Raw genomic sequence first — 72089 nt, forward strand, 5'->3', positions numbered from 1 at the left:
ATATATATAACCAACCAGGGGTAATGGAAGATGCATGACTGCCGTAAAGGATTACATTCACGTAATGCTCATAGTACGTGCCAACTTTCTTTTGTGTTTCTCTCTCTCTCGTGACTTACGATCAATTGATTATCGTGGGTACTCGTGACTGTGCGAGTCGTGGAAGCTCGTAAAAGCTCGATACACAGCCTGCAGTATAAACCACAGCCTGCGACCTACATAGCTACGGTAAATAGATATGTGGGTCACTAAGTTCGAATTGCTATACTCTTCAGCTTGTGATGAAGAAAGGTGCGTTTCTGTATTATGATTAGTTGATACACTGGAATCTAGTAATGTTAACCACGCACGGATTATATACTCGTATACGCGTGTATCAAATTACAGCTAATTTGATATATATAGATAGATAGATAGATAGATATACTTACATATACATCTATAGGTATATATACGTATACATACACATATATATTGTCTTTTGCTGTAATACCACAGTGTAATATGAATATAAGAAGGCCTTCTTATATTCACATATATTTTATATATATATATATATATATATATATATATATATATATATATATATATATATATATATATAATGTATATGTATACAGTACACATATATATATACATATATATGTCTAAAGTAATAATCGCTTCAACACTATAACACAAAGGTGCAAATCAGTTCAGAATAACGGACCTCACAAGGCACCAAATGGTCGAGGAAACGGTAGATAAAACACCGTCATTTAAAGCAGGAAAGCCACAAAGATATTGACGATAAGAATAAGGCTTGTCACATGCGAAATTTGAAATAATTCTCTCTCTCTCTCTCTCTCTCTCTCTCTCTCTTTCTCATTTCTATAAACGTCAAATTCACAAAGCGAATTTCGTACTGAGGGACAGATAATGCACTGTTAGTTGTGTCATTGATTACATATATAAAATTGGGTGAAATCGACTGCTATCAGCTGCTTTTTGCGATCGTTTTCATTCACTGCTTCCCCATATTAATTTCCACCCTAAATGAACTCGGGCTTCGTTACTATGGTGTTCCATTTCCATGAAAACACATATTGGATAGACTCCGGCCGGGTAAGATTCTTCACCTATTTCGAGTGTGTGAGAGAGAGAGAGAGGGAGAGAGAGAGAGAGAGAGAGAGAGAGTCTGAGTGTCTGTGTGTGTGTGTTTTCCTTTAGGAAGGGATTCAACTGACATTTCCTGTCTTGTTTGTCATTGTGCCGAAAATAGTGCGTTGTACCTAACTGTTTAATGATCACCAACAACAGCCTAACTTTCGTCCCTTTCAGCACAGGCTACATTTGTAAAACTGTCAACTGATGGCTAAAGGTCCCGAAATTCATTCAACAAGGTTGATTTTCAAGGGTTAGAAGCTTGTATGGGGGTTTATCTAATTTTTCATACTATTTTTTTAGCTTTAGTTCCTTTGACTCTATTCTTATACAAGCATTACCATGACAAACTTATGAGTTTATAATGCATATCTTTTTTCACCATGACAGTGGTTAATCAGAGAAGCTTCTTGTGCTTTAACCCTTAAACTTTTTTCATAGAAAATACTGGGCAAAATTTCGCCACTTGCGTAAGGAAATTTTAAAAACATTCAGTTCCGGCAGAACACCAACGGTTGTAGGCCTTCGATTCTCACGCGGAATGAATATAAGTTTGTTGACAGCTACTCAACGGGGCATTTTCTCAAGGTAAGGGCGCCCACGGGCAAAGCTGTTTAGAACAGTAGATTAATAGGAGAGTCGCATCACTGTTAAAATCGATGTAATTACATCTGCAAACCAAAATTAATTGTAAAAACGAGTTTCACTGAGATTTATCATTCTTAGAATTTTAAATAAAAAAATAAGCGGAAAATATAACAGATTTATAACTACGGTATACAATGCCAATAAAAAAAATACATTGTTCACAAGCAAGTAATTTACCGAAACATAAACATAAAATCACCCTGCAACCTCAGCGCTCGCATATCAAACAACGCCCAGCAACAAGTACATATTACACTTGTAAGTGTCCGTTTTCCTAACGGAAGCTCAGGAATGTAGTACATCCTGTCTCTTCTCCTCTGCCCTTTTGTTCGTTCTAAAGGGGAGGAAATGCAAGGATAGATTCGGAATCTTTCCTAGATAGTGACCCCAAAGGGTTTTCGGGGGTCGTTATCTAGGATTAATATTTCTTGGGGGTCGTTATCTTTATGATATTTACATTCTTTTCTTCATGTTTTTACGGTAATACCCAACGGACTCGCACTAACCACGCCGCAAAGGTGGATAGATACCAGTTAAAGCCTGGGGGTAGCTATCTATGAAAGATCTTAGATTCGTCCCTTTCCGTCTTCTTGCCCGTCTCTATCTAGAATTCTATAAGCTGTAGGTCCCGTTGCTAGGTAACCAATTGGTTCTTAGCCACGTAAAGTAAGTCTAATCCTTCGGGCCAGCCCTAGGAGAGCTGTTAATCAGCTCCTCAGTGGTCTGGTTAAACTAAGGTATACTTTTTTCTAACTAGAAATGAACTTGAGCGCATCAGGTGATTCTCATTAACGAAACCACATGGAAGAATGTTATTGCGCTTCGTGTTAAATTATGCTTGTTATGTTTCTATTACATCAGTAACAATAACGACCACTATTGCTGATACCACTACTGTTGTTATAACTCAGAGAATGAACTGCAACAAGATTACTTGTGATGATAATGATATACAGCTCTAAGGCTTCTCGGTACTTCCTCATACATGAAGGAATCAGTAGAACATCAAAGGTACCGCTGCCTAATTTAATGAAGCTTTCAAATGTTCTCTCCGTCGATATACCAACCATCCCGGGAACGAATATGCGATATATAAAAATGTTATGAAAAAAAGTATACCTTAGTTTAACCAGACCACTGAGCTGATTAACAGCTCTCCTAGAGAGGGCTGGCCCGAAGGATTAGACTTATTTTACGTGGCTAAGAACCAATTGGTTACCTAGCAACGGGACATACAGCTTATTGTGGATTCCGAACCACATTATACCGAGAAAAGAATTTCTATCCCCAGAAATAAATTCCTCTTAATTCTTCACTGGCCGGCCGGAGAATCGAACGCGGGCCTAGCAGAGTGCTAGGCGAGTACGATCTCGACCCATCCAATGAGGAACTAAGGAAACAGTCATAAAGATGTGCCAGAGGTTTTACTAATCAGCCAATCCACAAAGTAATTCTGTATCTACAGTATACCGCAGCGTTATTATTTCCCATCCCTAAATACTTTTACTTCAGTGCAGATAATGATCAAAATGTGAGGAAATATCGTTGCAGTAATCCGAAATTCTATATAGTCTCCGTTACACCCGCCTTCATTACTGCACCTTGTTAAATTTGAAACCTTTTATAACTATAACATCTTAAAACTCGACTTCCGGCGTCCGTGAGTGAGTGAAAGGAAACTGTTACGAAAGCGGAAAATTGTCTATACTGTCTTCTTCATCTTATAGAATTCATAGCTGCCATAAAACAATTCATAAAAACGCAGCCTATTCCTTTTTATTCAAATGGCCGTATTAATACCTCCCTGGCTTACTCATTACTGTAGGTGAATGGCGTTGGTATCACATAAAATTTTAAGGATTTTCCATGGAAATCCTTTTCCTGAGGTTGGCCTTTCATGGATTCTTTCCAGCAAATCTTTCCAGCAACCAAGAGTTTCATTTCAAGTGGTCCCCAGTGCAGATAATAAGGTGTTTCAATATTTTTATATGTTTTACCGAGTGTAAACACAACTTATTATTTATAAATCTGGAATTCCACACTGAAATTCTTGAGAAAAAAATTATATTCCAAAATCAGTGAATTATGAGAGCAAAAAAAAAAAAAAATTAAATAAGATAAAGGTTCTCCTTTTCAAATACGATTCCCACAGGCGCATAGCCGAGATAATTGGGCGACCGTAATCCATAGTCCGCCGGCTAGGTCAGTCAATAGAGGTGGGGGGGCCGAGGTTCAATACGCATTTCCTTAAGTTAAATGAAGTCTCTATGGTATGGTGGCATAGAGTCCTGGGTAATCTAGTTTGCAAAGGAAAAAAAATCATCTCAATGAACCCTTTTCCAGCAAACTGCGAAAATATAAGTGACTTAAATATCTCGGTGTTAAATGCCTTGAACGATTTCTCCTACTCCACCGTACCTAAAAATAAACTGGATGGTAATTTATTCGTTGTTAAACAGAAGCCAGAGGTCTACGCCAGGCGTCTTATTTCCTTGAACACCACACCACACCTTTGGGTTAGGGTCCATGCTGGCATAAGGCCAGTTTAATCTAACATGAATGTTCTATGGACATACAAACAAACGGTTTGTTTCTTAACGTCTCTGCAAAACAAATCGTAAAACCAAGGGACAACCGAAATATCAAGAAAAATTATTTTCAAGCAACTGCTTTGTGAAACTGAAAAGTAGTGAAGATAAATAATCATGCGAGACATTAAGACTGCCCGCCACAGCACTGACATCTTTCATTAATATGAAACTTGGCTATGCTACTTATGAACACTTCCCGGTCTCTGAGAAAAGTACGAAATTGATCATTATTACTTTTAAATAAAAAAAACTGAACCAGAATTCAAGTCCACTCCTTTGGAAGCGACATAATTTTATGGAAACTAAAGCGCATGGCTTTGATGCTTAACAATATGAAGATATCGAGTGATCTGTTACTAAGTCGAGGATGAATATTATATTGCTCATTAATGTCATGACTTTTGTGGCTGTTGACATACTTCATAACAATAGGAAGGCGTATTTCTACATTTTATTAAAGATAAAATCACCAATTACGTAAACATAATGAATGATGTATGCTCTTATTATAAAAAAAAATCTAATTCCGTTACTCAGTCTGAAAATACAAGAAATGTAAAATGAAAAATAGCTTAATAGAAACTTGAAATAATGTGCTTGGAGATAGGCTACAGCAGAAAATTTCATAACTTTCCATTTGTTCTGTGGAAGGGGCCCTCTAATTTCGAAACACCCGGTATATGCGCACATTATTGTCTACAGTTTTTAATTGTAAATAAATCATTAGTAATTCTGTACAGCTACATGACAATGCTGACTGAAGTGTACTGTAAATACAAACAAGTAAAAAATGCTCCGAAGTTTCTTCGGCGCAATCGTGTTTTTTTGTACAGCGTTTAACCAAGGTCACCAAAAACAGATCTATCTTTCGGTAGTCTCTGTGTAATTCTGTATGAGACGTGGCCCATGAAACTTTAACCACGGACCGGTGGTAGCATGCCCTGTATCGTTGCCAGGAGCACGTTTATGGCTAACTTTAACCTTAAATAAAATAAAAACTACTGAGGCTAGAGGGCTGCAATTAGGTATGTTTGATGATTGGAGGGTGGATGATCAACATACCAATTTGCAGCCCTCTAGCCTCAGTAGTTTTTAAGAACTGAGGGTGGGCAGAAAAAGTGCTGACAGAAAAAAGTACAGACGGACAGACAAAGCCGGCACAATAGTTTTCTTTTCAGAAAACTTGAAGCTGAAAGGAAAATTAAGATATTAATGATATATTTCACAAAATGTGCAGAATCAACAACAGATCCATTTCGAGTTTCTCAAAGTCCTTTTGAATATGTGTAGCTCGAGAATCGGTACTAGAAATATCACGAATATAATTTTTACAGCTTTTGAATGACAAAGTAAGTCGAGCCATAAAGCAGCGTGGGAACATATATTTTCGTAAATGCCGTAACATGCCCCTCTGTAATAAGGGCAAAATCTCTGAATCCCCCAAACCTCCCAGTAAATCTACATCATGAGAAACAAAACATACCGAATTTCCCGCGAGGGAAACAGCGCCAGCTCGTAATTTATCAGGCAACCTGTCATTCAGGTTAAAAAGGAAATTATTTATCCTCGCACAAAACCACATCTTTTTTGCAAGGAAAGGTTGCGTCATGCACTAGAAGCGAAATAAATACACGAAGGGAAATTCATTATCACTTTCTTTTTTTGTGGTCGAACTTTATGTTTAGCCTCGAGGGAAAAGACAGAGATCAAATTCTAAAGGTTTGAGATGGCGGGATGCAAGATCTGTTATATATAGATCTTGGTGGGTGGCAGGCTAACGCCATTCCAATATCACCTGCCACTGAGCACGGTCCAGGAACACTTTCCAGGGTTCACGACACCATAAAGTCATTTTACAAGAGACAAGAATGTATATGGCGATATATCTTGCCAAGCTTACCCATATCTCGAGGACAAAGGCCGGGGGCGGATAACCACGAAATACCTTTTTCCTGACACAGGCAAAGAAATTTTGCAGTGAAACTTGGAGTAATAGCAAAAAAGCAAATTATTACTATTATTAGTAGTAAGTGCGGTATTAGATGATATACTATACTGACTATATTACGCACTATCTATAGAAGAACAGTGAAACTGAAATGCAGTTGTCTATAACTTTACATGCGAATATATGAAATATATATATGGAATCTGCAGTCTGAAGAGTGGGTGGGTACAAGATAAAAGTGAATGACACAGTGCGTGCACGGGCTTAGACGCCCTGCTGGTGAGGCATTTGGGTGCGTATATGAAATGGATGATGTTGAGGAAGTTTTACTGCTCAAAGGGTTGTAGTATAAATGTGACCGTGACCGGTTGTGTTTTCTCAGGAGCCACCCCGTTGCGAGAACGTCTTAAACGTTGAAAAAATAATTAAACAAAAAATATCACCTACACACCCTTACTCCCACTGCAATTAAATTGACGTCAACTTATTTGGAAGAAAGGTTGTAACGAGTTGAAAATCTTTTGAAATACATTACTTTGCAAATGCTTTTGACTGAACTACAACAATGGGACTAATTAAACAAAAACCTGACGCACGGCAATTGCAAATGTAATTTCAGCAAAGGTTGTACGAGTTACTGAACCTGAAAGTGAGGACGGGAGGATTTAAAAGATACAGTGAATATCCGACATCGCTGTCACAATGGATCGCAAGCACAGTCTGAAACCAATTATTATCAAATTCCGTAGTATGAAAAGAAAGGCCGAATAACCCAACTTTATTCCATTTACTGATGAATAAAGCTGGCACCAGCCATCGTGGAAATTAGCTTCATTAGGATATCTCACGAGGGGGAGGCCCGGGAGGTGATCCTTATAGGAGGCATGAGGAATTCAGGTCACACGATTCCAAGTACTATAACGTGTTTCACAGGATAGTGGACAAGAAGCATGAAATAAGAGATATTTACAAACACACACACACACACACACACACAAACAGCTTTCTAGAAACTAGATTAAGATCATTCAAAAATTAAATTTTTTCTCGGCTGTTGTACGTGTCAGAGGAATTTCAAATTCAACTCTGAACAGGAAGGAGGTGAAGTGAAAAAAATCAAGCTGATTATTTCCAAAAATCTCATAAAGTAACTTAATAATAAGCTGAAAGTCAAACTAAGGATTTTTTCGCTTAATAAAGCAAAAATTATGTATAAAGAGTTATCAGTGACTTCAAAAATTTGTTCACCACAGATGCGTAAACAATTATCAATGACTTTAAAAATTTGTTCGCAACAGATGCATAAACAATTATCAATGACTTTGAAAATTTTTTCACAACAGATGCATAAACAATTATCAACGACTTTAAAAATTTGGTCACAACAGTCTGAGAATTTGTTTAGGACAAAACAACACTTACTTCCCATACACCCGAGTAAGATTTAGTAAGCTATCCCCCCTGACAGATTTCATGATTGTAAACTTGGGTCGAGAAGCGATTATCGTACTGTTTTTCTTATTCCTAGAGTTGGCCAAGGATACGCAGCCGTAAAAATCACAGTTTAGTAACCTGCGAAAAGTTTCAGAATAACCAGAGTCATATCCTTTCCTTTGTTAGTGTTGACAGAGGACAGGGTATCCGGTTGGACCCAGTACAGTGCAATAGGAGGCAGTAAAAAATTAAATCCCTCATATACTCAGTAATAATATTGTAGGTCATGGAGACAACCCAGCGCACGCGTCTGCCAGATGCTTACCGGTTATCTAAAAAACAATTACTATGACTTATGGTTTCTGTACGCTTAACAAGAATTACAGATGAACGTTATACCAGGGAATATTATCCATATTCAATTAGATCAGTTCCATAACCATCGTCCGATCTAATCAGATCAGTTCCGTAACCATCGTCAAGTTCTTCGTTGGACTGGTCGGTACCGTTCTCGGTTAGCACTCTGCAGGGCCTGCGTTCGAATCTCCGGTCAGCCAATGAAGAATTAGAGGAATTTATTTCTGGTGATAGAAATTCATTTCTCGCTATAATGTGGTTCGGATTCCACAATTGAACTGTAGGTTCCGTTGCTAGGTAACCAATTGGTTCTTAGCCATGTAAAATAAGTCTACTCCTTCGGGCCAGCCCTAGGAGAGCTGTTAATCAGCTCAGTGGTCTGGTTTAACGTATACTTACTTATTTTCATAACCATCTTCTAGAAGCTGAATAATGCTCAAGGACAAATATCTGTCCGTAATATTTAACGAATACCCTCAGGAATGACGAGGGCGAAAATAGGAGACTTTTTGGTTACACATACGACTGTTGCGTAGAATACGAGAAACAAGTCAGAAATACAAAAACTGGAAGTCCTAGAACAAAATAAAAAAGTGGTTGCTATCTCCATTTATTAAGAATGGATAAGCGTCTACTAATAACATTAACTCATGAATTCACGTGGCCTAATGGCATAGTGAAGTACGCAAAATTGTTCTTTCGTAGCCTAAGAGGTCTCATATAAGGCTGAATAAACCTACTTTCAACATAAACCCAGGCACGTTCTAAAGGTAATTAACCTGAAACTTTATTCATAGCAAGAGGATCACAGATGTTCGTATACCTCAGTCAGGACTAACGGAGAGACACGTCTCACGTAAATATAGAAATTTATAGATACAGAATATTTCCAGAAGGCTGTGAGAGAGAGAGAGAGAGAGAGAGAGAGAGAGAGAGAGAGAGAGAGAGAGAGAGGTCAGTTAGTCGTACATAATAAAAAATGTCAGCAGTAATTAAAACCAGTTACAGAAATACCCACCTCCACTGTGTACAAAAAAACTATTATATAATTCTGAATTCATTTACACGGCTCAATGGAAAATGTGGCCATAGAGAAAGGCGCTTGTGAGTTAATGATTTATTACTCACATACGGAAGCAATGTAAGTATAACATTCACATAGTTCATGCGAGTGTATAATTATACAGATACCGGCACGCATGTACGTAAGGAAGCAAACACGAGATGGTTTTATTCTCGTGTCAGTCGAACTATGCGGTGTACATACACACACATATATACATATATATATACACATATATATAATTATATATATTTATATATATAGTGTTTATATCTATCTATCTATCTATCTATACATATACATATGTATATATATAATGTTTACATTATTTATTTATCTATCTATCTATATATATATATATATATATATATATATATATATATATATATATATATATATATATATATACCTACCTATCTATATGTGTATATATATATATATATATATATATATTTGTGTGTGAAGCATACACAAATACATATACTCCAAGTAAACACAAATACACATACACTAAGCATACACAAATACATATACAAAAAGTCGTACTTCCACGTTCCGTGACAGAAATACGTGACGAACAAGGCCAAACGGACTGACGTTCAGCCCTTGAAACGGAAAACTTCAAGTCAAACAAATGAATGAGGGCCGACCTAACTCGGGATGCAACAACGGAAGGCCGGGACCCAGCAAAACGAAGTTCCAGTGAATTCAGGGAATCCTTCCGTCGGATCAATAGAGGTCGGCCGTGAGAAAGGGTCAATTTGTGCATGGTGACCTCATCCAAATGACACCGGGCCTCTTCTCAGTACGTGATTGCCAACGGACGTGCCTCATGCAATGCAGGTAGAAACCCAATGAGGCGGGGGCGGGGGTTCACTGGAGCGGCGTTCCTGCGTTCAATGATAGCATCCTTGATGGATGACAACGGTCTGTCCTGAGCCTGCCTCTCTCTCTCTCTCTCTCTCTCTCTCTCTCTCTCTCTCTCTCTCTCTCTCTCTCTCTCTCTCTCTCTCAGTATTGCTTTGCTACATGAGCATTCTCTTCTCTCTTTTTCGAATTGCTTGATACACATCAAACAACATCATAATCACTTGAAACTGAAGTACAGCAAACAGAACCATTTGATACAAAGAAAATCAAGTTTGCATAACACTCCTTGCGTATTTAGAATCTCGACTAATAAAAAAAAATGCCTACTATATTTCTGGCATTCGAAGTCCTACAAAAAATGTGAGCATGACAATCATTCCTGAACTTTCCCATCCAGCATCCAACGGCTGATAACTTTGCATCTAATAATTTAAGGAGAAGGTTGCCAAAGAACTCGGAAACAATTTGCACCGTTGAACTTCCCAGTGCGAGACAGACAGCCTTGATACAGGCAGTATCAGTGACCTTGGGGTTAAAGTGTGACCTTGATCTTGAGAGAATTGACGTCAGCCGTGTGAGCAATTCGCTCGGTGGCGCTCGACAGTGACACGAGGATCCGTTAAATGTGGCCCGTGGAGAAAACGCCTCTGAACGCGCACTTCTCTTATCTCTAGACGCGCCCTAGGGATGCACATCCCTGGAATACAAAATTTCTTGGTCTCGGTTGTTTACGAGAACGAAGCGCAAATGATGCACAGAACTTACAGCATGTTTCATTGTACAGGATTATGCGGAAAACTTTCCTGGGTTGAATCTTGGGATATTGAAAAGGATTTGTACAAAAAAAAAACTGAAAACAGACCGAAGGATACATCAAAACATTAGCTATTTACGATGATAGTTGAGTAAGCGGGACAGAGCTTATTTCTCAGAGAGAGAGAGAGAGAGAGAGAGAGAGAGAGAGAGAGAGAGAGAGAGAGAGAGAGAAACTGCGCATAATTGGCGAAACCACGACTGCGTCAAAAAAACTGATCAGCAACTACAGTTCACAAAGTAAGGCACACCACGACAAGTAGCCTGCAAACAGCATAGAAGCTAAATGCATGTGTTTACTGTTATTATTATTATTATTATTATTACAGTCGTCCTCTTTTACACACGTAGTTCATCAAACTTCGTGTAACCTAGAATAACTTGACCAGTTTCGGCGGTATAAATATCATCAGTGGAAACGTAGATTCATTTATGTGCATAAAAATAGATCGTAAGAAAAGAACAGAAGAAGCAAAATCTGGTACTTAACCACGATGTACGTTTCTTTCAGGCCTTTACAGCATTGATTGCCCTATTCATGGGCTATTTCTGTCTATTACCTTCCAAGGGTGAACTTGGATTGTCGCACCTAGTTTCGTCACTGCTGGCGTAAGTCGAGGGCTTGTTTGCGTCAGAGGTTGCTGCTGGGCTGACACCGCATTCCTGTCTTGTTCCTACCTTACAGTTCTTTCTAGTTCTTTCGTCTGAGTGTTAAGGGCAAGATGTCTATCAAGGACCTTGAGGTCTAGAAGGAGAGTAGTTTGTTTCTCGGTTTGGGGGTTATCGATACACATACCCAGAGTAAGAATGTTATCTATCTATAATAATAAAATCCGAGGGGATCTGATCTTGTCTGTCCTCCCCCGGGTGACAGTAGGGGAGACATGACACAGCCACCCATCCCCTAGAAACCGGTGGGAGCCGGGTAGGTTGCGGAACGGGAGGGTAAGGGAGACATCCACCCTCCTCCTGCAAACCTGTTTGTTCGCCCCTGGGGTGGGCTAGGTAGGGGATCGGGAGGGTTGGGGAGACAGCAACCTCGAGTTCCAGCGCGCCCCAACAAGCTCGTTTTTAATAATATTCACTGTTTATTCGAATACGTGTGCTGCATGGCGGGTACATCATTTAATAATGCTAACGTGTTATGGTTGGGTTAAATACCTGTTGCCTTTTGTTTCTGGTCACACTGTAGTAGCTGGCACATCAAGAAGAAGAATCGTCGGTCACGATTAAAAACGACGATAACCCCTGCCTTGATGTTTGAATTCTAACTCGGTTCATATCAAACACATCTATCTTTTTACTGACAAGCGATATGTAAGTAAAACTTTTAACTGGCTTGATAAAAGAAACTGAATATTCTATAAGTCAGAGGTGTGTTGACCAAGAGAAAAGCGGACGGTAAAAACTACCCTACCTATCCTTTTATATCGGCCGCCACTCCAAACCCATAAGATGATTTACTGTCTACTTTACAAAGCTCTCTTTCCGTTAAAGAGACCCATTAAAACTATAAATAACGTGCTGGGTTCTACTTTGGCTTGTTATCTACGCGCCACCTACTCCGAGGTGCTATTACTGAACATGGCGGAAGCTCCTTAGGGCACAGTGTTCAGTACTAGCACCTCGGGGATCAAAGTATTATATACACCCATTTCTATATTGTGTTGTCGACAATTAATATATCAAAATAAACGATTTCTTCGTGCGGCCGTCTACTTTACATTTACCATACAGTGTTTAGTATCCTTCAAAAGAAGGCATCGTGCTTACCCCATACAAATGAGAAAAAAAGCGCGTTAGAAGAAGAAGAAGAAATTTAGTATTAGCACCTCGGAGTAGGTGACGCGTAGATAACAAGCCAAGTAGCATCAGATGCTGTTTAGTAATGTGCGGTGCGCCCTGAGACTCAAGTAGGCCTACTGTACAATTATTTCTGCTGTGGACAAACGTTGTATCTACGGGAAATCAAGTGCTCTCTCTCTCTCTCTCTCTCTCTCTTCTCTCTCTCTCTCTCTCTCTCTCTCTCTCTATCAAATATAAGACCTCCATGCTTTGCTGATTTCAGTGATATTGGTACTTGCGATTCGAATTAACTTTCCAAACTCATCAATCAATCATAGGTAGGTGAAAGTAGACCGAAAGTTGTGTAAATTCTACGGGAAACAGTAGTATGTTTTCAACAAAAAGGGGCTTTATTCATCCAATGGCATTCAATGAAAATATACCACTTCTGAAATTAGGTATCGAAAGTCCATGTTACAATTCTTATTCCTATCAGTACGATGTTGTTACCAGATACAGCTATGTAAATAGAAAAATTAAAAAACGACAAATTGTAAGAAACCAAAAAATGTCATACTTATACACTCCGCAGAAGTACGCCGCTAGAGGAACCTAACATTTTACAGAAATGAGTAGTCTGCCTTCAACCTATAAAGTAAAATTATTTCGTAGGCGTGAATCTTGAAATTTTCACTAAAATACTAAATTGGAGTTAATTTATTGTGATTAATATATGGCAAGCAAACAAAGCTCTATTATAAACTTGGGAAATTTATTATATTCACAATACCCTCAAATCAAAAGCAAAAGCTAAACCAATATTCAAACCACTGCCGTGGTTTAAATATTTTCATTGATTACTCTTATTTCACAAATAAATAAGAAAAAGTTTTTAAAATATATAAAATGCTTTGTAAATCATTGAAAATTTTTACTAATGCTAAGTCGATCAACGCAACCCTTTCTCTCGATTCGATGACCTAGCCTGCCACAACACCAGTCTTTTTATTTTCTGGGAGTCGCAGTATATCCTATACAAACTGTTTATCTGAGTTGACTGAAGCTTTCTTTTCTAAAAGCTATAATCTAGTCTGCAAACTCCCCGACATTGGTTACAATTCCAAGACTATGAATAAATGAATACATCTATTATCTATCTATACATATATATATATATATATATATATATATATATATTATACATGTATATATACATACACACACATATACATATATATATATATATATATATATATATATATATATATATATATATATATATATTATGGTCTACTGTAAACACTGATTTTCACGTATACGTCGGCATCATATGAGTTTCATTTACTTTTTTCAGGAATCGAAGGAAATCACTTGTTAATGAAACCTTTGCAAATTCTGTAGCAGGCCGGAGGGTACTGCTAGAATGAGATCATTTACTTTTATTATTCGTCAGTAAAATTGTGAAAATTATCAACAACCTGACATTTTCAGATAGTGAGATGTCCACCAGTATCCGACTACCTCTGAAGTAAATCACGCTTTAAAAAAGATTGGTATGATTTGATCTATCAGAATTACGCCAACAATCGAATTAGATCATGCAAATTAAAGATAGGTTCACTTTCCACCTGTTTCTCAGTATATATTTTTATGCAATGTACCGATTCCATGGAAGGAAACTGATGACAGTTTAGGGCACCTACTACAAAAGCTTTGACAAAGCGGTTGCTTCCATCACTAATCCATCAACACAGTTTCTTAAGCAAAGCTCACCAATAAACTTGTTCCAATCCAAGTGAATTCCGGCTTATCACATTTATATAAATAAATATATAAATATATACAAACAATATACTGTATATATATATATGTGTGTGTGTGTATAGATAAACATATATGTGTGAGCTTATATGGAAGGATAAACAAGAGTCTGTAATAAGCAATATGTAATTTTTCGTAAAAATAACCAAGCAAGTTGCCAGTATATTCCGATACGATCGATAAAAACGTAGCAAATTAACGAATCAGGTATAAGCCCGTCCCTACCTCTCTCGCTCTCTCAATAAATAAACAAATAAATAAACGAATGAATAAGTATACATATGGATATTTATATGTATACATACAATATATAACATCTATATTATTTATATATATATATATATATATATATATATATGTGTGTGTGTGTGTGTGTAAAAGTGTGCCAACCTAAATACTTGCTGAGAACACAGAAGGCTGTACCATTCTGAGGCAACCCCTTAAAAGGGGAAGAGGGCAAATGGTGAGAAAAAAAATTAAAAATAAGGGGTGGTTCTCATTAGGAGCCGGTTTTCAGAATATGTTAAGTGTTCCTGTTCTCAGCAAGTCTTTTCAGCTAAAGATGCTACCCTACGCCCTCCCTCTTCCTCGCGTTGCAACCCACCACGATCGTCTAACTATCAGGTAGAGCGTTCCCTCCTTTGGTCAAAAGAGTCATTCCGGTTTTAAATGACAGTACCCATATACAACTGCCTCAGTCGGAATCAAACCCGGCTCTTTTCACTATAGTGAGGCAGTCATTCTAACTATATTCCAATCACGTGTTTACAATTATTCATAGGCCTACAGTACATACATAAATGAAAACGATATCGCGATTACTGTTCAACATTAAAAGTCATACTAAATTTTATTTGCACTCCAGTAATAAAAGAAGAAAATGGCTGTTATATGTAGTTGTTTATGTTTTCATTTTGACAAATGAAGTCAAATGGAGTGAAAGCGGGGCATCCCAGCGAATGAAACATTAACGAGCAATCCCCTTTTCAAAAGTTCCTTACCTTAATACAAGAGCGAGCGTTGGGCGTAGACGGACAGACGACGGCATACGATGAACTCCAGATCGATTGTTCGTCTCTTTTCCACGGAGCTTTTCTTGCAACGATAATACAAAGCTGAATGAAGATGACGGTGTTGCTGGGTTGTCATCCGTGAGCCGGGATGCATGGGGGGAGGAGGGGATGGTGTGCGCAGACATAGCAATGATCACTTGTGGCCTCGTTGTTATTGCGAATCCCCAGGGCATGAGCAGCGTCAGACGCTAAATCCTTCGCTCCTCTAATGAGCGGGAATGACACTTGTTATTATCTTGAGATGTTTTGAGATTGTGCCGCCTATAGCTAACACCCGGGAACAGAGCTTTTAGCGATCTCTTTGGTCGATTCATTTGAATTTAAAGCTTGCTCTTAAGGCTGACAGTGTTAAGTTATACAAATTAGCTATACAACGACCATGACAATGACTTTTACGCCTTTCGATTCGATAGGCAGCATTAGCTAAAGAACCCTAAAGACTCTTCTGGAAAGAGGAAAGGCCCAAAGACAGCGGTAAAGGAGAAATGGAGTTGCACCAATCGAAGCAACAAAACAATAAAGCGAGGCAGTTACACTCCTAGACGAGCCGAGGTGCTAACTACGCCAAGGCTAATACCGGGCAATTTTCTCGATAATGACTCGAGCCACAATCACCTTCGAACCAATCAATCAGAGAGCAGCCACTGGACTCAAGATGATCAAGTTCCACAGCATGTGAGAAGGCTCTCGATAAAAACAAATCCCGGGTTTGCCATGACGAAAACAAGCAATCACGGGTGTGACAACCAACCACCAAGAAGCAATCAGGAAAGTGTAAATATTTGCAAAGACTCACTATCGGTTATCAATGCCTAACAAATATACACCAAAGCGTGCCACCTGCGAAACCCATCATATACTCGATAACGGTTATGGCACTCGATTCAAGAGGGCCAAGCGACAGGGCATCAGAAGTGAGGTATCGGATAGCAATCCATTCCTCAAGAGAAGGGAAAAGAAATTCACACAACCACAATACGGAATGTACCGGGAAACGGAGAGCCTGGCACTCAGCTGCTGCACCGACGGACTACTGGGTGGCACTGCGGTAGAGTACGGTCGCTTCCATCACCACGGCCAATTTCCCCCTCAATTTCTAAAACAATCAACGAAATACGTCACTTGGACACAATTCTGTGATCGACGAGTATTCGAATTCGCAAATGAGATAAGAAATAAACAGAATAAGCAATGATGATGTCCGCTTGATAGGCATTCGCGATTTCTAACGATATATCGGGGTTCAGTCCACACAGGCCCAAACACAAGGCTTCAACGCAGGATAGGGGTGACACGTCCCGTCGTATTCCCTTCTGCAACAACACTGAACGCTGCTACGGTCCGGGCTGAGTACGGACGTCAGGACCAGAGATAATGTCCGTGCATGTCTGCGCGTGCCTATACGTAATCGGAGGCCATACACGGCTGGATTCATGTGTATGAGCACCAGACTTCTTGATTTATTCGTCATCGTATTTATCTCCTGCACGTCCATACATCAATTCGGTTCCTGTACAGTCTCAGTACGCATGTCCTGAGTTAGCCCCTCCCCTCCGCACACCAACATCAAATTCCTACTTCACTCAGTTCTCGCCTTTTCCGTGAGATCGCCCTCATGCATGGGAAAGCACCTCCCAGCAACAATCAGCCAGAGAAATAGAGATCTCCCTTTGACAATAACATTCTTGTTTCGCATTGACATTTCTTCTTAATTTCAAAATCCACCACGAAAAACACCGCCGACTATGAAGACTTACAACATACACATCTAAGACCTTTCTTTTAAATTGCAAATGACGCTACAAGTGTAGAAGCGTTATTTTAACCCAACGTTTAATTCACCATCCACTACTGGACCATTCTGAAATTCCAAAACTATTGGTACCGTGAAATTCCTACCCCCTATCCTCTTTATTCCTGATTCCAGCCGTTAAATTTCTACCCCCACCCACGATGCAGATAGTGGTACGTAAGTGCGAAAATCCTTTGGCATATCTTCGTGCAATTTACGGAATTTCTTTATGTTAGATAATGAAAATTAGGAGTTGTTTTAACATACAATATCTTCATGAAATTTATTTAATTTTCTTTACGTTAAATAATGAAAATTAGTTGTTTTAACATACATTGTCTTCACAAACAGTGATGATGGTGAAAGACAAGTATTAGGCTATACATTTTGTGAGTGTTTCTCATTATTTGTGTATCTTTTTTATTAGGCTATACATTTTGTGAGCGTTTCTCATTATTTGTGTATCTTTTTTTCTTTATCATAATGGCTTGTTTTAATTATGAAAGCTGTTGTCTGGCATGAAAGTACGAAAAATTCGTAATTATTCGGTCGTTTCGAATAATAGTTAATCCTTGGTGGGGAGGAGGGGGGGGGATGAAACACACTTATTTGTAGAATACCATTTCACTTCGGGCTTTATCATTAAAATTACATGACGAGAAAAATCAAAACAGTTCCCTCCCGGCCCTTTTTATTTTCAGCTTCACGATACATTGTTGGAAAATAAGTACCTCACATAATTGCTCATTCGAAATCTTTACAATAATTCATATTGTAATATGTGATTTTATCCAGCCTCAATTCCAGTTAAGTATAATAAATCTCACTATTTGTTGTTGAGATTCGTGTAGAGACTGTTTATCGATAGAAAACGTTGCATAGGTCTAGGACTCTAGGGGGCCGACCTCAGTTTTAACACATTCCCAACCTAGGGGCCGAAACCACTTACGAAAGAACTTTATCGCCTAGTATTTTAGTTTCACTCAGATATTATAAAGAAACAGTTATCACAATGAAATGAGAATTGATGCTACACTGCAAATTAGTAAGAAAAAAACTTACATCAAATTCTCGATAAAACATAGTTGCACAGTAACGAAAACTCAAACATCGTACAAGAATGATTCTTACGGGGTCAAAGATCATCAGTTTATTTACCTGAAATATATTCGGTTTACGAAATAAATTTACTCGGAACCTTAATCTTACGACCAAATCTAGATACAGTATTGAAAGTATTATCAGAATCTTTATTTACAGAACCCAGTTGTCCTTGATTTAAACCATTATTCAATTCATCATCCTTATTCACCTGAAAATTTGCAGAAATTTGGTTACAACTGTGAATCTTGAGGTCGTGTATCTTTTGTATAGCCCTAGTGACAACACCCTTAGAAGTCTTCATTTGCACTGTTCTCACAACACAATCTTTACCTCGAAATACATCTATTACGAATGTTATGTTCTTTTAACACCACCTCATTACCTTTTTCAAATTGCATTTCTGAGCGAACCCTTTTACAGCAGGAGGTAAATTTGCAATATTATCATTACTTCTCACTATCCAAACTCTATTTACCATTTGCTGTCTCACAGATCGCTAGCCTTCCAGTACAGTGAGAAGCTTCCATGTTGACATCCGACTTACAGGCATTGCTCTTCTCCATAAGGGAGTGTGCTGGCGAAAAGTAGTTTGAAATATCAGAATCTTCACCACCATAAGGCAAAGTCCTAGGGTTTATACAACCTTCAAGTTCATTCAGGAATGTTTCTAGCTCATTTCTACTCACATATCGCATATCTGACAGATTTGATCAGTCTCTCCCACTTCCCACCACGGAGCACAGGGAGAGATAAACTTCCCGTTGGGTTAGACCATACATTCTGGGGATATCGTCTACCGTAGCAAGAAATGTTTTAGGATTATCTGAACATATGACAGATGGTATACCTCTGCATCTAACGAATTTACGGATGGCAAATTTACAGTAATTTACAGATAATGATTCTATCAGTTCGATATGAATGGCTCTAACAACTGCGTATGTGAATAGTAAGAAATAAACATTTTAGGGGGATAATCAGCACAATATGTGGGTCTAGACCTACTAAGAAGGAAGGATCAGCTGGCTTAACCCTAAGCTCTGGTAGGGTGACTGTATGGCCTAAAATCATACCTGCAACAGCGAACACACTTGGACCGCTGATTACACCAACTTCTTATGGCCTACTATCCAATAACTACTCCTTAAAGTAACAACAACAGTATTAACACTAGAATGCTTTAGAAATGTGTGATGAAATCTGGCTAATAGCTTACTAAACTGATCTTTAGGAATTATAATGGGATATTTTGTCATAATTCAGCTCAGAGTACTCAAGTCTACTCTACAGTCTCAATAAATTATCCTTATCAATAAATAGACCCGATGTGAAAAGCTTTGAACCTTTTGGTAGCTGCTTCTTTTTCTTCAATGCACTAATAGCACTACCATAAGCTTCTCTTTGTGTGGAATAAATGGTTTTTAATTTCGCACTATTTAATGCTTCAGGTGTAAGAGTACCAATACATCCCTCCCCTGTACACCTAAAATTGTTTACGAACTGCAGAACACAAGCTATAACATGCTGACACTTAGAGTGCTCCACCTGGCGACTTCACTGAGAGACATACAGTACTATAACACTTATTGCCGTCATTAGTGAGGTGTAAAACTTGTTTTTCAACCAACTGAGATGAATGTGACAACTTCTCTGGACACTGTAACCAGAACTTATTAAATACAAGGTTAGCTGATAATACACCTCTACTTAATAAATCAACTCAGATATGTCAGACTTTGAATTTCTAAGACTGTTTGATGAAGAGTTAGAGGAATTTATTTCTGGTGATAAAAATTCATTTCTCGCTATAATGTGGTTCGGATTCCACAATAAGCTGTAGGTCCCGTTGCTAAGTAACCAATTGGTTCTTTCTCGCTATAATGTGGTTCGGATTCCACAATAAGCTGTAGGTCCCGTTGCTCAGTAACCAATTGGTTCTTAGCCACATAAAATAAGTCTAATCCTTCGGGCCAGCCCTAGGAAGCTGTTAATCAGCTCAGTGGTCTGGTAAAACTAAGATATACTTAACTTTCTTAGCCACGTAAAATAAGTCTAATCCTTCGGGCCAGCCCTAGGAGAGCTGTTAAATCAGCTCAGTGGTCTGGTAAAACTAAGGTATACTTAACTAAGACTGTTACTCACAAATACTTCCTTTTTAAAAGGTTCTCCTGGTATCCAACCTAATACTACTGTGGAGTCATTGTAACAAGTTATTTTGGTATTTAAGCTTAACATCAATGCATTTCTCACAAAACTAATGAGCGTGGCAGACAGTAAAGGCCCTATTAATTCCAATCAGGGTTGTTTAACTTTCTCTATGGGAGCAACTCTGGACCTAGATATTACTATTACTCTGTAGGACTTGTCATTAAATTGAAGTCTTGTATACACACATGCCCCATATCCCTTATCTGAGGCATTCCTAAAACCATGTAATCTGTTTTGTTGTTCTCAATACTCCACAGGATGCCTGGAAAATAGCATCTGTTCACACTGAATGAGCTAAGCAATTATCTACTCTTCAACCATTTGTCAAATTTAGCTTATAATTCTTGTGGTAAGGGATAATCCCAAGCAAGACCTAGCCTCCATATATCTTGCAAAAGGATTTTACCAAACATGGCAAAAGGGCTAATAATTTCCAAAGGATCAAATATCTTAGTGATGATAATACTCAACATACAACGCTTCGTGTACTGTAACTCCAAAATATGCTACCTGAAATGTAAATACGCCCTTGACAGTGTTCCATATTCTTAACTGTTTATGGAGTAAGGATTATCTCTGAATTTGGACATTATAATAATAACATTAGATACTAGTTTGGGCAGAGGTGCGTTAGGATCAGCCAACACTTGGGAAGCCTCAACAAACTTATCACCAACTCCTTCAACAATGCTTCCCCCACTAAACCAGTTATCAACATACATGCCTGTTTTGAGCTCTTTGATAACCTCTGTTTCTGAATATTTATTTAAATGACGTTTAACAGTAGCATTAAGTAGAATGAACCTGATGTGTTACCAAAAGGAACTCTGGTAAACCTCATATGCCTTATGTTACTATCATTATCATTAGTAGGAACTGCAATTACCCCATAGCCTAAAGGCCACTACTAACGTTCAGGCATAACTGAGCAGGTCTGCCTGCACAGGCAGACCTGTGCAGGTATACCTTCACAACTGATGATACAGTTTTTTACCCGTTACTAAAATGCTGTGATATTTTCTCCTTGAGAGTCAATAGTACAAACTCCTCCAACATCAAGCCTTTTTCCTTTGCTGTCATTCCAAACCTACCTGAATTATGTACGCTAGATTCTTCATTGCTGAAAAAATCAGTATGTGGGTGGGGAAAAAAACAAAAGACACATGCCAAGCAGATAGGTAGTAGAGTAAGTAACATCTGATTATTTCCAATAAATTTGATTGTTATGATATTTCAGATATAAGGTTTTTTTTATATTTTAGTTGCAATGATGATATCTGTTCTGATAGCCATAATTCATTGACCCATTTTTAATATTTAACAGATATTGAATTCAGTGTATTGTAATTTCACTGTCTATTATGTATCTCAATGTTGTAGTCACTATATTAATTTCCTTTATCATTTCTTATCTGAACAGTAACATAGCTTACCCGCTGATGATTTCAATGTTATAATCAGTCAATGAATGAAACTCATTTAAATTTGATTTCGATCGCATATAATAATGTCCTTTACTAAATGTCACTCTAAACTGATCAGTCTGTATTTTGTTCCACTACTCTCGGTTAAAAGGTCTTTTTTCATGCAGCTGATTCATTGTTTCAAACGAAAACAGAAGTTTCTCATGTGCTATTCATATCTTTTATTTCAAAGGGATTTACGCTCCTGCTTTGCTTTTTTTTTTTTCTCTTTTTAACTTTCATCACAATGTCGATATTTTTCCGGCACTGTATGACGTGACCTTTCCTCTTGATGATGAAATGAGTGGTATTTGTAATGCATAAAAGGGTATTTTTTGATCTGAAATTATGTTATGACATATTTCATTCGGCTGATTGTTTATATCATACCTTCATTCATTACTTCATTTTTCTGTCATGTTTCCGTTAGTCTTGAAGTTCACACACACATATATATAATATATATATGTGTATGCACGTACATATATATGTGTGTATGTATGTATGTATGATAATCACACTGACACATAATGGATATATTTAGAGATATAATAAGGAAAAAGAAACACTGGGTATAAGTTAAGTATACCTTAGTTTTACCAGACTACTGAGCAGATTAACAGCTCTCCTAGGGCTGGCCCGACGGATTAGACTTATTTTACGTGGCTAAGAACCAATTGGTTACTTAGCAACGGGACCTACAGCTTATTGTGGAATCCGAACCACATTATAGCGAGAAATGAATTTCTATCACCAGAAATAAATTCCTCTAACTCTTCATCAGTCGGAGGGGGATTCGAACACACTGGGTATAAATCCTGACTGGTTGCGTCCTTATGTCTACGACCTCTTTTAGAGGACTGTTAGGAACAATCGCTTGCCGATTGTTCCCTTGGTGGATTGTTGCCTCCTTTGTTTTCTTTGTTTTTCTTGCTGGCGAGTTGACGTCTGATGGATGGCGTCAGACTTCGTCAGTCAGGTTCGTAACAGCAACAAGTCAGGTTCGTAGTAGCAACGAGCCAGGTTCTGGAGGGCACAACGACCGATGGTCCAGGGCAGCAGCGAGCCAGCTGGAGTAGCAGCAGCAGGTATCCGTACCTGCGAGTCAGGTCTTGGCAGTAGAATGTTTTCGAGGGCGAGATGGTAGCCGTGTCGGCTCTGTCTTGGTCGTAATTGAAGGAGGACGTCAGTACGTTTCTTGGAGGACGAGATGGTTGCCGTGTCGGCTCTGTCGGAGTTGTCCTGCAGTGTTCCTGTAAAGCAGCTTGGGGCTGTTTCGACGGCTCTATTGAGTTCGTCTGGTGATGTTATTTTTCATGACTTTATCTTGATTTTAACCCTGCTGCTGCTGTGCTGATTTTGTTAAATTATCCCGTTTTGTTCTGGCTTGACGTTTTAATTTTGCTGCTATATTATGAACTGTATTTTGGTAACTGACACATTTGATTGTTTATGGTTTTATTTTATTTTATTGAGTTGATCATTTATTACTCTGGCTTTTATTTTTTCTGAATTTATGTAACGTAATTATTGTGCTGGTCATTTGTTTGTGCTGCTAATGTTTTATGTTTTTGACTCGTCATTTATGTTTTACTGACCAGTTAATTGTTGCTGCTCCCGTTAAGTGATTAATTCACTTGTAATGTTCATTTAACCTTGACTCAGTGTACATTATGTATATAACTTTATTGTAAATAAATTAATTTTAAGGTGACTTTTTTTGTATTTGTTCTGCTCCTCTCTCCTTTGTTTGTCACCTCTCGACAGTCATTACAGCCCAATTGCTTGTTTATTTAAAAGAACCTCTCGATCTCGAGAGGCGAGATCGTAATAACGACTGATACAAAGTCGTAGAAACTTAACAATAAATATGATGGAGTGACAGGTAAGACGAAAGAAAGGAGCAGTGAACTCATTTGAGTCTGAGAGCAGTTTTCTACCAATCTGATAATCTATGAGGGTGTCCTCATATCTTTTGCCTTCATCTTGTGCCAGCAAACTTTCGTAGAATCTATACATTTTACATATTTCTTTTGAAATTGAGGGGTCGAGTTCTACATATTTATTGGAATGAATTATCTTTTATGCCACTCCCACTTATTTGTCTTGTTTTTATTAACATGTACGAAAATTGCGCTCTTCGCCCTCCATACCTTACACATTTGATGTTGTTTTATTCCCTGTTCTAATGATTTTCCATTTTGACGAATGTAAGAAGTTGACAGGACTTACAGTACAAGCGATTTGATATACACGTCCTTTAATATCCCCAGGAAAGTTCTTTATAAATGCTTTTTTTTTTTTGTATCGTTCTTAAATGCTAGATTAACCCCAAACTTCTTAAGTGCATGGGGATTCTTTGAAATTATCACTTATGGTACTACAAGAAGGTTATTGGCGTTGTATCATAGTATCAAAAGTCTTTTCTGTAGCTTTTAAAGCTGCAAAAGTACAGAATCAGAATATTGTAATTTCATGATCAATAAAGTAAATAGAGTACTGACCTCAGACACCAAAGTTTACTTCCCACCCTCTGTCTCCCTGCCTGTCAGGTGTGAATATTTGACTTCCAGCCGTCTGCATGTTCGTTTGCACTGTCCCTGGAGCGTGTGCATTTCAAATTTCTACCACTTTGTATCAGTCCGCTGGAATGTGTCTTGCGCATAAAGACGCAAGAGAACAGATTTTACATCCAGCATTTTATTTCTCTTGTGGTTTATGTGCACATACATATAGACATGAATGAATACATAATCAAAATACTGAACACACATAATTCATATATGTGTGCGCGCGCGCGTGTGTGGGTGTATATATATATATATATATATATATATATATATATATATATATATATATATATATATATATATATATATACAGAGCTATGTGTGTGCTAGTGGACTCAAGATGTTTATATTCTTGGGGAATAGGCGGATGACTTGAAGTAAATCCAAAATGCCACTATAATTAATAGTTATGGCATTCAGACAATCCCTAAACAAGATCAGTTCATCCCCAGACATAAGAAATATTTTTAAACGATTCATGGTAAGTTAATCAACGAAAAGGGAAAGACAGCGAACCAGAATCTCTGTTTTATCATTCCCTGTTTCTCAACATGCGTCGTCACCACTGAGTTCAATGCGTGATAACAGGTCGTAAAATCTCTCAGAATAGGAATGATTACTTCATTCTACAACTTTTAGCTTATTTTTTTGTTCGTTTTCCAGGAGAGCTTTGTTTATAAACATTCCTATTTCTTCATACGATGTTAGAGGATCAGTATTACTTTTAAAACTAAAGTAACTTACCGTTAAAAATAAAGGCAAAATTCTACCAATAGTAGAGCCGGCGAGTCCCGGCAAAAGGGCCACTTGGTAATATCTCGTTGCTGGGGCTACTGCACTCCACTTACAATCTACATGCCTGATAAGTAGCCAGTGGTGAGAGGTTTGCCCCATGGTAGGCGACGGTAAATAAAAATAGGTTGTTACATAGGACATGCGCATACATACGTGTATATACTGTTTATAATATATATATATATATATATATATATATATATATATATATATATATATATATATATATATATATATATATTATACTAGCTGACCAACTGACAGGCGATCATTTACCGTAGAAAGGAAGTGGCAGGTGGTGTTTATTTAAGGACAGAATTATTACTCACAGGAAAGAAAAGCCTTTTCAATGACAGTACACACTTTACACGACAAATGAATTCAAAAGAGATGCAGGAAAAGGTGTTTCCGCCGCCCTCACGCTGCATTCCTTTTGGCTGCTGAAGTCCTTCGACCAACGGAAGGCCGTTTCTTTTAGTGGTGGCATTTTTCTAAAAGATAGTTGGATCATTGTTATTTTAAGGTTTACAAGTAATTTCAGTTTTTAAATTTAAATCTCCAGGTATTTTAAAAGACAATTGGATTATTGGGCATTGTCATTTCGATCCGGGATCGTCAAAAGTAAAATAAAGGTTAAATAAGTTTATCTATTTTAATATCACACAAAGCACGTTCACAACAGAAACAAGTGAAAAATGCGCCGAAGTCTCTTCGGTGCAATCGAGACAGAGTTCTCTGTGCAGCGTAAAATTAAGGTCACCGAAAATAAATCTATCTTTCGGTGGTCTCCGTATAATGCTGCATGAGCCGCGGCCCATGAAACTTTAACCACGAGTTGGTGGTGGCTTGTCATATATCGTTGTCAGATGATTATGGCTAATGTTAACCTTAAATAAAGAAAAACCTACGGAGGCTAGGGGGCTGCAATTTGGTATGTTTGATGACTGGAGGGTGGATGATCAACATACCAATGTGCTGCTTTCTAGCCTCATCAGTTTTTAAGATCTGAGGTTCGGATGGACAGACAATGACGGAATAATAGTTTTCTTTTACTGAAAACTAAAACCAGGTGCGAGTCGTCGATCGCAGGTGGCGTTTTGAGGGAAAACCGGTTTAGCACCACAGGCGAACATTGCCGGACGGGGGAGGGGTTGGATTCCCCACCGTACCGCCGGTAGTTAACCACCTAACAACCTTGTTAGAATTGAATGGCCGGTTCCATCTCGAGGAACATCAACTAATGAACAGTTCTGTAAAACCCGTCTCATCAAATTCTCTATTGCAGCTCTCGAGATGTCTGTCCTTTTGACACACAAAAGGAAACTTAGACACTAATAAAAACATACCACGTCCCATCTTTGTCTGTTGCAGTAATTAAAGGTGTGGGAATTTAAAAGCGGGATCACAATGACACCTTGCACACTGGTGAAGTTTCTGAGACTCAAGCGTGTGAAAGTGTCAGTCCTTTACTTCTTGGTTCAAACACGAGAACTGTTATATGGTAAAATGAGAGAAACTTTATCATACCCAAGAAAACTACTTATTATTTCAAGTACGTAAAATAAAAACCCGTGAGATGTCAGCTATAACATAGAAAAGTCACTCTAGACTGAATGCGATGATACTGATGTAATGTTGAGCATTTGCTACTTAGCGTGCAAACCGAAGGTTAAACAGATATTTGCAATTCGACTAATTCTAACGACTCTCACTCGCTTTCTCCCGTTCTGTACGTGCGTGCGTTATTGTTTGTGAATGCAAAAAAATTAAACTAGTTCACTTTTCTTCACGTAGATTTATTCGTATTGTTAAACAAAGAACAATTATGAAATATATGGCCAGTTTCTTACATCGCATTTTGTATTTCTCCCAACACAGAAGTTAACAACCATCTCAAATTTGATGATCTATTAATTGTGCATCATTCATTACCTTTAAGACAATCTTTTTATTAAAAAAGGTTCTCACCAAAGCCCAACACAGCACACAGTACTTCTTTGTTACGCCTCTTCTTTTACATAGCACTGTAATACTCTACTTATTCACTGTTAATTATAATGCGATTAAAACACAGCACTGAGTCCATACATCGGAAAGAGATATACGTCACGGGTGTAACTTACATCTTCAAGAACTCATTAATTGCTGGAACATGTATCTACGACTTTCCAACAATAATCATACGTATTATGAATTAGTATGGAGTGTTCGTTTTATCTGGAAAATACTGTACATTCAAGCTTTCCATGGACAGACTATCAAATATATATATATATATATATATATATATATATATATATATATATATATATATATAATTATATATATATATGATGATGTTTATAAAAAGGGAAGTTTGAATTACTGATAAATTATATAAAATATAGATTACACGAAATAATCATTTTGTAATAAAGGTGTATTTATATTATTCATCTGTATTTATGATAAGGTATATATATATATATATATATATATATATATATATATATATATATATATATATATATATATATATATAGACAATCAAAATCAAATAGATGTATGTGTGTGTGTTTTAAAACTCATAATCACAGAGTACTTACACTTCAAATTTACAGAAATGTTCTGTCTCACTCTCCATGTTTTTGTACTTGTGCTTTATTCTGAAGGTGGCTTTTAAAACAGTTTTATGAGATGAGTCCGTATTCCGCCCACTCTTCTATAACAGACATGACCCTGGGTTTCAAAAGCGGGTTGTCATCCACCATCTTCAAAACATTTTCCATTTGGGAACGTTTACTCGTACTCTCAGTGCCTAAAATATCCTGATAATCTTCGGGCCTGCGAACCATATTTGGAAGGAACATGACGCTGTACAACACTCCGTAGAAACCCTTTTCGATGTACTCCTGACGGAGGTCCTCGAGCGAGAAAGGCACTCCTGACCCACCAGCCTTCATCACCTCATCAAAAGCAGCGTGATAGGTGCCGAGAAGTAGGGGCAATTTCGAGCGTCTTTCGGGTCCCGCGACATTTAGGGTTATAAAGTGTTGCAGATCAATGGCCAAAGAAGCCTTCCGACATCCTTGCAGGTCTAGGAACTTCACATCAGCGGGATTTCCGTCCTCGTCGTACCTTGAATGAAGGAAGCAAACAACAGTCCATTCAAATATTAATTTACCTTTATAATCCAGTTTGTTGAATAAGGTGATGGTGTCTATTGAGACGAGCTCTCATTAATATCTATATTGTCTTTAATTTTTTATTGGAAAATAAACCCAAACAATTGTCTTGAGTCATCTAAAAAAAGTTAAAAAAAATGGTATCTATTGTGACGAGCTCTCTTTAATATCTGTAGTGCATTTAATCTTTCACTGAAAAATAAAACCTAACAATTGCCTTGTGTCACCTCAAAGAAGTAAAAAAAAAAAAAAAAATGTATAGGTTCAGCTCTTAATACGGACTTTCCAAGAAAAGGGAATGGTATGTAATATTTGAGTTATGATATAAACAATTCTCTCTAGAGTTGCTATTTAAATTGGCAAATACACAACTCTTAGAGACGAAAAAATACTTTATATGGCATTTTGAAAGCAAGGAAACGAACCGCTTTCTGTTAAAAGCACGATTTACCTAAACAACAGATTGTTGATCCAGCAGTCTCCGTGCACGATAAGCGCGAAAGGGGGAGTTCTCACCAGGTGTTCATTATATATACCCCAAACATCGGGCTTGATTTTCTTAATCCACTGAATAACCTTTTCACAGCCACCAAATTTCTCGAACATTGCGAGGCCAATATCCAAAAAATGGCTGACAAATTCTCCGAAGTCGCAACCGACGTTGAACTCCTGTGTCCACTCTTTCTGCAGACATTTGAACCTGTCAACCAAGTCCCTTTCAGGATGTCTCTCTTGAAAGAGAACGGAAGCCGCATGCAGTTTCGCCAGTTCCTTGAGGACGAGAGACGCGTGGTCCACATCTATCCCAACGGCTTTATTTTCCATCTGGTATGCCTGCACCTTCAGATTTTCCAGAATAATCATGCTGTTGTCTTTTTCCAGTCGATGATGGAAGTACCTGGGAAAACTTAAGGGACAGCATCCAATCTCTCTCAAGATGTCATTCAGAGCAGGAATAACCTCGGTGTAAAAGTTCACCTCTTTGGTGAAAATCACTCCATAGAAATAGTCAGCTTCTTCTCCCTTGCTCAGGTAGGTCTTCAAAACATAGCATGACTCACCAGGCTGTCCCGCCACAGAATACTTTACCCTGATGTTCTTGATGACTGATGTAAACCCATCATGCTTAGAGGCAAGGTCTTCCAGAGACCAAGATATTAGGGATGCCTCTGGTCCTTTGTCTCTTTGCAAAACCAGCCTGACATCATCATCGGTCAAGTACGTAGGCGTTACGTTGCTCACTGAAAAACAAAATTATAATTCATTAGATGACACAGGCAAGACCATCTTTGTTACAGTTTATTACCGATACTATAACTAGAAGACTAAAGAGTATACCTATGCATAATAAACTCAGTATTTGGTTAAAGACCTCGTTACCGTATTCCAATCAATTTAGCGCGTATGCTTTGTATAAAAATTGCAACCTGCGCTGTGACCTTGCTAACCGACGTCTATACATGAGACTAGATCAAATTTGTCATTACGAAATATTTTTTTTTTTATTCTGTCAGTATGGCAAGGACGCCACGAACATGTACCCGGTTATAAAGAATACCACCGAAAGTCAGTGACCTGTGCCTTTCACTTTAAGGGTTATGAAGTCAGCATAATTATCAGAGAATCGCCGTTATAATTTATCGATATGAAAAGGGTTTTCTACCGTCCAAACATTGTGATAATGATGATCAACCTACTCCATACACTGCAAGTTGAGGAATTATACAACATACAACGAATAAGATCCAAAATAGGCAAAATATGAACAAGCTTCTTTGAAACTTATGTACTCATAACATTTATACATGCATTCATACCCATACACGCATTCATACATAATAAACACACACACACACATATATATATATATATATAGTGTGTGAATAAGATCCAAAATAGGCAAAAAAATTTGAACAAGCTTCTTTGAAACTTATGTACTCATAATATTTATACATGCATTCAAACACGCATACATACATACATAAACACACACACACACACACACATATATATATATATATATATATATATATATATATATATATATATAATAGTGTGTGTGTGTGTGTTTGTGGGCCGAACGAGGGCGGCGCGACCGAGAGCGTTGTGCGTTCGTTCTTCACGGAACAGGTTTTTTTTTCATTTAAATGGCAGTTAATTCTTCAGGGCGGCTACCTTGCACTTGAAAAAAGCTAAGTGCAAGAGAGAGCTGTAAAAATTAAAGGGTCCCGTCAACACCCTGTTATGGTTGTCGCTTTCACTCACACTGCATCGCCCTACTACACCGTCCTATTCTCTCTGTCTGTCTCTCTTCCTTCTCCCTATTTAGTGTTTGGGCAGCGATCTTTTAATACGTCACAGTTCATGGGCGTGTCGGTTACATCATTGTTCACCCGACATGTCGGTTACCTTACACTTCCCCACTTCGTCACCACTGCCTCAATTCACCACTTCACCATCACCAATTCTTCCTTCATCATTTCCTTTCTTTCGATGGCGAGTTCACGACAAGCAGTTAGCAAAGTGTTTATCACGAGTTTATCATAATTGGTGTTGTTGACTCGATCTGTCACTAACTGGCTAGGAACAGTCGTAATCTTTTTTTTTTTTTTTGTCAGCGCTTGGATAACGCTGCCCACTTTCTTATATATATATATATATATATATATATATATATATATATATATATATATATATATATATATATATATATATATATATATATGTGTGTGTGTGTGTATGTATGTATGTATGTATTATATATACTGTATATGTAATTCTAATAGCCACAATGCCCTCTTAACTTCCCGAATTCTTCGCGCTTTTTTGGATATGCTTGTAACTACGAAGTCGTGGTTAGGTCGGCAACGTGACCTCCTTGTGGTTAAGGTGACCCGGGTTCGTCTCCCGCGACCGGCAAATCACAAGTCTCTTCACTTTCTTGTGTTTGGATGTTACGGCTTCGTAGTTACAAGCATATCCAAAAAAGCGCGAAGAATTCGAGAAGTTAAGAGGGCATTGTGGCTATTAGAATTACATATGTGTCTGGTAAAAGTGACCAGTAGATTCTACATACTGTATATATGTATATATGTGTGTGCATACCTCAAAGGCCATGAAAGCTATTTAATATTAGCCACATCATTTTGGAATCTTCTTTAAAAATCATCACTAATAATCCTAATGAACTCATATCTGATAATTAAGAAACTATTTCTTGTTAAAGAATTGCTCCTTTATAATACCAAAATCATTACTGTTTGAAAACGGGTCGTCTGTTTTCTGACCTCTGGTGAAATGAAAAAAGTCCATCTGAATATAACCGAGAGAGGTTAGAAAACAGACGACCCATTTTGAAACAGTAATGATTTTGGTATTATAAAGGAGCAATACTTTAACAAGAAAGAGTTTCCTAATTATCAGATATGAGCTCATTAGATTTGTAGTGATGATCTTTAAAAAGAATCCAAAATGATGTGGCTAATATTAAATAGCTTTCATGGCCTTTTGAGATATATATATATATATATATATATATATATATATATATATATATATATATATATATATATATATATATATATATATATATATATATATATATATATATATATATATATATATATATATATATATATATATATATAATATATACATACGTGGACAGACAAGGAGACAAATATTTTATTGTCAAAGTTCTGAAACACATAATAATAATAATAATAATAATAATAATAATAATAATAATAATAATAATAATAATAATAATAATAGCAAATAAACTAACCCAAAATGCCTTTCGACATTTAATCAGTTTTGTTAGCAGGAAATGAAGTGATGCAGAATAGCCAATAACCGTAAAAATTTCATTTCATGAACTCTGACTATTTTCATATAAATTTTATTAGTCCTTGAGTGGTGCCAAAACCAAACAGCATTATAATAGGCATTATTCATAAAGCTGAAACTGAATCCGCGATTCATGTGCTAAAAGGGTGTAATTTTCAGGTTCCAAAATATGTAAAATTATCATTATGATGTTATGACTGTTGACTCATTAAAGCTGTCTTTCAATTACATCATCAGCATATTCAACATTCTTACAAGATAACAACTTCATCGTAGGCTTCTATAAAACATCTGGACAACACTTTTCCATCATTTTTTCTAGAAGCAACGAAAATAGCGAAGGAAAAAGTTTGTTAGTATTGATAAAAAATAAAGTTGATGGCGACAATGGAGAGAAGGGGTGAAAGCTAGAGGAACATGATTACTTCCTAGTAGATGATGTGTTGAATACAGAAGGTATTTCCAGTAAGGGGAAATAGATTAAAATGGGGCTATAGATGAAATTACGTCAAGTGGGTTTGCTGAAAAAAACTCGAAAAAGCAAACGAAGCTCAAGTGGGTGGAAAGTAAGTACGTGCGGACTATGATATGATAAATTTCAAGATGGCGATTCCTGATCAGCAAAGAGAGTTATAACTTTAGGTGTTGCAAACAAGGTGCTTGTTTGAAGCGCAGTTGTAATCAAAAGGCAATGAATAAAAAGTGAGTGAAAAAGAAGCTTGTATATAAAGTTCAGAAATACATCTGAGAAAATACTGTCGAGAGAAAAAACATTGTGCTGGCGGGAAGTGCAGAAATAAAGCAAAATAACAAATGGAATTGAGAATAAACGATGCAAATCGAGATATGCTGTCTGAATAGAATGCACGTTTGCGTGGAGTGGGGTTTTTTTTTAGACTGTTGGATGTGGACGATAGAAAAGGGAAAGCTTTAATTGATTCCAGAGTGGAAGGAGTTGATGTAAATTATAAAAAATTAAAAAAGCGGCTGTTGAGAACGTTAGAAAATCAATTTAGAAGTCAGAAAATATAAAGCTGCCAATAGGTGATGGGATTATAAGGTAAATGGTCTGGTTTACAGTGCAATTGCATGGTATATCTGCATGAAGGGTAACGATTTCTTGGCATCTTTGGAGAAAACAAATTTTTTTTATATATATATAAGAGTATGAAAATTATAGACCATAAGATTACTCATCATATTTGGAAAAATGTGTGAGGTGTCTGTTATGTTTTTAGAATTATATATATATATATATATATATATATATATATATATATATATATATATATATATATATATATAGATAGATAGATAGATAGATAGATAGATAGATAGATAGACAGACGTGAGTGTGTGCGCATACGTATACTTTACATATCAGGTGCTTTTGCGTCGGCACGTGTGCAAAGGCACCACCAGGCCAAAGGAAGTAACAAATTGCCAAGATAACTGTGGCTGACGCTTTGATTTGAAGACCGAGAATGAAAAAATATTGGTAACCAGAGATGACATAGCTATGATCCCAAACGAACTCGGCGAAGAGGCGAGAAAAAATGGATATGACAACAACACGGCAATATAAGATCCATCTTTCTCGGGCAAGAGTACTGTGCCCTGATGTGGAATAAGGTAGCAATACGTTGTGGAAACAGATGACTCACTTTCGTACCTCTTGAGTTAATGAATATTGTTCTTTGTGTGGGCTCTGACTATTAGGCGAAAAGGCGTATGATAATATATACAGTATATGTATATATGTGTGTGTCTGTGTGCGAGCGTATGTATGTGTGTGTGCGTGTGCGCGCGCATGCTTATATATGGAATTTCATAAACAATAAGTCCAAAGATAAAGAATGTTACAATGCAACTGCTTCGTTGCGTCTGAGAAAAACCTTGAGCTGGCACAAAGCCTTCTTGGTCTAGCAACAACACATTTCTTTCGAAAATGTGCATTTTCTTTTTGTCCAGCATTTTCCCTTGACATAAAAACCTCTGTCAGAATAGCTGCATTCTATATGATAACTATGTAGCTAAGCCTATGAATTATTCAGCTTAAGGGCTTCTTGATCGGTGCGGAATTCGAATTTTCTTTCATCAAAGTGTCCTACAACGAACTGACATAATTATCTTATCTTTCATACACTCAAGTAGGGAATCGACTCTGGTCCTGATTAACATGAAGCTAACAGATATTTTCTTTCTCACGTGAACTTCTAGTTTGGCCGGTAAGTAACCCTCGAATATACTGACGAATTTTCGTTCATTCAAGAACTTTTCCAATTGCTAGTGAAAAGGAAGTGAAAAATCAGGGCACTGTTTCCAGCCAGTCACGGATAAGCTTTTATAAATAAATAAATAAATAAATAAATAATATATATATATATATATATATATATATATATATATATATATATATATATATATATATATAATAAACTGATGTGTTCCTACCGTAGAGGCTAAACTGTGAAGTGAACGTTATGGACACCACTCATAAGATCTATCAACATCAGGAAGATTAAAATCATCTTCTTAATTAAAATCGCCATCAACGCAAAGAACATCCCAGGTACCTAACATTGCATGCAAGTCTGGAAGAACCATCACAGCGCGATTATGACCAGTTTCAATCTAAAATCCATGTTGCTCTGGCAGAAACGAATCCGTTTATTGCGGTATCGATTGGCTTTTAGTTTACTCAAATTAATCATATCGCCTTCTCTCTCTCTCTCTCTCTCTCTCTCTCTCTCTCTCTGCATACCGCAAATATCGAATGAAAAGTGCATGTGTTTTCGAATGAAAGTTGGCCCAGGATTATAACATTTTGTTCTCCCAATCAATAATGTTCGCTTTCCTTATACAAGTTTGTCTTATTACATATCCCACTTATGTAATTATACCATACATGGCATACATAATCTTTAGTCATTATATAAAATCTATGTGTATATTACCTGAATATGTCAGCCGCAAATGTTAAACATTGGCAACCAACCGACAGAGTGCGAAAATATATCTAACCTTCGCCAGACAGTCTACCGCAGTGGTTCAAAACCTTTTTTGGCCTATGCACCCATTCACCATATGTCAGAATGCCATTGGCTCGCCCCCTTTTCCAAAATTGTCTGCCTAAAATGGTGCATTCAAAATAATATGCAACAAAATACTAACACAAGCTAACGGAGAGAAAGGCCAGCGTGCCCTCTCAATAGTGCGGACCGATGCACGCTAGGTCTAGGTAGGTAACTGCTGCGTTTTTTGTGGTCCTAGAGCCAGTTTGAGACTGCAATCTGTGGCCACGATTCCCCCTCTGAAACTCGGAAATTTCCCTTTGATGGGGAAATCCCCACTGGTCTATAGCGATAGTACTTAACATGTTTTAATCAGGATAAGCTTCCTAAGAGACACGAACTAAAGCACATTTTCCATTGCACTACACGAGAGAGGTACACGCATCAAACTGAGAACGGAGAGCCCCGTGCTAAGCCAGATCTGGATAGTCTAATACCAAGATCCATTTATTGATGTGACCACTAACGCTACGAAAATCAATTTGATAGATTGCGTTCCGAGCGAAACCGATTCAAGTTCAGCACTGCATAAAGAACATTGCCGCAGGGGGAAAGTTTCACATGTGGGCAGAATGGATGGGATCTCCAGTTTTGATTATAAAAGGATAAATTCTAACTCTCCTCTTAAGCTGGAAGGTGGCCCTTAAATTCACAGGTTCAGTTTTGTGAATTCCTTGATGGAATAGAATGGAATATAGAGTTTAGGCCAAAAGCTAAGCGCTGGGACCTACGAGGTCATTCAGCACTGAAAGGGAAAATGAATTGAGAGTAGGTAGGTTTGAAATGTGTAACAGGAGGAAAACCTCGCAGTTGCACTATGAATAGGAAAGAGTGGATAGCAAGATGGAAGAAAGATAATATGAATGGAGGTGCAGTAAAAGGAATGAAAAGAGTTGCAGCTAGCGACCGAAGGGACGCTGCAAAGAACCTTCAGTAATGTCTACAGTACACCACACGAGGTGCACTGACGGCCCTAATACCCTACGGGGCGAACTCCTTGATAATTACTGATATAAAAAAAAGTTAAGTATATCTTAGTTTAACCAGACCACTCAGCTGATTAACAGCTCTCCTAGGGCTGGCCCGAAGGATTAGACTTATTTTACGTGGCTAAGAACCAACTGGTTACCTAGCAACGGGACCTATAGCTTATTATGGAATCCGAACCACATAATACCGAGAAATGAATTTCTATCACCAGAAATGAATTCCTCTAATTCTTCATTGGCTGTGGTAAGTTTAGTAGTAACCATTATTATTATTATTATTATTATTATTATTATTATTATTATTATTATTAAATTACAAAATCCACATTTATGTAAAGTACTGTATTTACAAATAATAAAATGAATTCAGGAGCTTTCGAGCCTGCTCAGCTCCCTTCTTCAGCTAGAAATGACAGTCTTGGTTATGAGAACTTAAAAACAAACTTTAAAAGCAAGGGTAAACAAGACGCATTCTTTACAAAAATGATAATTAGGTAATTCCCTCGTTCTCGGTCTCAGACCAGCCCAACCGTCGCGATCTCCTCAGGTGACTGCCTCCACGGTTGTTTACAGCCTCCTCTCTTCTCAAACCAGCATAGGCGCCTGCACCGGAGTCAGCTGTTTGCAACTCCGTTACCTGGGCGGGAGAGGCAGAGATAGCGGCAGAACGAGGGAATTACCTAATTATCATTTTTGTAAAGAATGCGTCTTGTTTACCCTTGCTTTTTAAAGTTTGTTTTTAAGTTCTCATAACCAAGACTGTCATTTCTAGCTGAAGAAGGGAGCTGAGCAGGCTCTCGAAAGCTCCTGGAATTCATTTTATTATTTGTAAATACAGTACTTTACATAAATGTGGATTTTGTATTTTATAAACATATTCACGGGATTGTGAATAAGATTTGGATTATTATTATTATTAATGGTTTAATTCTGCAGTCTTCTATAAAAATATTCATAAATTATTCTACGAAATTACTCCTTTGTTTTAACTTATTAGCGCAAAAGTTAATGAGGTCACAATATATGTTACACAGTCAACTCGTGCTTTTAAACAGAGCTATCCACTACAAGCACAGTCAAAGCACAAGGACTCACTGATATCACAATCGTTTGAATCACCGAACAACTAAGTAAATTACGCACGAAAAGTGAAACGTTCCACAGGTTCACTTCACTTATATAGCTTATCTGATGCTTAGCGCACATGATGCAATGTTTCTGACGTACCTCGGGAGGTTGAACAAGCGAGGATGATTTGCCGAGTCACGGTGATGATTTCCTTATCAGGTTACCTTGAAAAACCAGTAGTATATAGACTTTCGTGTGGTTATGGTTAGCATAAGATTGCTTGGCCCCTTCTGTTAAAGAACAGATCATTATCATATATTGCAAAAGCCAGTTTAAGTCACGTGGATTATCTCATTACAGGCTATACAAAACTAAATCTTGAATAACAACGATGCATGTGAGTTTTGCTCACCTATGTTATCAAGAACGTTTCAACACTGCTGATAAAGCAGTCTCTCTCTCTCTCTCTCTCTCTCTCTCTCTCTCTCTCTCTCTCTCTCTCTCTCTCTCTCTCTCTATATATATATATATATATATATATATATATATATATATATATATATATATATATATATATATATATATATATATATATATGTGACTTTACTACCTTCAGGTGTAGGGTATTCCCAGATATTTTTAGCTTATTATTTGAAAATTTAAATGTCATGTGGAAAACTTGCGATATATATATATATATATATATATATATATATATATATATATATATATATATATATATATATATATATATATATATATATATATACATATATACTGTATATATGCCCACCAAATTTATTTATATGTAAGCATCGTAGAAATATCAATTTTGTCACGCTTATCCGCTTGGTATTCGAATGACTCCGAGTAAATCTCCCATACATTAAGTATTTTAAAGCCTGATTTTCTCCAGAAATAAGATATTTACTTAAAAAAAACAGACGCCCCTGCCACATTAATGCTCTAACAGCTAAAGCAAGTATGAATCATTGAAAAAAAATATATATAAATTTTCTAAAGACTTCATTCACCTATACGGAACTGCAGGTTGAGTACTCGCACATACAGTACACTAAAGCAAATATTCTACACTTGCTAAAATTTAACCTCCTTTTTTTATCACAACCAATTCCTTAATACGCTTCTCTTTGCGATTTCTCGTCCTCCTTTCTCTCATAGAGACAATTATTCACCTTTTCACTAACATAGCTTTTCTTTACGTGACAAAGCTACCTCGAAATCCCATAATCCATCTTTACTTGTCACTGATTTTATCACAGTTTTATCGTATCTGTACCCTTTTCAGATAGGCAGCTAACTTCCACCCCACTGATACGGGACAGATATTTCCTCTCAAAGCTCCCATTTTCTGTTCTATTTAGCTTGCATCCAGTAACGGCAATTCACTTCAGTAATGTAAAATTGGCTGTACAACTCCACTTTCGTCGATTTTCTTTTCTCTTTCAAACAGTCTTTTTGAAAAAATTTGAATTTGCTAATGCGTCCCTTGCCTCACCTATTCAGCCCTTTTATCATTTTCAATAGTATTTGTTCATAAATACCTCTGTTGAGACTTCCATTCTTGCATTATTCATACAAACCTTCGACATTTCGTTTTCCTGACTTCCACTTATCCTAATAATATTGTTCAAGTTAACATTTATTCTAACATCGACTTCTCCTAACTACTAAACTCTTCCATTTTTAGTTTCCTGTAAAAGTAAACTATTGAGATGGCTATTTGTCTGTCCGTCCGCACTTTTTCTGCACGCCCCCAGATCTTAAAAACTACCGAGGCTAGAGGGCTGCAAATTGGTATGTTTATCATCCACACTCCGATCATCAAACATGTCAAATTGCACAGTAGTTTTTATTTTATTTAAGGTTAAAGTTATTCATGCTGTAGCGGTGCCAACAACATAGGCCACCACCTGGCCTTGGCTGAAAGTTTCATGGGCCGTGGCTGAGAGTTTCATGAAGCATTATATGCTGTACAGAAAATTCGATTGCGTCGAAGAAACTTCGGCGCATTTTTTACTTATTCTTTGATGTCACCAATCTTCTCTTGAGCATCCGTAAAAATCAGCCATACCTACTATTATTCAGTCATTTTAACCAACAGTTTCTGCTCTTCTACAAAGACATCAGACACTTCTGTCCAGTACTTACTTGTACACTTGATCAATTACTCCCACACCTGAACATGGTTTTATACTTGCCTCACCTCTAACTTACAATTGTTTAGTAGCTCTAACATAGTACATCCTGCAACATAAATCCTAACAGTCAACATCGCTTCTCTTTCCCTTGTATCATGTTTACTCTAGGTTGATATGTGCAACATGCAGTTTTTCCCGTTTAGCCTCAAAGCATTTACATGACTGTTTCTTAATTAACAAATGATCCACACATCATCTACTTCACTTCAACCCTCGCTGCTCTTTAACAAGCCTTTTGTCATGTGCTTACTTTTTCATACACCTGCAGGTAGGCCTATACTTGGGTGTCATTCATATAATCCCCTAATACTGTTTTCCTTAAAAAAAATAGAGGGGGGGATCATTATTCCCCTTACCGACTCCCTTGGAACATTCCCTCCAAGTACGCACACCCGACTACTCAGCCAGTTATTAAAATGCTGAAGACCTATAGGAAGAACCTGAAACCCTCTTATGGAATAAAAACATTAAGAAGAAAACATGGAAATTCAAGACGCGTCATCTACAAAAGTTGGGGCACCTAAGAAAAAGTTATTAAGGGAAGCGTAAACAACGTGTGTTCCGTATGATGGGTCATTTCAGCTTAAGACCCATACGAGGAACCTTTATTCGAATCTTGAGAGAGAGAGAGAGAGAGAGAGAGAGAGAGAGAGAGAGAGAGAGAGAGAGAGAGAGAGAGAGAGAGAGAGAATATTGACCACATAAGTTCTGAAGCTTTGCAACTGCTGCTAGTGGAAATGTTTTGACAAGGCACTCGGCTGCGCTTAGCATGCAGATTTGGTCTGCACGTTACGGCCACAGAGCATTTTACACCTAACCATAGGAGTGCTCATACATTGCATCCTGCAGACCACATAAAATTCATATTTATTGCTCCTGAAATCGCAGTTACAGCCCTGCGAAGTGAAGAAATAAAGAATCCCAGTAAAAGTATTACTGGAGATTTGGAAGTAAATAAAAAAGGAAGACCAAAGCTGTCCAGATGAAGCTTGTACACTAAATACAATCGTGCGGACTGATTCGAAATTGTCCTCACGCCATGAGTAATGCTCTCATTATGTGGGGTTTCTCGAGTATCAATTTGTTTATCATATACTTAAAAATCAGAATAATTGCCATTTCTCCTGCGGAAAATGCAGAATAACAGTTGGAAGCAAATGAAATTTGGATGTGACTGCCCTCGTGAAAATATACCAGTATGGCTAAAATGTTTCCATTTTCTCTGAAACATCGTTGCCGACACATTTTCTTTGAGATAAATAATGCTTCTACACATAAGTTTTCCTTTAGCTTTTTAAGCAAACATGGATTAGCTCACTAGAACGTATAATTGAAGCTATGCCTATAATTTCTCACAGGTAAGTATGTTTAATTTAGGACGTACCTTTTGCATCATAAATGAGGCCTCTTAACAAATATGTTTAAACCTATAGCCACAGTTCTTAGTAATCACTACTCATCAACAAAGTTGTAATGTACAGTATAAGTGCTTACTTTTGCTTTCAGTAGGCAATATCAAATTGATCTTACTCCCAGTTATGTGTACGTTTAGTTGCAAGATGTCTCTTCCCTTGACAAATTAATGCCATTTATGGACTGCACAAAATACAAGACTACAGAACACTGACAGTCAATGTCAATACTCGAGGGCTTCCTTGATAACACAGTCACCGACGAACCATGGTCTTGTCGGGTTACACAAGCACCACTAAGTGTTGCCTTTTTTTTTACAAGCGGTAGGTACGGAAACGTAAGTATTGTTTCGTAAAAAAAATAAATAAATAAAACTGTTCAGTTCTGATAATGTATGGTTAGTGACATATTCGATCAGTAAGACATATTTTTCTCATCGTTTGTACATCTCTTAATTACGTAAACAGAACCCGTTATTATTATTACTAATAATAACTGTTTTATGTCAATATCGTTATAAACTAATTCCATGCTTTACCTTTCTCAATATATATATATATATATATATATATATATATATATATATATATATATATATATATGTGTGTGTGTGTGTGTGTGTATGTATATACGTGTAACACACACACACACACACACACACACACACATATATATATATATATATATATATATATATATATATATATATATATATATATATATATATATATATATATAACTTCTCAGCTTAATAGCTAGCTAGTCGGTGTCACTGTTTTTAATGAGCCTCATTCAGTCTAGAACGGCGCTTTTCCTCATTGCTTTTGAAAGCTGTTTTAGGGACAAATGCCCTTCCTGCTTATTTATCTGAGATTGGGACCGGTACTGAGTAGGGCTGGTTTGTCCCCAATCGGCTTGGTTATACTATATATATATGTGTGTGTGCGTGTGTGTGTGTGTGAAAATGGCCTCAGTTTAAATGCAAGCCAGTTCAAGTATTTACAGTAATGCTTATTATTCAGTGTTCACTCCCCATCATTCACCTCGGAAAATCAATTCATTCCAGTCCTCTGTCTACTGAGCAGGCTGAATATCATAAAGAGGGCACGCCCTCTTTGATGATATCACAGTGATTGGTGTGAAACTACCCATTCACACAATGAAAAGACGTCTTCGTACACTTTGCAGAGCTCCGTTTTTTATTGCTTTACTCAAGGTAGCCTATTTCTGTCCTTAAATAATCGTTTTACATCATTTTAGATGGAACTTACAAGAACATCTCCCAGATCTCCTTCCTACAAGAATGGGTAATTAATCCGCATTCTCATTTATAAATACTGTACATCTTCGGGACCAGGAACTCTTATTAGCTAAGACTGTGCGAATTAACTTTGCAGTATTGCTTAGACTTCTGGAGGAAGCTTATTTTTAACAAATCCGTTACCTTGACAGAAAATTCATCGGTACCAGATCAGTTTCCGGGAATTAAGGCAGGTTCTTTCGTTTCCTGAACAATTTTTTTTGTTTTTTTTGTAAGGGTGCCTCAGTTCCTCCTGCAAGGTCTCCCTAACACCTAGAGGTAAGGGAAAGGTCTTCTCTACTGGCTCAAAACTCTAGCCTTATGGCCAGGTCAAAAATCCTTTAGCCTATGGCTACCATGCTATTTAAACTCCCTTTAATCTAAAGGTCAGAAAACAGGTGACACCCACTTGGGAATATGATAATTCTTGTGCCCTGCTTATTATTTTCACTTTGGGTGGGCTATCTAGTAAGGCCTTGCCTAACCGGAGGGCAGAAGCCGTCTTTAGCGAAACAAACAGATCTCACAATGTGCATTCTAACAATTGCTCAGTGACATATCAAACTTAAATTCCTGGCTTCCGTGGAGATTTAAAATGCAAATAAACATCGACGAATAAGCAAAGATTTGCTATTTTCTTAACCCTTTCGTGACCATTTGACCATCATAAGTTAAATATCAATCTTCTGCAACTAAAATGTCGGAATAAAAGCAAAAATTCATATTTATTAAGAACACTCGTGCGTTATGCAATGTATTCTAAAACGATTTATCTTTACTGTAGTTGCTGTTTTAGACTAAGCCAACCTTATGCTGGCACGGGCTCTTTGTTCTTGGACTACCAGTAAGATTGATCTTGGAGGAGTTTCATTGCAATTAAAACATTCCCAGCTTGTAGACTGCTATCAAAATTTCTCTATAATTATTTCTCCATGGGAAATTTTGAAGTTGTATCCAGAAAGAGAGAGAGAGAGAGAGAGAGAGAGAGAGAGAGAGAGAATTACTATCATTAAGTAAACTGACTTTCGTCAACGAGAGAGAGAGAGAGGGAGAATTTCTATCATTAAGTAAACTGACTCGTCAACGAGAGAGAGAGAGAGAGAGAGAGAGAGAATTATTATCATTAAGTAAACTGACTTTCGTCAACGAGAGAGAGAGAGGGAGAATTGCTATCATTAAGTAAACTGACTCGTCAACGAGAGAGAGAGAGAGAGAGAGAGAGAGAGAGAGAGAGAGAGAGAGAGAATTACTATAATTGTAAACTGACTTGCTTCAATAATTTCTTCGATATATATCTTTATAAATATAAACATTTCAGCAAGCAGCCAGCGTAGCATCCAGTGTTTATTTGGCCAAAGTTTCTAGATGTCTCATCACCAGGGTTGTAAGAATACAAATATAAAAGTTATGAATAGACTCGGTTAAAAAAAAAACATTTGTAAACATTTATATAATTAAAACATGGAACTTACAAAAACTAAAAATTTTAAAATAAAAAAAATAATAAGATAAGAACGTTTAGCATCTAACCCTATTTATTAAGAACTTAGTGACATTCACAATTTTCAGGAGGACGACGTCGACTTAGGACATCATATAAAATAGTGGAAGAGGTAAAGAAGCAAGCTGCTTGATAGTTGCGTGGGCGACAACATTAAAAACTTATGAAAATGACGTCTTTCATTTTTTACAGTGATCTATTTTTAAAAGAATCTTTTATTTTGAACTAACACTTGTTCGGTGACCAAATAAACATGTAGAATGCTACGCTGGCTGTTTGCTGTTTTTACCCCTGCTAAATAAAAATTTAAAAAATACTGTCAGCATTGAGGCTTTGGTACTGACAAACTACAGCGAAAAGACGTATTGTTTCTCATTTTTCCAGGTGACATTTAAGTTTGTTTTATCACGCAAGGGATTCTTTTTTCACGTTTAAAAGTTTACGAATTTCTTTCTTCTCTGTTAGAGTGAAGAAAGTGTGTAAACATCTTTAAAAACATGTGAAACATTGTTTTATCTGCATGGGAAATAGCTGTAGGAGCGATGGAATCAGCTGATAGATTCTGGTCTGCAGACGAAGCCGTCGACCGTCTATGTAACTCTTCTTCATGTGGTTTGATCGAACTCGAAATGCAGTTGAAACTCGTGTGGTGATCTACAGAAATCATTCCGTCATCAAAGTTTTAAACTATACTTACTCATCAGTTATCAGTTAACAAAATGGCAAGTATATATTCTACATTTAACTTTATGTACATCATTTTACATAAAGGGAAACTGGAGATATCCTAGGCTATGTAGCGAAAGGTTCTTTCTGGAATCCTGTAATAAATGATCTTATATATCGGTTGTAAGTCTTTGTTTTTGTGCTGATTTTACCCCTGTTCCCGGCCTTTCTCTAATCCCTAAGATATTTTATGGTTGGTATGTACAAGGGAACCATTATAGGAACCGGTGTTTTTGGGTAGGGGAAAATCCACGGCGAGTGAAGTGCACTTTTAGGAGTGGTAAATATAAAACAAACCCCACAAGAGAAGCAGGTGGAGGATTATTAAAGAGAAATACATATAAATATGGTGGGCCTAGCATGATAGTAATTACAGGGAAACATCCTAACCTAACTTAGGATTCTTGGTCCTACATGGCATGGTGGGGTTTCAGTCCCCATAGACCTCGTTGAAGCTGGCTGAGGTTAATTTTACTCTATATACATTGATTTGTTGCTAAACGCATGAATCATTGTCCAATGGTATGCGACTTGGTAATTCTAAGTGCTAGCTCCGCACCTGTTTTACCTTGGAAACTGGTTTTTTCTACACTTTTAGGGCTTCTGATACTGGCAGTGAGTTTGTTTGTTGTCGGCAAACTGTTATTTGCCCCCTAACTCTACTCAACAGTAAAGGGGGACTGTGGGAATTTGGGGTTTTGGGTGGGGGAGAACACATGAATGGAGCAGACTTGTTTACGTTGGGGAGGCGCCCTCTGGAGGAGAAAAACGAGGAGGACGTTAAATGCATTTTGCCGTGTTTAGTACTGGCATAGGGGGGATGGAATGTCCCTTCGCCATTCGCCATGTTTAGTACTGGCCCGGGGGAGTACCCATATATTAACAAGTTATTGCATTTGCCGGATGGGATATGAACCGTTCCAAACAGACGTACCCATGCTCTGTCTTGTGAAGATCGCGTATGGAAACCCCTTGTTGGATGGACTTCAGGGCTTAATTACAGGTTAATTACATTTGTGTGACAAAAATTGAAGATAAATTCATAATTGGCAACCAAAAACCTGTAGAAAAAGTCAAATTAGAAGGAAATCGCAGCCACGGAGCTACTACTTAGAGCTACCAATTACTGTATATACATTGATTTGTTGCTAAACGCATGAATCATTATACAATGGTATGCGAATTTCCAACTGCGTACCTTGTGCTAGCCCTGCCTCGGAAAGCCTCTCTAAAGAAGCTGTATTGGACTCATAGTGAGTCTTCCCTGGTAAAACTGGAGAATATGTACTACTACGCCCCTCTGGTTCAGTAACTATCAGTGTATTTGCAATATGGGGCACTGTGTTTAGTACCAGTCCCTTGGGGATGAATGTAAAAACATAAACAATAAAAGACAGTAAATATCACAAACAAAAGAAAAAGATATAAACGTAATCTAGGGCCGACATCCTTCCCAAAGATCCCAGCTCAGGTTACTTGGGTATGACCTAAATTATTGAATCTTCTTCAGTCACCTCAAATTTAATACACTGAGCTACAAGCTGTGTGATGGCTACTTCCAACCCCTTCAGCCAGTAGCGTGCCAAGGGGAGAGAGAGAGAGAGAGAGAGAGAAAGAGGGTGAACATTGTTTTTTTTTATACAGTACACATTACGATGATAATAGATCAATATTGGGGGGTTTTATTTAATATTTGATTGATATTTTATGGTGTTTACATTAATATTATTTGAAAATTAGTAAATCATACTTTTATCGTAAAAAATTTATTTAGTCACAAAAATAAATGAAAATACAGTAATTTGTGAATATTGCTTTACGAAAAAATCCGCGAATTAGTGAATTTCCCCGCAATATATTTGGAGATATGCTTAACCATTGGAAAGATACTGTACATTTCACAGAATAAACTGCAAATGACTGAATCTGTGAATGCTGAACTGCTGCCTAGCAGGGGTCCACTGTACTAACATTATTTCAGTATGGTAACCAAGTAAGGCATTTGTCAATTTTAGAACTATGTGAAGCATTGAAACATTTTAAATATCCAGTATTAATTTTTAAGACATTTTACCAGCCTAGCAGAGTAATTGTATTATGCACTTACATTGTTTTTTTTTATTTTTAATGACAGGCTAAACATCTTGCTCAACTAATAATAGCCGGAGTACAAGTTGTTGGTCGAGCATTTGCAAAAGCTTTGCAGCAAGAAATTGCTGGTGAGTGTGTATATGATGTTTGAACTACTTTGTTGATGATAATAATTTGTACACCACAAACTTATCAAGGATATTTCTATACCTTCTTGCTGTTCCTTCCTGAAACTGTTCTGCACATGTATTAAACCCTGTTTGTTTCATTTATATTTCTTCTATTCTTACTGATGTTATTTTGCTATGTTCATGGGCACAATTTAACTAATGTAACACATATTAAAGTAAGTTATTTGCTTGTTCAGTTTGTAATTCCAAGTAGAGGTACATTAGCCTTTTGCTATGCACATTTAAATGCTATTATTATGCTAAGCTATCACTTGCATGTACAGTCAAAATGGCATTGTCATGTAAAGTTGAAAGAAAAGCAACAATTACTGTACTTATTATATAAAATATACAAGACTACAACAGAATTCTATTGTAAACATTTAGTCTTTGTACATTGTACACATACCTTACTTTACCCATGCTTCACCATTGGAAAGATGTTTTACTAGAGTGTGTCAGTAGACTAAAGAAGTTTTAACCATTTCCCTAGTTGAGTATTACTTAAATTTTAGTGAAATGTTTTGCTGGAGACTCTCCCAAACTTTAGGGTTTGAATGCAGTTCAATTATTACTGGTGATTCCCTTGTCATCTTATGAGATGTTTGTCATATATTGTACACTTAGTCCTTTTTGTTTTTTCAGACATTAGGGTAACCAGCATTGAAATAATGTGACACTTTGAGTGATTAGAGTGCTATGTAATTTGATTAATGAAACTTTTATCAACAGCTAGTCAGGCTGCTGCCCAGAGAGCTGGAGGAGGAGCTGCAGGAGCTAAACACTCAGCAACTAATCAGAAATTGGGTATGAGTCTAGAAGAAGCCAAACAGATAATCAATGTGGAGGAACTTGATCCAGAAAAAATAAAAAAGAATTTTGATTATTTATTTTCCGTCAATGATCGAAAGCAAGGGGGATCATTTTATGTACAAAGTAAGGTGAGTGGATTGAAGATTTTGTGGATTTGTATGGTTTATATTTTTCTCAGTGAGAACCTTACAAACACAAAAGAGCTAGTGCAATTATCAGTTTGTTGGATGCTAGTTTTAGTTCATTCATTTTTAGGGGCAGTTCAGTTGGCATTGAATGCACAACCAGTTTTCAACTAAGCTTTTGCTGTTGCCTAAGATTGCGATAATGAGAAAATTATCTTTGTCCCTTTCTGCCACTTGTGAATTCTGTCTTTGTCATGTTAACTGTTAGAAACGGAATTGTTGCATGGTAGCTTGGCATGTGTGGGAAAGCCTTGCAAATAAAATAAAAACTGTATAGATTACAGTTAGCCAGTAGCTAAATTTCAACATATTAATGAACCATTTTCCAAATTAAAACTACATATTGTAATAGAGAGAAATTTGTTTTTGCCATGAAGTAGCTGATTTTGTGCTGTAAGGTAAATTAATGTAAATTGTACTTAAATTATATGTCATTGGCAAGCGAGAATGCTTTTATTCGCTTAGTTTCATTTAGTTTTATATTGTGAAGTTATTTAAAATAATCGATTGCTCACTTTGGTCTCATGCATTACAAGGGCAAGTTGGCAAAGACATTAGTTGAAGGCTGTGGTGTGATAGAAGGACAGGTATTGGAAGAGGTAGAACATGTTAACTACTGGACACACTCAACTGTGAAGCATATGTTGAGAGGACATTAAGAAAAAGAGCAACTGCAAATAAATGAAACTGAGTCAGCTAGATTACTAGTGAATAAAAATGCCCATTGGTAGAGAAAGCAAAGACTTTTGATCGGTACATCATACTGTTGTCATATGCAAAACATTTAAAATAATTTTTGGGTTTCATACATGACCTAATTCTGCATTCGCTGAATCTGAAGAGGTGAGAACAGGAACACATGGAACATTATCAAAATCTTGAAGGGTTGATACTGGTGTCCTTCAGGGAAATTCAAATTACAGGACCCCTTGCAGTCATTTACACCAAAGACATACTAGGATTGACTATGTCATCTGCTAATACTATGTACCATAATGTCAGTTTAGGAAAGAAAAGAATATTTTAAATTGTAAAAGGCATGCCAGTTATCCTTAACTGAGATTCATATTATAGGTTGAATGGCTCATTAAAAGTTTCATCTGCTGTCAAAAACCCAAAAAATTATTTCGAAGACAAGAGCACAGAAACTCAAAAGAAACTATTTGCAAAGGAAAATTGCTTGCTTTTTTTCATCTAAAAGGGAGGAAACATGCTTCATGAAGGTTTTTTTAAACTAGATTGTCACTGAAAAAAGGTACATTCAGTCTAAGCTTATTTTGTGGTATATAAGCCTTCAAATTGTAGCCAGTACTGTACAACTAGAAGAGATGATAATTGCACTGAACTCCAGCTGAAAGGAAGTTTTGTCAGAAAATACCAAAAGAATTTCAAAAATGCTGTAATTGAGTTTCAAATATGCCCGTGGTTATTCAGCCAGTTCATCGAAATTATCGTTATCGCCGTGGACCCTGCCCTTTGTCAGAATGGTGTGGATCCTGCCCTTTGTCAGAAGATGAAAAATTTAGGTATACTGTACAGGTAATTTCAACCATAAATCCAAGATAAAACGGTTGGTTTCTGGAGATAATATAAAATGTGAATTTATGCAAGAAATATGAAGAAATTAATGAGGTGAAGCACTATGCTGTAAAATATATATACAGTTTATGTTCCTATGTCATAGCTGGGATAGCTATTCCCCCTGTTCATTAAACATTTTAAAAGAAAAGGGTTTTGATCAGTGACAAACTATTTGACACCTTTATTTTACATGAATAATCCAGCAGTCTTTCAGACGTACAGTAATTCTGGTTTTCACTGATATTCATAACTTGTTGTAAACAGTTGTAGACCATAAGAGGATCAGTGCAGGAACTGGTTGATTTGCAGTTATTGGTGGCCTCAGTGGAACCAAGTCTTAAAATATGTCATCCTTTGTATCATGTATAATATGAAAATATAGTTTTTAGGGTAAAAGTAATCAAGCTCTTATATTCAGTATTAATGTAGAGATATGGGACTCTTTCAGGACTTGTAAATTATCATTGTTATTATTATTGTTGACCAAGCTTCGCCCCAAGTTGGAAAAGCTTAATGCTACAAGCCCAAGGGTCCAAGAGGGAAAGCAGCCCGTTCTAGAAAAAGAAGTACAGAAGCAGTGAAATACTGTGTAATAGAAAGAACAAAGGAAAGCATATAAGGTAGAACAAATAAGCCATAAAATGAGACTTAAATGAGCCTGCTCAGCAAAGAAGCACTTACACCAGGTTTGAAGTCACAGAGTTCCAGGGATTCAGCTACATGGCTAGAAGATCGTTCTGTAATTTGATCACAGCTGGAATAAAATGTTTAGAAAACACAGTGGATTGAACCCCAAACAAGAAATGACAAGACTATTAAAATCAGCTATGTGTTTAGTACTAAGTGGTGCATGATGTAGTATGGAAATGATGAAATACAGTGAATGATCAAAGCTATGAAGAATTTTATCAAGTTAAACAAGAGCTAATTTAGTTGTATCAGAGCTTACTATTAATATCAGGAAAAAGAAATTTAATGGAAGTCAAGTGTTTATCAGACAATTTAGGATGTATGTTAACTGTTGAAGACCAAATCAGGAAACAGTATTCACAGCATGGCAGACTAAAAGAATAAAAATGTCTCCAGAATATACAGGGCTCCAAAAATCTTGAAAGATTTTCTTAGTATACCAATTTTTTGTAAAACACCAGAAGATACAGATCATATTTATATCTCAAAAGTGAAACTGCAGTCAAGAATGGCACCTAAAATTCTAGATGAGTAGTATGTAGTTAAATAAATATTGAAAAGGTTGGTTGGGGGTGATCCAATATCCTAGAATTAATAACAGTCATACTTTTAGTTTAGTTATGATTCATCTTCATCCCCCCCATGATTTGCACTATGCACTAATTTTTAGCTAAATCTTTTAAGACATTCCACAACCACAGGTCAATACTGAGGAGTTGGGTTTGTTGCAAACAGTAGCATTAAGCAACAAGTTTGTGTCCCTGGCCAAATATATTATGTGAATACAAGTGGTAGTAGGCCAGACATTACCCTTAGGGAAAACAGAGATTATATTCCTGTAGTCACTGTAGTGACCATAATCAGATGCTCTTTGCAATCTGGTAGTTAAAGAAGTTTGAACACAAGTGTCTCATAAGTAGCCTGAATGAGAGCAACACTTAGGTCAAGACCAGTCATACTAACTCCATAAGCATAATCTTGGGATTGCTGTACAAGTCTGGAAATTTCAAGAAGTATAATACTACCATTCAAACCCTCACAAAAGCCTGACTACGAATTGATTAACAGATGGTTGCTGCCAGTACAGACATGTAAATGTTTTGCCAATAGATGTTCAGAAACTTTCAGTAATATGGGAGTTATAGAAATTGGCCAATAATAAGCTATCAATCCCCCATGTTGCTAACGGAGTAACATTACCAGTTCTCCAACACTGCAAAAAGAACCTCTTTTAGCGTATAACAAATAGCAGACAACTGGAACTAAGTAATCAATAGCCTTCTTAAGTAACAAAGGAAAAATATAATTTGGGTATAAGCTACACCTCCAATGTCAATACCAGGTAAAAGATTTTCAGTTAGTTTAAACTAGTTAATTTAGCTTCAGGAAAACAAGAATGAGTCAAGGTAAGAGTCTGGTTAGGCTGCATATTTTTCATACACAGCAACCATAGGGATTGCTATTTCCTTTGGGCAGTGATTGACAGCCATTTAGTGTAAGCAAAGGAGGCTCTGTCGAGGTTGTACCAAAAATTACAGATTTATGAGTAACTCACTATTTATGTTCTCAAGTTGTCCTGTTGGCCTCATGAATTTTGATACTGTACACATCACAGCAACTTATGAGACATCTGGCAAATTAACAATGTTTTGCTTGATATTGTCACTTCCCATTGCTTTGTTGTTTGGTTAAGGGATTGTTTATCACATGTTTAGCAGTTGTATCAATAATAGGTAGTATTACCAACAGCTTCTCATTTGCAAAACACGGGGATTTACCTGCTGCATTGAGGAATTGCCAGATGTCACCTTAGCTTGCCTTGATGTGTACAGAATTCATGAAGACAGCTGTACCAGAAAGGGTTTTATTTCAAGTGATACTGCATTCATTCTCAACTAAGGCATGAACTCTAATTGGGTATAGTTATTCTGCATCAGACCAGTTCTAGTCCTTTGCCAAAGATGATATGCTTCTGGTTTTTCCAAATTGGCATACTATATACAGTCGTCTTAAAACCAAGGTTTGTCTTTAATATTTTAATTTAACAAGAATGAATTGGCCTAGTAGTTGGGTTAACAGAACTCTCATTTAATGGAACAACAACAGGTTCAGCTTCATTATGCAACTCAGTTGGGATGCAAAAGATCATTCAAAATTTAACTCTATTTAATGAGACTTTTAGTCATGTTATACAGACTAGCACATGGCCTACCCTTATTTAACTCTATTTAATGAGACCTTTAGTCATGTTATACAGACTAACACATGGCCTATATTTAATGAGACCTTTAGTCATGTTATACAGACTAACACATGGCCTACCCAAAAGATTTGTTCTTAAATGGGAAGAGGAAATTGGATGAAGTTAATGTTAAGGAAGTTGGAATATTACATGAGGTGAGAGCAATGGGAAAGGGTGAAAACAGTGAAGCAGGTACTAAAAGGACACTGTAAGGAGCATTCAGTATTATCTACAGTGTATGATAGTAGATGCTTTGTAAATGGTCTTTTCCTTTGGGACCCTCAAGGACTATCCAATCCAGTTTGATGTTAGATATGTATGTAGGCAAAGCTCTATTTTTATGCCTACGCCTATACTGGATAGTAGGACATATTCCAGGTCCTGTCTCTCCATCCAACAACATGCAAAATTACCCATCTTTTCACCATTCTCCATTAGAACCAGTATTACTATTCATAAGATGAAACCTATTCATATGGAGCAAGCCCACAGGAGCCATTGACTTGAAATTCAAGCTTCCAAAGAATATGGTGCTCATTAGGAAGAAGTAAGAGTGGGTAAAGGGAAATACATAAAGAAGAGATCCAACCTATAAAAAAAAAAAAAAGATAATAAATTAATATATACAGAGATAAAATGTATTCAAATGCAAGGAGAATAGTATTAGGGTAGTAATGCATTGCATCTTTGCTTGAACTTCTGAAGTTCCAATTGCACAACATCCTCTGAGAGGCTGTTCCACAGTCCAACAGTGTCAGGAATAAAGGACCTCTGGAACTGAGAAGTTCAACATCGAGGCACATTTACTGCATATTGGTGCTGCTGTTCAGCAAATCTGGTTGCTTTTGGCAGGTAAAGGGTATCAGGGATCAACTGTGAACTTGAAGGATCTCTGCTGAAATAAACTTAGATTTATTGTGGCCTGAAGTCCAAATGTAACCATCTCTCCAGTAATACTGAAACTTCCTCACTATTGGATTATTCATAAAGGCCAAACACATTCCCTCCTAAGTTACATATAAACATTATGAGTAGCATATAATAGAATATATGAATGAAAAAAAAGGTCAGAGCCAGTAATATATCCTGATGATATCATATCTAATGGTGGTGTCTGATTTGCTGCAATATACCCAGATAGTAAAATTCAGTTCTCAAAATTTTCTTGTCCAGTAGATCAAAGACACAATCCATAATGTATATGATATAGATTATCTGGATCGTTGTTCATGTAGACATTAAAGGAAATGTAAATACAGGTAGAGATAAAGCTGCTAAGTCTTGGTATGTTTTATAACAAGCTTCATGAATGTTGAAGCTGATAATACAGTTACAAGCAGATTAAACTCACTGTAGAGATGTAGCTTTCAGCAATACTTGGAGAAAGAAAGAAGTAACATTGCCCTGTCTGAGAATTGGCCAGACCTGTTTGACATACATTTATTTTATGGTCACCTCTTATGACTAATCCATCGTCCGTAGAAAATGCAGTAAAAAATTATCTGAAACATTTGATTCAAACGCTCTGGTTTTAATTTACATGAAATTATGAGTTTTTGATGCATCTCTAAAATAGATTCTGTCAAATAGCATTTCAGTGATATGAAGTAATTTATTGGAGCATGCATAAAGTATGTTTTCTAATGTTCAGTATTTGTAATATGTTGAAGCTTGTAAACCCTCTCTTTTTAATGTGTAGCATTAATAATACAGGTGAAGATTTAATAAGATTTTCTGTATACAGTATTACTTACTGGATATATTAAACAGCATCCCAAACTTCAGTGATAAAACTGCAAAGTTTGAGAGCTTGATGTTCCATAAGAAGTTTAGGGTTATCTAATGCTATAATTTCAGATATTTTATAGTTTCAGATATAGTTTCAGAGGTAATAGATAGTCTGCTATATCAAAAGGGCAGGTGAAAGTTTAATGTCTAGCTTCATCAGCACTTCTTTTGTTTTTCTACCGTAAGCTGGGTGTTGCTGAAATACAAGAAAAAGGCTGTAATACATTATATGTATTTCTGTGCTCTCAAGAAGTAGTTTTACCAATTTTTATTTCATTAAGAGGCATTGGGATATATGTGATCAGCATATTCAAATTAGTAGTATGGGTATGTTTTGCATATTACGAAAATTTCCCTCACTTTGATTATGGTTCACGTCAAGATTATGAACCTGCCGGAATATTTGGAAAATCTAAGAAACTGAGAAATTAAAATCGAAAGACTTAAGCAGCTACTTTCTCTGTCATTTACAATATCTTAGGAAGGTTCTATTTTTTGTATTTTTCAAACTAGTTTTTACTTGTGAACATTCATAAGTCTTCATTATTTGTTTATAGGCCTTGTTAATATCACTCCTATAGGTCTCACAAATAATAATTTTTAATGCTGTATATTGTACCTTAACCCCAGTTTAGTGGCTGTAAGAGAGTCAAACACTTATTCTTTATCGTCAGTCATCATTAATATATATCCATCATGACTTTGGCTTTTGGAGTTTACTAGCCCTATACAAGTAACTATTTTAAGATGACACATCTTAAAAATTTTCAAAAGTTTTATTTATAAATTATTAGAGTGAATGATCAGATATAGATATATGGCTAATTCTCAGCTCTCCTCCTAGATTTGTGGAAGAGGAAGCTGTGAGCGAAGATTTTGTTCAGATACATGGCAGATAAGTCATAATCGATTCTGGCCTGAAATACCCACGATGGTAAACCCTTTCTTCAGAGTACCTGCTCGTCATTTTTCTTCTAATACTTTTAACTGGGACTCTGTTCTATCAGAGTCAAGCAGAAAACAGTGTGTAGATCGCTTGCAAAAAGCTGGAGCTCTGAGGAAGTTCCAGCGAGAACCAAAAAAATATGCTGCTGTTCTTATACCTTTGTGTCATTATGAGGGAGAATTGTCCCTCCTGTTTACAGTTCGATCTGCTACTCTGAGTAAACATGCTAGAGAGGTAGGTTTCCCAGGTGGGATGGCAGATCCTGATGAAGACCCAGTAGACACTGCTTTAAGAGAAACAGAAGAAGAAATAGGTATTCCTCGAACTGACGTTGATATTTGGGGGATTACACCTGTGGTTCCAGGAAGAGATCATCAGGGAATCAGGGGGGTTTTGGCATATATTGGCAATATTGACCAACAGAACTTGAAACTTTCAGAAAACGAAGTTGATTATGTGTTTGCAGTATCTCTTCAAAATCTTTGTGAGCCACAGAATGCAAGACAAACACAATTTAGGTCTAAGGAAATGAAAGGGGGGGGCTATGCCTTACCAGTTTTTATAGGCTGTAATCCACGAATTTGGGGTTTAACAGCTATAATAGTTCATATGACTCTTCGTGCTCTTCTTCCAAAGGTGTATAAGAATAATCTCACTTATTTACCACCATTATTGATATAGATATAAGAAATGCATAGACATGTTTGTATAATAAAATTGATCAACCTGGATGTGACTGTCTTTCAGTTTTTGTGTACATGTGTTGGTGCATGTTTTGGTCTTCTTTCATGTGGTAATATTGGTAATATTCTTTACTAGATTTTAAATAAATAAGAATTCATACATTTATTTTGAGTATTGTTTTAAACTTTGAGTGTGTTCACAAATACCTTTTCAAAGTTTAGCCTCGTAATGGAATATGGCACAGTACTTCTCATACTGCACTGACACTATGTACAGTGTAAAAATACAGTATATATGAGAAGTTGGTCTTCCAAAATGCTTCTGATAATTGCACATTGTTCTTATAACATGGGCATTAGGTTTTGAATTACTGTACAAGCTTTGTGTCATATACCTTGTGTGAGTTAGACAATTTTTTTCTTTTTCATTTTATCTTATTCTCCATTATTTATTTGCTATGATTATTTTATTAGTTTGTAGAGAAATAAACTTTCAAGGGAGAAATTATAAAATTTGATTTTGGTCTGCACATTGTGAGGCATCCTCTTGTAGCATACATAGATGTTAGTAAAATTTTTAGTAACTGTTTCTTGGATAATAACAGTTCAGTCTCTATACCTTATTTTGCATATAAATTTTTCTGTGCAGCTTGAAAATATTTCACTAATTGAAATTTTAGAAAACAGAACAGTTAGGAATAAGTTTGAAGTCAGGTAGAAAAAAATTAACATTCATACAATAGCAGGGACAAGAATATTTGGCATTTAGTAAGAATTGAGGTGAAAGATAAAACTGAATTACTTAGTCATGTTCTTTATCTTGTAAACTGTATGTTGTTATTTTTATTGTTTCCATCAGTATCCTTCCGAACAGATTTGAGACTAGGATGGTTTAGAGTATTATTTTTATCATTATCATCAAATACTTTAACCAGGCCAGTGAGTTAACATTTTAAGCTCTCGCAGAGCTGGCATGAAGAGTTTGTTCTCCATTATTTATTTGATATGATTATTTAATTGATTTGTAGACTTAATTTTGGATAAAATAGAAGTTTAGAGTTTGATCTATGTCTTTCAGTTTGGTTTTAGCTTTCTTTTCCTTATTATACTGAACAAAGTTTGGTAGTTTTGCTTCAGGATTTCAATGAAAAATGATTGGTTGACAACATAAAAACGAAATTGTTTTATTTTGTGTTATTTCTATTTGGCTGTTCTAGAGTATGTTAAACAATATTATTTTATTTTGTGTTATTTCTATTTGGCTGTTCTAGAGTATGTTAAACAAAATTGTTTTATTTTGTGTTATTTCTGTTTGGCTGTTCTAGAGTATGTTCCTTATTTAAATTTGCACTGATGATGTGTACAGTAAATATTTGTTTACTGAACTTTTGTTGTACAGTTGTAAAGGGTCAGTTTATTATTACTGTGTATACGTTATTGATAGTATATACTGTATATTACGTTATTGATAGTAAATGGAATCCATCATTGTATGTGTTTTTTACATTATGCTATAAATTTCACTTTAATTGTTGCATCTTGATTCCTCAGATTGTCCGAGCTAAAGAAAGATTAGATGCAGAGCTGGAAGATATTGTTGAAGCTGCAGAGAAAAAAGAAATGAATGATGATTCAAAAACATGAATTTAACTAACTTTCCTATTAGAATTTTGTTTTAATTATGTTTTAAGTCAAGAGATTCTCTTGTCAGTTAACCTTATCGAAAGTACTGGGATACATTGTTGTATTGACTAATGCAAATGTCACATAGATTTAAAATATTTTGTGCAGTTTGTATAAACATGTATTCTAGCTTGTTCATAACAAATTGTAAATAAAATATAATTTTGTTATTGAGTATTTATATTAATTCCATATTGTACTTGGTAGTTATTCTTTAGTTGAAAGGGATACATTATTACTGTTTAAGAATGACATGTAAAGTATATGATCCGTAGCATATGTGTCTTGTCATGTAGGTTTCTGGTTAATGTGATTTTTCATTATGGAATTAGTACAGTGTCTGAAACAAATTTCATTTTCAAGGGAGGATGCAAGGCTTGAGTGAATTAAATCAGCAGGAATGGTCTAAAATCCATACCACCTGATAGGCAATCAGAAGAATATAAAAGTACAAGGTTCATATCTATAATTAGTATTAATCACGAAACATTTAAAAAAAAAAAAAGGACTAGCAAATGCAAGTGAACTCGCTTCGCTCGCAGGCAAAATATTTTTTTAAAAGAATTTTTGAACGAATTTTCCACTTACAAATCTCAGTCTCAACACATTGTATTTCATCATAAAACATGAAAAATTCAAAGCAAGAAAACATATTATATATATGTGTGTGTGGCCAAATCAGAATGAAACAGTATCTACAGGACCTCTTTAAAAATGATGATGTCAGTTACAGTCTGGTCTCCAATTTTCCCTTGTTGCAAGTTCTCAGAAACCTGAACATGAAATGGATCAAATGAACCAACGCGAGAGCAGGCGACATATAACTGGCCATGTGTGAAGACGGGTATGGAGGTTGACATCTACTTTGTAGAATGTTTGCCCTTGAGCTTTGTTGATGGTCATGGCATAAGCTAACTTCACTGGAAATTGTCTGCAGCAAATATTAAATGGCACATTGATGTCGTCTTTAGTACTGAGCATGATATGGGGAAGAAAGGGGACTGTGCCTCTGTTAGTTCCTGTAATAATTTTGACTTGCAGCACCCTTGGTTCGATATCCATTACCACCAGTTTAGTGCTGTTGCAAAGGCCCTTGGCCAAGCACAGATTGTGAATAAGTATAACAACTGCATCTTTCTTCAAGTTCAGTGCATGTGGGGGCAGCCCAGACAAGTTAACAGTGTTTGAGAATTCTACTGGATACATTTGCTGTTGTATTGTGACATCCTCTCCCACTGCCCCAATATAATCCACACAAAAATGAAATACAAAATTCATCTTGACCTAATCTTGCACAGTGTTCTAACTGGCAAAGGACAAACCCCTCTTTAGCACCTTACCAATGCACAGCAGAACCCTTATTTTAAGGTTGAGAGGTACTCATGTAGAAGGCACACATGTCCTCTTGTCCAGCACAAGAAACAGAGGATGGAACATTCTTTAAAAATTCTTAATATTCCATTGCCCACTCTTAATGAAGGTGTCATCTATGTAGCAGTGGTAATTGAGGAAGGCCGGAGATCTTATTAAAAACCCTTTTCTCTATGATACTCGTGTAGAAATTGGCAAATAGAATCCTTAAAGGGGGTCTGACTGCCACACCCCTATGTGGGTGCCATGAATAATTGGCACCGTGAAAGTATGACAGACACATACCGACCAAAGTGGGTGCATAAAACTCGGTAACATGTCAACTAAACGGACATCTGTACTTAGCTGCTACATTATCATCATTATTTGTTCCTACCCAAATACAAACCTTCAGTCTTTACATATATGGGAATTACTTGCAGCACAAGCTGAGAATAGCCATTTAATTTTTAAAGAAGGTGGTTAGGGTAGTTAGCTACCGACTGTAGGGGTGGGAGTCCTGCCCACCTAGTCAGTACGTACTCACCTTTACTGTTGGCCACCAGCGGATGTAGACATGTCTCCTCTGCCCGACTGCCATTTGACTACCTTTTGATTTTACTTGTTGTTTTTGAGATACAGTAGGTCCCCTGTATTTGCGGGCAATAAGCAAAAATCTGTGATAAGTTGGAACACCCATCTAAAAACACTTATAAATGCCTATTTTAATAGCTCAGACACCAAAGATACCCTCTACAATCTCTTGTAACTGTCTATTTTAACAACTCACTGCGTATTTTAATAGTTCAAACACCAATATACTTTAAAGTATCATCCTAAAACACTAATATAATTTCAAAGTCATTATGTTACCCTTAAAAATATATATGGCTTACGGCTACATGTGAAAACTAATCAAGTCCCCTCTGTACTATATTCAGGCATGCTCAGTTTCTTCCTTACAGTACTCTTCATGCTGTTCTGTTTTCCTTTACATGGAAAACATTGGTAATTCACAAGAGAGAGAGAGAGAGAAAACAAAAATACATATGCACATTAAAAATATTTAATAAGATTATGATGGGTAGTCACCAGTGATCAATGTTGACTGAAGATGATAGTGATATGACTGCACAGCAAAGCAGAGGAGTTACATCTTCTCTCGGGGTGCCTCTTCCCCTTCTTCAGGGGTCACTTCATGGACTTCTTCAGGGGTTTCGGGAGTCAGAATCATGGCCATGTACTTCTTCATGCTGATGAAGAGGTTATTATAGGGCTCCATGGCAGCATTAAAGGCAGATGAAGGGTTTATGGAACTTTTCATAGAAGGATCCTATGCCTCTGTCATCTTCTGCAGCTCCCTGCCTTTCCAAATCCGCTGCTGTCGGGGGGCCAGAGAGTAAGTGAACGATGGTGGCGACATTTTCTTCCTTCTCAATCCGGTAGACGATACTCTCTGGCTACTTTGGCGTAATTTTTCCCCTCACACAACATATCAATAACTTCTTCCATCTCCTCGTGCGTCATAACCTTCCTCTGATGTTTAGGCTCTTTCCCTTAAGCCGTAGAAGAAGCAGGGCTTTTAGGAGGTATCTTACGGTTGTATACTGTACATGTGTACGCATGCGTAATTTAGAGTGCAGTGCGATCACTACACAGAGAACTGTGTTGTTGCTAGAAAGCAAACCTGGGGTGTTGGGTCATCTGCATATCCTATGCTTTGTGCTTCAAAGTTTATTCTAGCGTATATTAAAATTTCTCAGAAATATGATAACAACTACCACCGTTTTAGATGTGATAAAATAGGGCCAAAAATACTTTTTAGAGTTTCTTATTCTCTTCCTCTGTCTTCAAAGGTCAAAAAATATATTTTCTGTTTAATCAAATGTAATAAATTTTACGTAAGTAGATAAAACATTCCTTACTTACAATGATGGTAAATATTTCAGTCAACATAAATTAATGTTTTATGAATGACAAGGCAATTAACAGAAGCGACCATCATGCCCATTATGGGTGTTCACTTTATAGCCAGCGTAGGCAGCACTGATGGCTAGGTTCGTCATCATCCCCCATGGAATAAGTGAAATTTAAAAAATGTGTCGCTGAGTGTCTTTTTTAAACAAACACAACTATATAATTGGGTCTCAAGTGCAACACACACATACACATTATATGTATTTTTATTCAATATATGTATATATATTGAATAAAAAATACATATAGTGTATATATATATATATATATATATATATATATATATATATATATATATATATATATATATATACACTGAATAAAAAAAAAAAAACATATAATGTGTATGTGTGTGCACTTGGGTCTCGAGTGCAGACACACACACATTATATTTATTTTTATTCAATATAAAAATATATACAAAATAAAAATACATATAATGTGTATGTTTGTTTGCACTTGAGACCCAATTATATAGTTTTGTTTGTTTAAAAACGACACTCAGCGATACATTTTTAAAATTTCACTTTTATTCTATGGACGATGTGTGTGCATATATATATATATATATATATATATATATATATATATATATATATATATATATATATATATATATATATATATATATATATATATATATATATATATATATATATATATATATATATATATATATATATATATATATATATATATATATATAGTATATATGTATGTGTAATGAAAACAGCGAGAAAGTATAATGAAACTGAATAAAATAAAAGCGAAGCTATTATTGGTGCATTGTTTGTGTCTGAACTGTTACAACAGTAGTTTGCAAGTGGGGTAACTATCATTGCTTCAGTAACAAAAGATGTTACTACCATAGCCCAATTATTATAAAAGACAAATTGCTGTTTATCACAGATACGGCAGTAAACAAAAGGTGGCAAACAGGAAGTCATGCCGTTTTTGTGTAGTTCAGTATAAAGAATCCAGGTAATAAAGTCACAGATAAAAGTGTCACAGAAAAAATGTCACATTAAGGGCCGGGCTGATCGCCGAATTTCGAGGAATTATCGATTTTTAGTTTTTTACAGGTTTGGACTGGTATATGTCTAAATAAACATGTCCTGAAATATTATTGCTACAAAAATTTTTAAGTGGGTTTTTTTACATTTTTGTTCACAGCATTTACCGGCATTTGAGCAGCACTGAGCGAAAAATTTTCGCAAACATTCTGTATGACTTTTAAAGTGGAAGTGAGAAATGTACTTTCTTACTAAAATACACATTATCTACGTTAAAAAGTGGCTCTCTCTCTCTCTCAAAAAATAAAATATCTGAGTAAATATGTATCCATGTATCTCGATATCGCCCTATGAGCAACATTGTGTGACAAACTTGCCAATTCTGGATAGTAGAGTGCGAGAAATGTACTTCATTGCCCTACTAAAACTACCCATTTTCTACGATAAGAGCTTGTTCGTTCTCGAAAAAATACAAAAAATATTTTAAAAATATAAAAAATTAAATATATATCTATGTATCTCGATATTTTGAACTTGTTATCACAGGTGTACCATGCCAACTAGTATGCATATAATATTTTACGCTTCTTGGCGTATTTTTACTGCGTATTTTCGGAAATATGAAATCATATAAGTAGGTAACAGTTCCAGACAATAAACCATCCAGGTTGCCCTACGTACGATAATTATCATACATGAACGATAATTTTGGCCTTTGTACGATAGCACATGAGGTATCTTATGCATTTGTACGATAATTCTGCTTCTCCTTTTTTATTGCAATTTTTGTATCTTTTATTTTGAATTTTTGGATAATTATATTGTCTTCAATAATATTTTGTATTCAGGAGTGGAAATTAATTATATAATGTTTTGTTTTTAATAAATTAAGAAGATCCCATGAATGAATTTTATTACTGCTATATTCTTCCTTCTAGTTTTGCATAGGCTTCATCTTAAAGTATTTATTATGCTAATTACAAGAACTTTTCAGGTGCAGCTTTTATGCAATAAATTTATTGGGTATCCTCATGACATGTCTTACTGGTAAGTACAATAGTAAGTGCCTAAATTAGCACTAGAAAATGTATTACACCTTTCTACTGTATAACATATATCAGTAGGAAGGTATACGATAATTATATCATAAATAGGATAGTTTTGAAGCCTGAGTACGATAATTCCACTAGAAAAATATGGCAACTGAAAAAATCTCATTTGTGTCTAGTAACTGTTTCTGGTTCAACCTATATCCTAGTTCTGTGTGACGCATTTCCTTTTCGGATTTTCTTACTGTGTAGTGCATTCACGCAATTCCATTGCCATAAGCAAGAAAATTACCATCCTTGTGAGGGAGAAATTTGAACAACTGCGTCTCGCAAGTTTGTTACAAGAGAGGGACAAAGCAAATGGGAATTGTCTCTATGCCTGCTGGGATAGCAACAACACCAGAACGCCCATATCTAAGTAAGGGATTTGTTTTCCTGTATTAGTGATATTCTTATTAGTGATTCCTGTATTAGTGATATTCTTATTAGTGATTACTGTTTTTCATAATATTAATAATTATATAAGAAAACAAAGCTTGATTTTAATGCAGTGAGTTGTCTGACTCGTGACTTGTGTAGGCTTGGGTGTTCAGTGTTTGTTTACTTGATCCTCGCAGTTATTTGTTTATCTGTCTCTCCAGTATCTAAACGGAAAACATGTACAGTGGTAGCGTATATAGGTTGTTTAGAAAATTTATATAGGTTATGAAGAAATCTTCAGGGTGAGTGTAAAACGATGGGAACAGACCTTTCCTCGAATACCATGTCCTGGCCTAATCTCATTAGGGCATTTATTTATATAACTTATGAAAAAATTTTCGCACTGATAACATGTAGCCTACTTTTTTTATAGGTAGCATATACTATTTTTATAGGTTATGGAGAACACATATTGAAAGCATATATTAGTGGATTTTTGTTTTGAAAAAACTTTGCACTGATAAATTATATATATACATACTTTATATATAGACCTATATATGAATATCTTTTACTGTAATATAACAGTATAATATGAAGATAAAAAAGGCCCATAAAACACTATTTGAACCTTGCAACCATATATATCGAGCATTTCCTTCTATGCCCTTGTTCACTAGTAAAATGTGGGGAGATGGTGCGTTACAGGGTCCATACACTGCCACGCCTACATATGCTTTGTATATAGCCTATACTCTTGTAACACATCATGTGTCCATATTTTACCAGTGAACATGGGCACAGAAGTGCTCAAAATATATGGTTGCAGCATTCAAATAGTGTTTTATGGGCCTTTTTTATTGTATATATATATATATATATATATATATATATATATATATATATATATATATATATATATATATATATATATATATATATATATATATATATATATATATATATATATATATATATATATATATATATATATATATATATATATATATATATATATATATATATGTATATATATATATATATATATATATATATATATATATATATATATATATATATATATATATATATATATATATATATATATATATATATATATATATATATATATATATATATATATATATATATATATATATATATATATATATATATATATATATATATATATATATATATATATATATATATATATATATATATATATATATATATATATATATATATATATATATATATATATATATATATATGTATATATATATATATATATATATATATATATATGTATATATGTATATATATATATATATATATATATATATATATATATATATATGTATATATGTATATATGTATATATGTATATATGTATATATGTATATATATATATATATATATATATATATATATATATATGTATATATGTATATATATATATATATATATGTATATATGTATATATATATATATATATATATATATATATATATATATATATATATATATATATATATATATATATATATATATATATATATATATATATATATATATATATATATATATATATATATATATATATATATATATATATATATATATATATATATATATATATATATATATATATATATATATATATATTATAATATAATGGTAAACTTAATAAGTGCTCAACCGATTTTTAGTATAATTGTGTTTATACATTGAAAGAAGATATATACTAAGTATGTTCTACTGAAGAAGGAAATTAGTGGCGGTAAGTCCTATCGGTCTAGAAAACAACTTGAATATTTGTGCCTACAGAAAAAACAAAGTCCTTCATGTTGTTGTCTCTGTCGTATCACCTATTTTACTGAGCTCCTGTTCGTTCGTTTGTGTGCTGCGCAGTCTCAAATTGTCATGGGGAAACCACACCTTCCGAATGACATCACGAAAAAACTCCACCCAAAAAGTGACATCATTAGACAATATCCAGTCGTAAATAAGCACGTTTCAATTTTCTCTGAAACAAAAGAAAGCACAGTGTTTTCAGCCAATGACAAATATTTTACGTTACCAAGTCGTTCATTTTTTTGGCAAATACACCTATTTTCTCCAATTAAGCGTTACTTGCACTAGCACCATGAGTGAATTAGCAGGGCCATCTACAAGCTCCGATTTTGTTCCCAGGAAAGTTTCCCCGCAGTGTGTAAAAACTGTTACATGAATTATAGAGATTTCACAAACTATTATTATGGGCATATGGAAAGGCTCGTAACATTTGCCCAAAATCACGGTTTAATCAAGAGTGAACACATTTGCCCGACATGTAATGAAAAGTGCCGTCTTGAACAAAAAAGCCTTTCGGTGCGATAAAACGTATGTAGTGTCCAAAAAAAAAGAGAAAAAAAGTAATTTTTATGTCTCAGTATTTAAAAACACATGGTTCTCCAAGTCTCATGTGGATTTTGAAACTAATTTAACATTTTGCTTTATTTTTGTATCTGATTGGTTTTCTTATAAGTTTGCTAGCTTTGAGCTTCATCTCAGTGATCCTACCATCAATGATTGGGCTTCATTTTGTAGGGAAGTATATAATAGTAAATTGGGTATTTAGACGGTCTCATAAAATTGGAGGGGAGGGTAAAATAGTGGAAATTGATGAATCAAAATTTGGTAAGAGGAAGTATATTGTGGGCAGAATTATAGAGGGTCAGTGGGTATTTGGGGGCATTTGTAGGGAAACTAGGGAGTTCTTTATGGTTCCTGTTGAACAACGAAACTCTGAGGTTTTGCTTGCTGTCATTAAACAGTACATCGAACCAGGAACAACAGTCATTTCCGATTGCCTGGCAAGCGAGGGCTACAGACATTTACAGGTCAATCACAGTGTAAATTTTGTTGATCCACAAACTCTTGCCCATACCAATACCATAGAGAGACGGTGGAGAGATGTCAAGAATTTGGTCCCAAAATATGGCTGACGCAAAAAACATTTTGTTGGATATTTAGCCGTTGCATATTTTAAATTGCACATTCAAGACCCCTTACGAAGGTTTCACGCCTTTGTGAAAGCTGCTGCTGAACTCTATCCTCCACTGTAAGGTAAGCTATTTCCTGTATTTTGATTATCGTGTGAAATATGCTGGAGTATTGTCTCTCAGTTAGCCTAATGGCCGCTCAAATTTTTCGGAATTGTCATGAAGTGTGCAGGGAAGGTAGTGCCCTTAAGGGGGGGTTGCAGGGGGGCAAAGCCCCCACCTAGGTCTAGGTAGGGGTACGGTGCCCTAGGTTAGGTTAGGTGGTTGTTTGGTTAGGTAGTGCCTTGGAAATCACTTTTCTCCTGCTCCCCCCCACCCAAAACCCCGGTTTCCACCGGGGTCCCCCAAGATTGTTAGATGGGAAAAAGGGTGTAATTGCTTGATGCCACCAATATTAATGATCAGTTTCAGCATAATCAATAAAAAATACATCAGAAAATATATATATTCTTCTGCAAACAAGAGACTGCTCTTGTTTACAAGAGACGGATATATATATATTGTTTATATATATTATATATATATATATATATATATATATATATATATATATATATATATATATATATATATATATATATATATATATATATATATATATATATATATATATATATATATATATATATATATACACATACATACATACAGTATACAGTATATACTGTATATATATATATATATATATATATATATATATATATATATATATATATATATATATATATATATATATATATATATATATATATATATATATATATATATATAATATATGTATGTATGTGTATAAATGCAAATTTTAAGTAACATATAAATCAAGAGAGAGCACATTTCTACTCATTTCATTATATTGAAAATTTCAGGGCATATTTCTTATATGACAAAATAGTTTTTGTGCAAAAATCAGCCTTCAAACTCTCATAGTTTCATAGTTATTACAAAATAACCATAAATTTTTTTTTTTTGCCATTTTCTCAAAACTTAGTTTTTTTTCAAAAGTAAAAGCTTATACAGTAACTCCAAGAAGACCGAACCAAATTCAATGAAACTTTTACAGACTGTAGTATAACTATACATCTTGATTTAATACGCAGGAAATTTATTTTAGAGTGAAAAATTTTTTTGCATATTAAGTTTTGAAATCTTTTTGCCAAATGCAAAAAAATTTAACCCAGAGGTCGAATTTCTAAATTTCCTGTATAGAAAATTTTCGTTATTGGTTGAAGATTAAGTGGTGAAAATTTGAAGCAAATCCCTTCATTCATAAGGAAGCTATAAGCACTTAGTTTATAATGGGGCCTTATGGAGTCAGCGGTCCCCTTAAGTTATGGTGGATGGTAATAAAATTACAGGAATAAAGTAAAAGAAAAAAGTCATAATTAATGTTATGGCAAAAAAGTTTTGTGGTAAAAATCATTAGGACAAATTATATTGCGTAAACTTTTTGTATATTTTTTCTGTAAATATTCTGATGTGTAAAACAAATAAATACAAAGAATTGAATAAAATCATAGGATACATCCTAGATAAATAATATCCATGTAGTAAGCAAAAACTATTGCAATGGTACACTTGATAATTACTGCAAATAAAAGATGATTCCTTGGGATGCACCAAAAGCAATGATAACGATAAAATAGAAACATTTATTTTTGTGGATGAAACCTTTTAAGTACATATGGAATAAAGCCACACGTACTGAAATTATCAGTAAAGTATACCGTCATGTGAATGTGTCTTCATTTTTATTATTTCAGGGAGTATATACACAGCAAAAGTAAGCTACAATGACTTATTGTTCCTTACTTGGCCTAGACATACTGTACATACACAGTTGGTGAGCTGCATGGTCTTTCCTCCAATGTTAAACACTCAAGGGGGATCGGGGTCTGTCACACTCGAATTTATTCTGGAATTCGTAGCAAAAACTCAGAATCCATCTGTCCCTGACTCCAGATTCGAGTCTTTTTCGATCCCCTCCTTAGAGGACTTTGTTGGTAGTGATTCAGATGAGATGCTACTGTGTCCAGTTAGGATGCTGTGGTACTACCTTAAGAGGACTCAGCAGCTCAGGCCTAAGTGTCAACAACTCTTCGTTAGTTCTGGCTCGACCAAGAAAGAGGTGTCCAAGAACACCATTTCTTTCTGGCTTTGAGAGGCAATTAAACAAGCATACTCTACGTCAGACAAGGTGGATGGGAGATCGTACTGAGCAAGAGCTCATGAGGTCAGGGGCATTGGTCTGTTCCTCGCATTCAGGAAGAACCTGTCGGTTTCACAGGTATCAAGGACAGGAGTGTGGTTGTGACAGACCACATTCACCTCCTTCTACCTTCTACCTTTTCCCTTGGGTCCTGTGGTGGCTGCTCAACAAGTTGTGTAGCTCACCCAGCTCCCCTAGAGGGACATATAGCATCTCGCTTAAGGTGTATGGTTGCGGAAGAGAGAGAGTGTGTGAATGACTGGCTCCTCCCTTTCTCTTTCATACCATTCCTCTCCCAGTGGGTAGAGGGACAGTTGGCAAGCCGTCACATGCTGGACGGGCGTGCAGTGCAGGTGGAGAAGATTCTCTACAAATTAAATCTCATAGAAACAGCTACAGTATTATTATTATTTTCACCAATAATAGTTGTTATGATAATAGTAACAACGATACTGATAATGCACCATGATCATAATCAGAATGCATATTAACAAGCACACTGGCCAACATTGACACAACAGCATGTAACATCTTGAGAGGTTTCAATATAGAAATGAAAAAAACCCTCCCTTGAGTACCCTTCCCTTTGCAGGCACTAGGGCTTCTGTCCAGATAGGAGACCTTCCTCTGGGGATATCTCCCTCAGAAAAACCCAGGGCTCTTTGCCCTGCTGGAAGGCCTTCCTTTGGTTATGCTTTCACCTTAAATTTCAAGTTGACCTATTTCGGGTCTGCCTTCCCAAGAGAGCCTGGATACCTCACCCAGCTGGAAACCTCTCTTCCATGGCTGTCTTCCATGGGAAACCCAATGGTGCCAGCCATCCAGACTGGAAGATCTCCTCTTGGGCTGACATTCCCAGGGGACTCCACGAGCACCTGCAAGGGCTAGAGACCCATCAAAAGAATGCCTTCCTAATAAACCTTGGCCCCTTACAAAGTGCAGATGCTTTTGGCCTGACAGGAACCCTGACTCCCTCCTGAGAAGACAGCCATGGAGGACTGCCTTCCTGGTAATGGTGCCTGACTTCCTCTGGGAGACATTCCAGGGGAGGGGCTAGAGACTCTTCTTCAAACTCCTTTCCTGGGAATCCTGTGGTTAGGTCAATTATGAAGATGCTTCCCAGCCTGGAAGGAGCCCGACTATCTCTTCAGAAGGCAGCCCTGAAGGATGACCTCCTGCTTGAGGATGTCTTTCCTAGGAAGCCTTAGCCTCATTTGTATTTTGAGGCCCGCCTCCAGTTATACTTCCAAATATGGGAGGGCTCTTGCCTCCCTCCTGGGAAGGCAGACCCAGAGCAGGATCTCACTGGTGGGGTTGCCCTAGCTCTCTCTCTGTGAGGGCATCCCAGGGGTATGGGCTTGAGACCCTCCTCAAGGTATCCCTTGCCCAGGAATCTTGACCCCCACCACTGTGGTGAGGCACTCTTATACAGGGGTGATTCTCAGCCCAGCAGGAATCCTGTCTTCCTTCTATTGAAGGCAGCTCCAGAGCTTGGGTGCCCAGCTCTCTCTGGGAAGGCATCTCTGGGGTTAGAGACCTTCCTTGAGGGACCCCTTACTGAGGAGACATTGGCTCCCCACCCCCTCAGTAAGGACCTCTTCCAGGGATGTTTCTCTGCCTGGCAAGAGCCCTACCTACTTGGAAGGCAGCCCTGAGGAAATCTTTCTTAGTGGGCCCCCTAGCTCAGATACTCCTAATGGGATATCCTCCCTAGGAAGCCTTGGCCCCTATCCCCAAGGTGAAGTTATTCACCAGTGATCCCACAGAGCCTGGCAAGAGCCCTGCCTCCCTCCTGGAAAGGCTGCCATAAAGAAGGTCTTGCAGGGAGTTCCTTGGCTCCCTTTGAAAGTGAATCTCTGGGGGGCATATCCTGACTTTTATGTGTTTTGTTAAATGCTGTAGTTGGCTAATTTTCATATGCTACATGAAGGACACTGGAATCATATTTCTAGATAGCAAGTCCTCTTTGAGGACCCCAGCCATCAAAACAGGCTCCCAAGTTCTGGAAGCTTGGATAATGTTAATCTCTTGTTTTGCATTTTCTCATATGGCTTCCATTTCACAAGTTCACATTTTACACAAAGGTAAGAACCATATTATAAGTTATAGCACTTGCCTATTGGACATAGTTTATATAACAATAATTTTTGTGGTACTTTATAAGTTTAAAGTTCATTTTGTTTTTTCAGTAATCAGGATTTTGTTAATCTGGTGGTTGTACCTCCTTTTGACTGGAAAGTCTGTTTAGCCCCAGTTTTACTTAATTCAAGTAGCATATTTTCTTTTCATTTCAAAATTCATGGAGTATATGCTTAAACTTTTGTTTTTACATGGTTAACGAATAGCTGGGTATCATCAGGCTCACACTGATTAGGTCGTACATAACCACGGTCTAGAAAGATTCTAGACTGTTCATATAATTATCTTGTCAGCCAGACAGTTCATGTAGATGACCCATTGACTAACCAACAGCAAGCAATTGATTATTGGCAAGTCAGTGATCAGATCACGGTCCTTAGGTAACAAATAAATGTGACCTACATCCCCACTTTAATCCTTTATGGCTGCCATTGTGAGCAAGAGCCTGTGTTGGCATAAGGACAGCTTAATCTAACAAATAACAAGAAGCTCATTCTCACCTTTAACTGTCTTATTGTGACCATATTTTGTGCTTTACGACGAAACTTTAATATTAATAGTATATTGTTTTTGCTTTACAGTGTTCAGTATATTGAATGAATTACCAGTATGCGTCCGTAACTGTGATCAACAGTGAACTGCTCGATGTTCATTTGCAATATAAAATAGTTCATTGTTGATCACTTTCACTCTCTCTTCTCTCTCTCTCTCTCTCTCTCTCTCTCTCTCTCTCTCTCTCTCTCTCTCTCTCTCTCTCTCTCTCTTTCAAACTTTTGATTAAAAGGAACCTGGAAATTAATGAAAAATTATCTTATTTTGCGATTCTCTTTTATTAACTTGTAACATGTTATTTGTTATTTCAGGCAAAAATGTTTTGCTAATAGTGCTGTAATGTGCAATTTTCCCCGTAATGGGGAATCGATCAGTTTTGATGAAAATGTTTTAAAAAAATGTTCCAGGCTTTATCATGTCTCTGTTTTAGGACCAAATGCTCCATAGTTTCAAGCATAACTCGGGCAAATCAAAATATTCCATCAAGAAGATGATTGCCGCAAGGTAAACTCCAATTCCCAAAATTAATAGTGGCCCCTGAAAGTGAACTATGGTGAGCGACTTGAGCTCATCTCCGTCGTTAGATGTGGTAATTGGAAACTTTGCGTCAGCGTTTCCTCGTTTTAATTCTAGGAGGTTATTTTCTCGTCCCAATCTCCTTGCATCTTCCAACCAGTTGT

At 36.3% G+C, this 72089-nt stretch overlaps 3 protein-coding genes across 6 annotated transcripts in view; 1 reads left to right on the forward strand and 2 right to left on the reverse strand.

The window, feature by feature from the left end:
- Nucleotides 1-16956, reverse strand: part of LOC136843109 (uncharacterized) — a 453879-nt gene extending 436923 nt beyond the window's left edge. The window contains exon 1 of the mRNA XM_067111111.1: nucleotides 15475-16956. The gene's annotated coding sequence lies outside the window, so the exon portion shown is untranslated. The remainder of the gene's footprint in view (nucleotides 1-15474) is intronic.
- Nucleotides 16957-27982: 11026 nt separating this feature from the next.
- Nucleotides 27983-41544, reverse strand: LOC136843110 (uncharacterized). Of its 3 annotated transcripts, none has more exons than XM_067111114.1 (3): nucleotides 41339-41544; nucleotides 29094-29883; nucleotides 27983-28595 (listed from the first exon to the last, which is right to left on the reverse strand). In XM_067111114.1, coding segments are annotated over exons 1-3 (1239 nt in total). In that variant the 5' UTR covers nucleotides 41340-41544; the 3' UTR covers nucleotides 27983-28147. The 3 variants fall into 3 exon arrangements, with proteins under 3 accessions (XP_066967215.1, XP_066967214.1, XP_066967213.1); XM_067111113.1 differs by lacking the exon at nucleotides 41339-41544 and adding an exon at nucleotides 37650-37761; XM_067111112.1 differs by lacking the exon at nucleotides 41339-41544 and adding an exon at nucleotides 30908-31053.
- Nucleotides 41545-44444: 2900 nt separating this feature from the next.
- LOC136843111 (mitochondrial import inner membrane translocase subunit TIM16-like) lies at nucleotides 44445-57826 on the forward strand. 2 transcript variants are annotated; one of them, XM_067111115.1, is made up of 5 exons: nucleotides 44445-44780; nucleotides 46919-47003; nucleotides 47778-47986; nucleotides 55189-57218; nucleotides 57299-57826. In XM_067111115.1, exons 1-4 carry the CDS (start codon nucleotides 44778-44780, stop codon nucleotides 55969-55971), a joined length of 1080 nt encoding a protein of 359 aa, XP_066967216.1. In that variant the 5' UTR covers nucleotides 44445-44777; the 3' UTR covers nucleotides 55972-57218; nucleotides 57299-57826. The 2 variants fall into 2 exon arrangements, with proteins under 2 accessions (XP_066967216.1, XP_066967217.1); XM_067111116.1 differs by lacking the exon at nucleotides 55189-57218 and having other exon boundaries at nucleotides 44600-44780; nucleotides 57525-57826.
- The last annotated feature ends 14263 nt before the right edge of the window (nucleotides 57827-72089 follow it).

The sequence above is a fragment of the Macrobrachium rosenbergii genome, chromosome 11 (genome assembly GCF_040412425.1).
Source record: "Macrobrachium rosenbergii isolate ZJJX-2024 chromosome 11, ASM4041242v1, whole genome shotgun sequence".
NCBI lineage: Eukaryota > Metazoa > Arthropoda > Malacostraca > Decapoda > Palaemonidae > Macrobrachium > Macrobrachium rosenbergii.

Bases quoted from the DNA above. Each gene is read 5' to 3' on its own strand.
- LOC136843110 (XM_067111112.1), bottom strand. The intron at 28,596-29,093 runs GTAAATCGTGCT...CCTTCATTCAAG, and splicing joins ATCAACAATCTGTTGTTTAG to GTACGACGAGGACGGAAATC.
- LOC136843111 (XM_067111115.1), top strand. The intron at 47,004-47,777 runs GTGAGTGTGTAT...TTTTATCAACAG, and splicing joins TTTGCAGCAAGAAATTGCTG to CTAGTCAGGCTGCTGCCCAG. The intron at 47,987-55,188 runs GTGAGTGGATTG...CTCTCCTCCTAG, and splicing joins CATTTTATGTACAAAGTAAG to ATTTGTGGAAGAGGAAGCTG.